Source organism: Dermacentor andersoni, chromosome 9 (genome assembly GCF_023375885.2).
Source record: "Dermacentor andersoni chromosome 9, qqDerAnde1_hic_scaffold, whole genome shotgun sequence".
In the NCBI taxonomy this organism is placed as follows: Eukaryota; Metazoa; Arthropoda; class Arachnida; order Ixodida; family Ixodidae; genus Dermacentor; species Dermacentor andersoni.
Genome location: NC_092822.1, coordinates 34,478,096 through 34,550,184, shown reverse-complemented (window position 1 = coordinate 34,550,184; position 72,089 = coordinate 34,478,096). Strand labels below are relative to the sequence as shown.

General features: G+C 47.5%; 1 protein-coding gene and 1 pseudogene across 1 annotated transcript; both read right to left on the bottom strand.

Moving 5' to 3' along the window:
• Nucleotides 1-29,438: 29,438 nt before the first annotated feature.
• Nucleotides 29,439-58,271, bottom strand: LOC126527407 (uncharacterized; annotated as a pseudogene).
• A 2,565-nt stretch (nt 58,272-60,836) lies between these two features.
• Nucleotides 60,837-63,205, bottom strand: LOC140213296 (uncharacterized). The gene has a single exon (XM_072284484.1). The coding sequence runs from the start codon at nt 63,122-63,124 to the stop codon at nt 62,243-62,245; it is 882 nt and encodes a 293-aa protein (XP_072140585.1). The 5' UTR covers nt 63,125-63,205; the 3' UTR covers nt 60,837-62,242.
• Nucleotides 63,206-72,089: the final 8,884 nt, after the last annotated feature.

Below are 72,089 nucleotides of genomic sequence, written 5' to 3'. Positions count from 1 at the left end.
ATTAAATATGAATTCTGGCGTTTTACGGGTCGACACCACGATATGATTTTGAGGCATGCCGTAGTGGGGGACTCCCGATTAATCTACACCGCCTGAGGACATTCTTGCATTTTCCGTACATACGAATGCGACCGCCATGGCTGGGAGCATATTAAATTTACCTCGTACATATGCTTTACGTTGCACAGCGCGCTAGACGTTAATTCTTGTCTGCGTAAGCTGTTTTACTTTCGCAGAGAAAGAGCGTCGAGGTATAGCAGAAGAAATAAAAACAAAATAACGTAATAAGTATGGATTGGTGCGGCCTGGCATCGTGCTGGAACTTCAGTCAGGCTGCGCTGCGGGGATGCTGAATCCACGCGTGGCAGTCAGCTGATCGGTCACTGTGCATACCTGACCACCCTCTGAGCACGGGTCCTGGATACGTGCCTGAGCAAGCCCGCGACTGGTGTTATACACGACATCTGCGTCTTGTGCCAAGGGGCCGTATAGCTTTATTTATTTGTTTTATTTACGTCACAATGCAAGCCGTGTGGCCCAAGCGGGAAGGAGGCAAGGTAACACGTAAAAAAAGTACGCGTACAGAAGGCAGAATTGCACAATATAAAACCTAAGCAAGCAAGCAAAGCAGCACAAAACAGCGATGCTACTTAGGAAGTACTGATAATATGAGTTTTAATTGATTCAGTAGAGTTGAGAGGGTGGAAAGGTATGAGGTGCCATTATTCTATAGTTCGAGGAAAGAAGAAAGAAAGGAGAGGGGAAAGAGTGAGGGGGTAGAAATGACGTGCTTTCCTAGATGCAGAAAGAGTTATGTATGGACTATAGGATCTAAAAGAAATTTACGGTTTATTAAGGAGCAAAGGAACGTCAGCGGTATTATTTTTTGTCTCGCTTGAAAGATGTGAAAACCATTACTGCGCAATAATTCAGTCACGGGCTCTTCTCGGCTTTCTCTGAAAAAAAAAAAAAAGAAACGTATGGCTCTTCTCTGTGTGATTTCGAGGCCTTTAATGTTAGTTTTGGTAAACGGCTCTCAAGTAACGCAGGAATATTCCAATTTCCATCGAATAAAAGTGGTACAGACTAATGATTTCACTTCATGGGATGCATGATTAAACCTATGGCAAAGTAGAAATAGTTTTCTAAAGGCAGAAGAGGCGGTGTCGGCAGTGTGATTATTGCAACTTCGGTTGTTAGTAATTGTAATTTCAAGATACGTGTACTTGCTGACTTCGGCCACGGGGTCTTGGCCAATGGAGTAAGAAAACTTCAGGGGTACATTTTTGTTTGTTATACGTAGAAGCACAGATTTATCAAAGTTGAGTTTCATTCCCCACTTCGCGTGTTTAACTTTCGACGATAAAGATACAACAATAAGTTCATGGTCGGACAGCCCAGGTTCGATAGATACAGAATAATCGGAAAAGGAGCGCTAAAGAAAGACAAGGTCAAGGAGCGAACCAAGACCATTTCCAAGTCTGGTAGCTCCATGAAATACTTGTACGAGGTTGTGGTCGAGCATCATATTAAAATGTACATTTGCATCGAGAACATAACCGGCACCGGACATAATACCATCCCAGTCAATGCCTGGTAGCTTCAAACCACAAACTACTAGTACCTTATTTGTATTAAACTGGAAGTGTGTTCACTTATGCCTAATAAATAATCGGGAGAGGAGTCTGGTGGTCTTTACATCGCACATAAAAAAACGTGATAATAAATATTCAGTTCGATGAACATGCTTTCAGTGCCACCCGACTTTGCTAACAGAATGGCCTCCACGGACGGCTTCACAACAACAGCCACCCCGCCGCCCCTTAGAAGTTCTATGTCTACAAATTATTTTGTAGGCAGGCGAGATTAGTCCTTGTCGCTAATTTCGCTATGAAGCCAGGTTTCTGTTATAAATGTAACGTACGAGGTATGTTAGAAAAGTTTGCGACCTTTGGCCGAAGAAAAAAAAAAAAAACTCGCATAACTGGAGCGTTGGAAACCTAATCACCCTCAAGGTAGGCTCTTTGGGACTCTACACACTTCTCCCAGCGGTGCTACCGTTGTTGGAAGCATTCCGAGAAGGCCTCTTTCGGAATGGAGTTTAGCTCAGCTGTCGTCACACCCATAATGTCTTCTCTTGTCTGAAATCGCGCTCCTTTCAATGGCCTCTTGATTTCGGGAAACAGCCAGAAGTCGCAGGGGGCCACATCAGGAGAGTAAGGATCCTGTTGAACTACAGGAGTCTGATTTTTCGCCAAAAAAGCCTGAATCAAGTGCGAGGAATGTGCAGGAGCATTGTCGTGATGGATGCACCAATTTCCTGTTGACCGCAACTGCGGTCGCTTGCGCCGGACAGCATCACGTAGGCGACGGAAGACATCCGTGTAGTACTCTTTGGTGATTGTTTGACCCTGTGGTGCGTACTCGTGGTGTACCACTCCGCGGGAGTCAAAGAAAGCAGCGAGCATCACTTTGACGTTGCTGCGCACTTGGCGGGCCTTGCTTGGTCTTGGTGACGTGGAATGTTTCCACTGTGACGACTGGGATTTGGTTTCCGGGTCGTACCCGTACACCCCCAAAAAGAAGCAAATTATGGGGTTTTACGTGCCAAAACCACTTTCTGATTATGAGGCACGTCGTAGTGGAGGACTCCGGAAATTTCAGCCACCTGGGGATCTTTAACGTGCACCTAAATCTAAGTACACGGGTGTTTTCGCATTTCGCCTCCATTGAAATGCGGCCGCCATGGCCGGGATTCGATCCCGCTACCTCGTGCTCAGCAGCCCAACCCCATAGCCACTGAGCAACCACGGCGGGTAGCCCGTACACCCAAGACTCGTCACCAGTGATTATGGTGTTCATGAAGTCGGGGTCACTGTTTGTGGGATCCAGCATGTCTTGTGAGACTTCAACACAAAATTGCTTTGGCTCCACCGTGAGCAGCTTCGGCACGAATTTCGCCGCAACTCTCTTGATGGCCAAATCTTCGGTCATAATGGAATGTGCAGAAAAAGTGCTGATACCCGCCTCTTCCGCAGTTTCTCGGATATTCACAAGACGGTCCAGCATCTCCACAACGTTCACTTCGGAAATGACCTCGTCATTTCGCATGTTGAAGGCCAACCGGCGCGTGGCTCGCTCTTCACTGATGTGCGGCCGTCCTTAAAGTGGTTCTACCAATCCTTAGTCAGTGTGCTGCTCATAGCATCGTCACCGAAAGCCGTCTGAATCTTCCGAATGGTTTCTACTTGGCTGTCGCCCAGTTCCTGGCAAAATGTGATGCAGTAGCACTGCTCCAGTCGCTCCGCCATTTTCCTTGCAATACAATACCGACGAGAGCACTGCGCACTGCCTCACTCAAACGTTGCGTCCCAGCCACTGACGCCATCGGCAGGCGGGAAAAAACTCGTGCATGCGCACGAAGGTTCAAGGCAGGCTGATGCAAGCGCGCTTGCTTCATATCCATCAGGTGCTAGCAAAAAAAAAAAAAAAGGTCGGATACTTTTCTAACAGACCTCGTATGGTGAGTGCGATAAAAGAACATGATTCCAGTTTAATTGCTTTATTCACGGTGCTACGTGCGTTAATCTTTAGTAATCTAATACGCCTATAATTGACTGGTCAAGCAGAATGATGACTACTATCCATTACAGATAAACACGTCATTTTTTAATGCGTACCTTATCACGCTGAAGTGAAACTTTCTTCCCGAGCGATTTATCATGCTTGGCCCTTTACCGTAACAGCTTACGTTTCTTCAAAGTGGCCTGCCAATGGTCGTTTTAAACGAAAACGTTGGTTCCCTTCAGTTTAGAAACATCTTTCAATATTGCTACTTTCTCATTGTAATCCCGAAGAAACTTTATGACCGGTCTTTCAGGGCCAGTTATACCAGCCTGGGAATACGGGCAACGGAGCCTCATTTAAGGCCTAGCTTATTCTTGAGCGTTTCTGTAATTACTGTGCGCTTAAGATCAGATTCCACCTCATTTGGCTCTTCAAGGACACCATGGATAACTATCTTCGAACGCCTACTTCTCTCCTCGATATCAGTGAGCTTGCAGTGTAACTTCACCGACTGCTGAAACGTTTTTACCGTGTTTTCGAGACAGTCTAAGCGAGCCGCATTAGATTTAAGTTCCGATATATGAGCTTGAACCTGTTTAAACAGCTCTCTGGTTTCAGCTATCATATTGTCTGTTTTCTGCCTTCAAGTCGGCCACTTCCCCTTGCAGCAAGTTTTCATGAACTTTATACGATAATTCAGCGTTAGTGGGTCCAGGATTTGTTTCAATATCCCCACACAACAAGACCTTTAGAACATGAGAACACCCGTGACATATTTTTGAACACTGTCGTGGGCACGGCAGGATAAGCACGAAATGACAGTCGCTACTATACGCAGAATAGCAATAACTAACCTGCACAACGTAGAAGAAAGTCTTTGTGAGTGAGATGCCTCGGCCAGGTTCACCGTGCCCACTGAAGATAAACTGATGCGCAGCTTCTTTCATACAGGCAAGACTAGCTGACGTCATGAATCCAAGGGTGTTGCGGTAGGTCGGAGTACGCTGTAGAGGGGTGGTGTTTTCCATTAGCTTGACTTCGTGCCATGTTGGAGCGATACCTGAGCAACACCTAGCATGGCACTAGCTATTTTCCGCTGTAAGTTAGTGGATACGGTGAAGTCGAGGGTTTGGTCATAGGCCAATGACAGACAACAGGTAACGTAGTTCTTACCTTCGAGCGTTCTACCTTACAAATATTATTGGAAGGAACTCCGTCTTTGGGATCGTTCGCTTATCCTATAGCAATGATTCCCAGTAAGTCAAAATGTGTAGTCTTCGTGCTTGTAACTTCAGACGTTTTTCTGGCTTTATTGATTACGCTTTATCTGTCTAAATTTCCAGGCAATCATAGTTTTTTTTCAAAAGCAGCAATGCAATAGAACTGTTTGCACATTCCTAGTATAATTGCGAGCTGTAGCATCCATAAGGAAATGATTTTGTTGAATGTCATCAACTTTAGGCAAATTTATGTGTACGACCCAAAATGCCCTCGCTGTCTGAATCACCCACAGTCGCAGCTCTCACAGACACTAGCACCCTCAAGTAATTTTCAGAAGAAACTGTGTGCCTACTGGTAGGTATGCAATAACACCCGCCAAATAGGGGTAGAAACCTTCTAACAGGCTCTATTTTAAGGTCTTTTTCCACAAACATAGGATCATTATCATACACAACACATTCTCTTCTCAGTGCCCTCTTTTGCAGTACCTTCTTTGCACCAGCGACACCACGTGAAGACATTCCTCTAGTATCATGGAACTAACTCGCCAATGATGACAAGGCAGCCTTTTGACGAAGATGGGCCTATCCTATCTAAGCATCTGGCCAACCTTTCTGAGGCACATTTTCCTTTATACACTTGCCCCATCTTATTCGTTTAAGCGCTCAGAGCGAGTACCGTTAGCCAACTATCCCCATTCATTGTTTTGCAGACCCACCCCCTGTTTATTGGTAATGCATTTGAATGCCCGCGCACCCACCACCTCTTGTTTGGCAAGGGAAGGGAAATTTCCACTTGAGGACGGCATAAATTTAAGCGGAGCAATGTGACATCGGGAAATCCCAGTGCATAGAGACTGACAGAGAACAGTGGTAATTGGAAGTGTATGGGAGAGAGAGAGAGCGAGTCAACTTTTATTGATGCCAGCAATCACGTAGGCGGACGCAGCCTCCTTCCGCCTAGCAGACGGCCGAGATTCCCTGGGTCTTAGCGACTGCCTCGGCTAGCTGGAAGGCCCAGACCTGCTCTGAGCTCAGAGACCTTTCTCCTAAAGCAGACTGAAGTGACGGCAGAACGAAATAATAGAGGACACCGAAAAAGACTTCGCAGCGATAGGTTGTTGGTTAAAACACCGAATGAAGATCGGAGTTGAACGTGTGTGTGTGTGTGTTTTTTTTTATTTTCGCGCACTAATGAGCAGCTTCGGTACGTCATTGTGACGTCACGGACATCTCGCTACATTTACCTGTTTTGCCATTGTGGTTCAGTAAACATTCTCGGATCTTGTTGAGTCCAGTCTTTGGCTATATTAAAGCACAATTTAATCAATGTTTTATGATATAATATCAACTAGGCCCGAGTAGAAGCAGTCATAAGTTCATGACGGCATACATGGCTGCTGGGGCGGGAACTTCAATGTGGCGCCGCCACCGCCGCCTGTCTTTCGTTCTAGTGTCTTTTCAGGCGCATGAAGCCTGTTCCATCCGCCAGTAAGGAGATCTTTTTTGTTGTTGGTATTATAGAAGTGTAATTTATTAATACAACTCAAATTAGTTTTTCTTGTTTTAGTGCTTCTGTAACGAGTAATGTACTGACCGCGCGACTGATTGTTGGCCGGCCCCCATGGTGGATACGTGCCCCTTATGCAAAGGAAAACCACAACAACGATAACAACAAAATCAACCAGAACGCATAATGTTTCCAGCTTTAATGTTGATCTTTTATGACGAGGCTGGTGAAGATGTCGATGACGATTATCACGGCGCTACATAGTAAACGCGGGGTGTCAGCGCCGTCCGTTCCTCCGTCGGTGGGCCCGTGTAGAGGGGGGTGTCGGGCTCGACGAAACTGAAAATCTCAAAGGCGGATGCTGCGCGCGTCGTGAGCTGCTGCTGCTGCTGCTGCTGCTTTTGCTATAAGGTACGCTGCGAGCAGGGTGGAGAGGGAACAGCCCTGTAAGCGCTGCGATACTGCGAACGTGATGGGGAGAGAAAGAAAAAAACAAGGGAGGAAGGGGAGCGAATCACGCCCCTGTGTCTTCCTTCCTTCGTTCCTTGCTTACTTCTGCTCGCGGGAGCTTTCGCTCGCCGCTCGCGCAGCAGACGACGACGGACCAGGCACGAATAACTGCGCAGCGGCGGCGGCGCTTTCGTTTTGAATATTTATTTATGCTAATTGAGAACCGTATATTTCGGCGGCGACGGCGGCTCGGGCGTGCGCGTCCGCGCAGGTTGGCGATCGCCGACGAGAGTCTTCTTACTTCGCCGCTGATGCTTCTCACTGTTTGGGGTGAGAGGGAGTTGCGCTGGGGGAGGGTAGAGGGCGCTGCTGCTGCTGCTGCTGCTGCTGTTGGAGACGTTACGTGCTGCGTTGCATTACTAGCACCGGGGGCAGTGGTTGCGGCAGCGAGGGAAGGAGTAAGCGAGGGCGTTTTTACTCCCTCTCTCGCCAGCTTCCTCCCGCAAGGGAGTCTTCGTTGCCTCTGTCGCCCCCCCCCCCCCTTCCACCTTGAGCAACTCCTCTTCCGATGAGGGTCGTCGAACTTGGCCGTTCCAATGAGCTGAGCGAATGCGCCCCTGCGTTCCTACCCTCCGCGGGAACCACCCTCACTTCCTCTTACCCGCCATTTCAATTTCGGTTAGCCCCATCCCTCGCGGCAATTTTCCAGTGCGTTGCGGAAGTCCCTTCGCCTCGCCTCCGGCAGGGGCCCCCTGAACCTGAGCGCGGGCAGGCGTGGGACGTGTTCTGCTGCCCGATTACTGTTTACTTATCGCCGCTCTTGTTCTTGAGGATCCTGCTATTGTTCTCGACGGTCACGCCGATTTGTCACCTTGCTTCTTCTCCGTTTAATGGGGACATTACCATTGCCTTTTACACAGTGACAGATTAGATTGCCGGATTTAGTGACCACGCACTTCACAGCGGGTTATGAGGGACGCCGTAGAGAAAGATTCCGGATTGATTTTAACCGCCTGGTATTGCGTAACGTGCACTCAAAGCTCTGTAAACGAGCGCTTTTTTTTTTTTTAGGTTCACACCGCCACCAAGAAAAGGCGGCTGCCAGGACCAGAAACCAAGAGCTCCTGCAACCTCGCGCTGAGCAGTTCGGGGCAAGGTTATTTTTTCGAGACTGGAAACATCCTTATGTATATCAATGTTCCAACAGTGGCCGCGGGAAAGGGATGTCCCAACGTGAGACTACTTGTAGTACCTATGTCGACGAATTTGTATCCCCCCTTCGAGTGAGCCTCTATCTTGACCGAGCATAGCTAGTTAGGCACAATGTAACGCCACTTAGGAAGATCGTTAAGCCGTTCAGAGCTGTTGGTTTCACGAATTCGCTATGCCGATGTCAGAGCTGCATGTGTAGCTCCGACAGCTAAACAGCATATGTTTGTTGGTGTAAGAGCACCCTTGCTGTAGGTTGCTGAACACTCATTGAACATAATTACTGGTGTTAATCTATTTATTGTGCGGGGATGTTCTCGCCTGCTCCCACGTTATAGAGTGTTAAGAGTTATATGAGTGCTAAGCAGGTGTCATGAAGGGTGCGAGAAATAGACATGTGCACCCTTTTTTAGCACCTCTGAGGGTGTAAAATATTTTGCTGTGTATAGTGTTTTCATGGCTTCTACTTTGAGTCCGCATTAAGTAATCGTCGAATGAACGGTATTCAACACAAATATGTGTTATTGTTCAGAAGTCCGAGCAAATAGCCATTAGTGAGCCATAAGCACATGCCTATTGTACCATCGGCGCCACCTTTGCTTCCAGTCGATTACGAAAAACTCAGTGGCCGTTTCTTTATAGCAACGTACTTTAATTTCGTTCCTGGGATAGTGTGCCAAGATAACGCGAAGTCGACCGTTCTATATACCGCATTTCGCAAGAAGTACTTATGAACGGTTATACTCATTACACATTCGGAAAAATTTGTTCGCGTATGCTATTTGTGTGACTGCATCCCCCGTTTCAGCGCAACGTTTACGCGTTGTCTCGGTAGCGCCGAGATTTTCCGAGAGATAAAGAAACAACTGTAAAGCGCGCTCAAGCACCCGAAGACACACGGTCGGCAGGCAAGAACGACAAAGGGCGGTGAACATCGTCTCAATTCAGTTCCTTATAAATGGCCGCTTCTTATCTGACCCCCCGTTGTGTGCGGCCGTAAGACGTGGTTACGAAATAACCGCCTCGCAACAGGGCGTCCCCATGCTGTGCTTTCTTTAAACGCGAAACAGCCTGGAAGCCCCAAACCGATTTCTCTAAGACGGAAAACCTTGAAGAAGCCGGCGACCTCAATGACAAATAACCTAAACGTCAGCGCGAATAGGTAAACGTTGGAGATAAGCGCAGATAGAGAAAAGCGGAAACTTGACAGTTCTGTTCTTTCCCGCTTTCGTAGGGCTCCGGTAGAGGGCCGGTGATTAATAACTCAAAGACGAAACGAACGCCATAGGGAAGCCGCAACTATAGAAGAAGGAGAAGATGCAGACGACGCTGCGAACTGATCGTCGTCTGCTTCAAGCGAAGGGACGGGCTTGTCTTTTCTTCTACGGACGGAAGTGACTGACTGGCGTTTGCGTCAAATAAGGCGAAGAAAAATAAAAAAGGTGTTTCCGCTACGAGAGCATACGATCAACAACTGCAGACAACAACCTTTCCGCGCCTTCTTGCATAGCCTACGTGTTTATGCGTTTTATCTGCTTGATTTTTCTTTTTTCTCTTGACGACGCCACTCCCATTCTGTGAAGTGCAGTGCGCCTTGGGTTCGAGGTGTGTGCGTGTGTATGCGACCTGGCTTACACGGCTTTTCCTGGTCCCGTACGTATATGCAGCAGGTCGCGGCCAAGAAACTAAATAAGAAGAAGGAATGACAACAGCCACGAAAACGGCATGATTGAGCTTTTTGGGTGTGAACTAGCGAGCTCGGCTATAGCCGGCGTTGCTTCTCGTTCCTCTGGCGGAAAGAAAATGGAGTTTATGTGCAGGTGACGCCGTGCTGCCTTCGTCGACATGGAGCGAAGGCGTCGGCGGCAGTGGCGGGTTAGGCTCGCTTCGAGCAGTACGGCCGGGCTGCGTCGGCCACCACGCCTATGAGGGAAGACGTGAACGGTCAAGCGTATGCGGCGTTAACGGGAATATTTTCCGGGGCAGAAGGGGTGGGGGGGAAGAAAGAAGAAACGTTTGGACCGGCAGCAGTCCACAGTGCACTTTGAATTATGCGTTTCTTGCCAGCCGCAGGGAGGCGTGGGACAGTGCGGTTCGGCTCGTTTCCGCATGGCGAGCTTTTCGCGATTGGACGCCCCCCCCCCCCCCCCCCCCCCCCTTGCTTAAAGCGGGCAGAAACAGGCGTATGCAAGCGGAGCAGACGTAAAGCAGACGACAAGCCGACGACAAGCAGACGAAAACAAAGTACGAACTGCGAGGCCCTTGTTATGTGGTTTAAGAAATCGGCGAAGTTCCGCGCGTGACTGATTGATTTGTCAGTGCTAGTGCAAGCAGCGCGACTTATGAGATAAGGTCGGCGGAAAAGGAAACAAGAAAGCCTCGAATCGCTCCCTTCATGAATAATTAAACATGTCGTCGAGCTGCACGAACGCGCGCGACAATGAGGTCATCCGCGCAAGTGGCTTGGTACGGACGGCTGCGTTTATGCGACGGAAAAAGAAAGCAAAAATGAATAGAAAACAAAAGAGCAAGAGCAGTCACATTTTTACTTTGCCTCATTGTCTGCGGACAGTTCCTGCGCACTTGTAGAACTAAGCCAGAGAGAGCGAGAGAGGGAGATAAGGAGTCTGCTATTGTCGATTGTAATTGGTTGCAACCGAGGACGCAAATCGGGGCAGCAATTGAACGAACACACTACTGATGTTCATTGGATAAGAGTTTCCGTTGCACTAACGGGGCTACAGAACAAAGAAAACAATGCCTGTCGTCACTGGCAAAAGAAGTTTGTGGCACTTGTGCAATAGAGTAAGCAGTAACTATGAAATTAATCTCTTCGGGTATAGTGTAGTATTTGCGGATGTGGTACACATTTTTTTTCCATTGCAAGCGATTTAAAGTTTTCCATTGCAGCAATTTCTGCGGTTTTGAACTCGTTTGTGTCGACAGCATTATGCTGTCATAGAGTACAACGCTCTTGATGATGACGATGTCCCTAAAATATGGCTCGTGCCCGTCCTGGGGCATTGGCCAAGAATTGAACGCCTGAACTTTTACATAATATTTCGAGAACTACAACGCTCTTTTCTCAAGAACCTCTACTTCTCTGCAGCGCACACAACCTGTGCAGCGCACACAACCTGCTATAGTACCGCTTACTGAGACCTCCGAAATACATGCACGGAGGACGCCAGTCTCAGAGTTGACGTGATGCGCAACGCCCCGCACAATTTGCCGATCACGAGAGTTACGTGTCATCTCAATGGTCATAGCACATACAGCTTCCCATGGCATAAGGAGTTGACACCAAATACTCTGTTGGGATCGACAGTGTTTGGTCAGTCCCTATGTCTTGGGTAAGGATGAAATTGCCTGACTATGACGTAATCATTGGTGTAAACGAAAACTGTGAATTCACGAACGCGGGAAGTGCAGCATCTAGAAGTTAACTGGGGCCCTATAACGTAAAACTATTCCAATATGGTTTTATTCCAATCTCCTAGCGTCGAATTTGCGTAACCGCCGACGCAAGCACCGGGCGGTCAACGGCAGGGCTCTCTGAACAGACCACTCAAACCAACTACTCGTTCATGGGAGGTCACTTTTGTTTGCTTGAAAAACGAATAACATTGCCTACACTGAGCGGCTTGTCTTATCTAATTGGCTGACAAGAGGCGAGGAGCACGCTCAAGTGGAGAGGGATTCGATAGGGCCGAGCCACTGCACTGAAAGTCGATAACCGGATGAAGAAGGTGGTGCCGGCGTCTGCGGTCGGTCCGCTTTCCCTTAGCGTGCGGTGGCTGGTCGAAAATCACGGCGGCATGCAACGAAAGCTTAAGAATGACGCTAAAACTGATCCTCAGCAAAGAAGAGTTGGCAGAATGAGTTCGTAAACTTGCCGAAAATGCTCGAAAACGTTATACGGCGACGCAAAAAAAGTTTTATAAAACGCAAATATACCCATGCTCTATGGTAGGTGTGAGTGCACAGCGCCTGAGCGATCGGCGGCAGTCATCTTCTATTTCTTTCGGAACAGGGCAGCCTGCGGCTATTCAGAAGATAATTCAGTTTTGTTCGGCACATTAATGCATCTTCATTGCGTACACAGCACTGGGTTTTTGCAACGCGGTGAGTTTTTGCTGTTTTGTGACGTCGCGTGCAGGCAGGTGAAGTGGGTGCAGCCCGAAAACTTTTGACCAATAGCCGGAGGCTAATGGCGAAATGGCGTCGAGTCAGAAACCATTATTTTTCTTTCTTTCGGTCAAATAATGCATATTCAGTGTGTACACGTCACACCAGATGGGGAGCTATCGTGCTTTTCGTGACGTCGCGTGACAGACAGGTGAAGTGGGGGTGGTCCAAAAAAGTCTTTTTCCCAATCGTCGAGGGCTGATTGCAGAATTGGAATAGAAAAGTCTGGAGTAGTTTTACGTTATAGCGTCCCTGTTGCCATTGTAAAATGTTGCAGTTTTCGTACAAACCGTAACCGCGCCTTCTTGTCCACCCTTAGCCTTTCCCGCTTCGGCAGGATTTCTTTTTTAGTAAAAATAGCTTCATCGTTGCCTTAGGTGCTGCTGCGAGAGTCGAGTTCTCCTTCTAGCACGCGGTAAAAAAAATGTAAACTAGTCAAAACTGGCCGCCTACAGACGCGTAGTGTCGACTGTCAAGGTCCCGTTCTTGTCGAAACCTGTTCGCCGCAGTAAAACGATACAAAACGATCGCAACAGCGACACCGCTTTTCCGCAGGACGGTTCACTCCATGTTTGTGCTTCGTGGCGCTCGCAGTAATCGAGCTTACGGACCCCGAGGCCTGCGACTAAATCGATGTGTTTTCCGCACCGATCCATCAAATTGAGGAAATTGCTTCCTTATCTTTTTTACGGTATCATTCAAGATCGATTGCTTCATCGATCATTTAAGAGTACGACGAGTATGTGCTCATTCGACCGGTTTGTTTTAAATTGTTCCAACTTCCCCTAACGCGATATCCACAGACCACATTTGCGTGAAACGAAATAGCGTGGAGAGTTTTAGCTCGTCCATATACGGATTGGAAGTTACGGAATGCCGGAGACACTGATGTCATTAACAGCACTAGTGGTGCCACCCCGTGATGCTTAGTTCAACTCGAGCGTACAAAGATATTGTTTCAAAAGAAGGGTACGTGCAACTCAGTTGCTTGTGTGAAGGCTCAACCAACAGCATAATCACTAATATAGACCCTTTTCGCGCAGCAGTTTGCTCCAGAGGCTCGAGATGGCGCTCTTGGCGGTGCGCCACACGTTGCCTCAAGCGAAAGCGTACGATTGCGAAACCGCTACCGATTCTACCCTACTATACTGTGCGGTCAGTTATGGGAAATGCAACTGGATGATCGCTCACGCACTGTGAGCCTCATTCAGGCTGAAAAATGTGGGTTGTCAGAGTGAAGACGTGTACAGTAGTTGGCTGCAAAAGTTGTGGCTGACATGGTAAGGAATAGAATGAATCTGTGTGGCCAAGTCCATGAACCGCTGCTACACAAGGACTGCCTCTGTTGCGGCCCTTCGACTTTCCTCGATGAAAAAAAAAAAAAGAAGTCACCCATCCGTCAGCGTTGTACCGCTAACCTCCAAAGACTTCAACCCCTGTATATTGGCAAGAATTAGTACCGCTCGTTACACAGTGACAAAGGGAATAGTACCACTTTCTGATGTAGTAAGTTTCTCGCACGTCATACACACACATACACCCCAACTCTCATTGAAACTTACACCCACTCTGTCGCCCCTTTATGAAGAATAACTTAGTGGGCACAGTACTGAGTAAACGCGCTGAAGCATCGTTAAGGGACCCCACACTATCGCACACGGAATTTTCGAAGCTGCACGTTTCGCGACAGTCCGCGGAGTGAGCGTCGGACTAGCGATAATATGTTCTTTCTACGAACTACTACATAGTACAGAACATCTACGTTCCAAGCCATGTGCGCGGCAAGAGCAAATGTGCCGCAACTGAGCACACCCTATCGATTATACCGAAAATAAACAACGAGATATTGTCCGCACGAACGAACGTTACTGAGTCATAAACATGAGAAGCTGATGCTGCTTCAAAGTGAATGGCAAATAGAGAACGACGAGAGTAGACACTTAACCTGATTTAATTCAGAAACGGAAAATTTGGACAGCTTGGAATGCATCGCTTTTGATAAAGACACCGCATACGTTTCTCGCACCGTTTGGACAAGACCTAATGAGCTCCAAAAGCGCCCACATGCCCTATGAAGCTGTCGCCAAAGCTTCGTAGCGTCCACCCGGTCACCGCCCACGATATCCGCCGAAACAGTGGTTTGCTGTACCGCACCGGCGTCATGCACATCCACCGTTAAACGGAGGCAGCTGAGGCAAGCAATGGACGCGTCATCATGTGATAAAACATGGCGGCGCCCAGGGTAATAGAAAAAGGATATGTAACAGGGACATGCTTATTTTCTTTCAATTTAAAAAGCACGAAAAAAAAAGTTCCATGTGTGTGGTTGAAAGAAGTGCCACAACATGTCGATCTTCTACCAGTGAACGCACCTCCTGTGTTCTTTTATAACTATACAAGAAATTGCGATACAAAATATTTACATATTGCCACGACCAACTTGGTGACATTTAGGTTGCGCGCCCTTTGCATTGGGCACCGTGCACGCCGTACAGTGGTGGTGTTCAGCAACCATAGGCAGCGATCTTCGTGGCACGGGCAGCCAGTTGGACTCGGCTCGCATGCGCCACGCGCACGAGGTGTCACGCGAGGAGAAGAGGAAGACGGTTCGAGCCCAGTTTGAGAACGCGACTGCCGCGGATATTCTTCACGACCGCAGTGACTTTTACTAGTGGGCACAAGTTCGCCTTTAATAAATATCGTTGTTTTACTAACATCATTACAATATCATACGGACTTATAGGAATTTATAAGGCGCACACACTTCGTAACAGAAAAGGGCATGATATTAAACGGTTTCTTTCATTTTCTTTCATTTTTTTACGTTTACGCTTCCCCAATTCACATCCTTTGGCTCCCGGGTGCGCGTCGATGTGTATATGTGCCGATTTTTAGCCAATACGCCAGATTGGTATGTGTCACTGTGACAAGAGGTAGATACGCGTGCTTGAACGTTGTAAATTTACCTATGAGTCATACTTACGTATGCATACCTAGACCTCTCATCTCCATTTTTCTATTGACGATCATCATTTATCCTCTACGTCTTGGTGACGTTGCTGTGTTGACGCCTAGCACTGCATATACAACTGATTTCGGCATAGCTCGTGAATGGTGTATTGCTTAAATATTACACAAGGATAATTGTGTGGTCCGTGCGGCACTGCACCATAACGTTTCTTCGCCGGTGAACAACAAATCAGTCGCCGTACCATCGCCATCGCGGGGATGCTTTTGTCGGCACCTTGCTCCGGTCGTCGTAAACACCGATTGGTTACTTAATAAAAACCAGTTGCTCCATCTGGTGAGGCTTTGTACAACCTTAAATAATGCTGGATAGCCAATGATTAGCAAAATGCTTCAGCCAAGTGGAAATAAGGTGATTGATTTATAATATCCATTGCCACAATGGATTGGATCTGCCGCTTTGAACTTCTGGAATTTCTCGTTTTCTCTTCGTTGTTGGCCCTTTTGTCGAGAACAGCAATGCCGATGGCACGACGATGGCACGATGGCGGGTCGACAGTTTAGACACAGTTATTTGAGCACGAGAGTAGGTCGGCAAAAAAAAATAAATATGAGTCTTCTGGCAACTTCTTATCACGGGGTAGCATGGTGACGTTGACATCAAAGAGGAGGCAGCCATGAATGTGCAAGCGTCATGAATATCTGTAGATATAAAAAAATAAAAAATAAAAGAACGCCTAAGACTGTGTGCCTACGAGAATAAAATGTCTGTGATTCACTGTTGTGTGGAATACTCAACAGAAGCTAACAACGCAAGGAGGACACTCAACCTGTCATTGTACTCCTACAACGCGTGAAGTAGGGGCGCGGTTTTGCCAGTATAACAGCCAGGCCCCAGGCTGGACAGGTGCCATTTTGAAAGATGCAACGCGCTATCATGACCGTTCACATATGTCCAGTGCGCGGGCGTGGGAAAAGGCGCAACAGCGTCTGGGCAACCTCGAAGAAAAAGAACAAAATGCAAACGGAACGTGATCATCGGCCGCTTGGAATGCATAACGGCTACGGCGTTCAAGAAAGGAAGCAGGACATTTCTTTGGGCAGTCGTCACGTCCCTTCTGTATGCAAGCGCGCACGTTGCAACAGTAGCGTAGTAATGAACTTGAACTCTCTGTCGCCTGCGCGTCTTCTGCTTCCGGAACCGCCGTCTGCAACAACCACGCGGTCGGTTTATTGTCCGTCTGCGCCGCGAGCTGTTTCGTTGTCGTCTGCATCCCGTGCAAAAATGGGCCTGTTGTCCCCGCTGTTGCATTGTCCCTGGCCGTTCGGCGACGGAGAGAAGGGAAAGGCGAGGGGGAAACGTTTTGAAAGCACGGTTCTCACGTACCTACGTGCCACTCACGATGAAAGGCTTGCATCATAAACAGTTCGGCCGGCCGAGAGCACGCATGCGCGAAGCCACGAACGGGGGAACAGAGAATGTAGGCGACGTTTTCGAGTATGACGCGGCCGGCAGTCAAGGCCACCTTCGCTCGAAGTGAGGGCCTTCCCTTTGTGAGAGGTCAACAGTCTGCTCCACGCTTCGCTTTTGTTTAAGAAGCACAAAAAGGGTGCTCGGGCTTCTGTTTCCGTTCACTCGACCGGCTATAATCAGGTGCTGTCACGTGAGACAGGAACTGGTAGTTTTGAGTTGACACAGCACTGGTGCTGTTCGGGTTGTTTTCTCTTCGGAGACTGTCCCGTGTGCCGAGGTCTTTATTTGGAAGCGCGAACAGCGCAACTGGTTGTGCACAATGCCCTCTCTTGTTTTACAGTGAGCGCAGAAAAAAACCAAACAAAGAAAGCATAGTTTCGTATTCGTGTGGGGCTCCTGCATGAGGAAGATCTCTTGCGGTAAGCACTCTGATGGGGCGGTCAATGTAGGAGCACGCATCCAGCTACTGTGTTTTCGAATACATCAAACAACCACGGGCAAAAAAAAGAAATATAATCTAGAGCTATTCACTATACCTTCGTTCAAACTGTGGTTCCTGATTCGCCCGAGAAATAAACGATCAAAACGCCCCCCCCCCTCTCCAAAAAAAAAGTAGATGGAACAAGAGAAACCCCGTTTAAGTAGTCAATGTGCGTCGGTTTCAATCGTATGCTTGTGTTTTCTTTTCTGACTTGTAGTGTCGTATGTGTGAGGCAAGATTAATAAAAGACATATTACAAGTGAACCGCGACTTTCATGGGAATTTAATTCTGATGAAGCTTCGCTCGCATGATTGCATTTCTGGCCAAGCCACGTTCAACTGAAGTTGAACCACCCATATTCCCGTATATATATTTGTGCACAGCTCCCGTTTGAAAGCTGACATAGACAGTGGCAGACGTTCCACACTAGATTGAATTGTACTAAACTTTATGCTGTGTATACAAACGATCGATAGATGATGTCTAGAACAGGTGGTGTCCAGAACATGGCGTCGATGCCGTATTTCATGCTCCGCAATCACTTCCTGCGCCTGCAATTAGCAAAGGCATAGCCTTTGAGATCTGCTTCTGTTAGCCAGAGAGAGCCACCTTTGGGGCGTGTATTTGGGCACCGGCTATGCTAAGTTCGTGCTTGACACTTTAGGCGTCGCGTCCGCACTACGTGCTCTTTTTCTTTCTTTACGTTTACACATTCTCTTCAGAGAACGATGACCCATAGCGGTAAATATAGAACCTATAGATGGTGTCCAAATCCACGCCTCGACGACGGCTCGCGCTGCTTAACATAGGCCCTTCTGAAAGGCCATGCCTTTGCCGACTGCATACGCTGGAAGCATTCGCGAAGCATGAAATACGTCATACGTTTTCAACGTCGCCTATTCAGGTACGCTGTCAGTCCCCGACCAGTAGTTGACACAACGTCGAGCACCTGGTGCTGTGGGAAACAGCAATTGTCGACCATTGCGGTGTATACAGGCTGAATCGTACGATGGAACGCGATAGCGTGCATATAGTTGGGCGTGGTGCGTGGTCGGTACGACTGAACCGCTAACTAGGTTACCGCGCCCGCTTGGTCGAGCAAGACACGGAGAATGAAGCGAAGCAGGGAAAGTACAGGGGGCCTGTGATCGCTAATCGCTACTTACTTATCCACGCTGAGACGGCGCGTGGGCCGAAAGACACCACGATACCAATCCCTTGCTTATCGAAGCACAGTGGGCGCTTCTTGGGACATAAGATGAATCCTAAAGCGGCGTGGCTGCTCGTGCACATGCTGCTGTTGGTGTTATTATTATTATTATTATTATTATTATTATTATTGTTGTTGTTGCTGTTGTTGTTGTTGTTGTTGTTGTTGTTGTTGTTGTTGCCCTGAGTGGCTGTGGCACACACCCGCAGTGGGGGATTGTCCATGAATCGGGTGGTTAAATTAGGTGTACAAAAGCAAGAGAGTTACCTCTCGTCTCAATCTGTTATCTTCCTGTTTCAGGCTTCTCTTCATGCTTGTATTGCTGTGCGGCGGACCGGAGAGAAAAGCTGAAGCGATAACTAATGGGAGAAACGACAGTTCCAACTACTATATCGCGCAATTTGTGCAAGCTAGGGAGCGTAACACTTCTTTTAAATGTCGAAAACGTTCACTTGTATCAAGGTACACTGCGGTTAGTTCACTGCTCTGCATAGCTGGAAGTTTGCCGTCGAAGGCCGTCAAGATCACTTAATTTTAGCGGCCATGCAAATAACCTTCAACTAATTTTGACCACTATTCACGCACTTGAAACGGCAAACTTATAAATTTTGTTATGTTATTCGTTGATGACCCTTTACGCCTATGACAAAAAAATATTGTTCATTTGAATTTAAAACTAAAAGGTGACGTCGTACTTGGTAAAGAAAACTATTTCGGAGTTTTAATGTCTGATTTCATCACTAGTGCCCCACATAAATTTTGGCGAGCGATTTCGCCGCCTTCAATGAATTTTGCCGTTTTTGCTGTTGACGGGACTCAGATATTTGATGGTACAAAGATATTCATGGCTTTCGATCAACATTTTATGTCATATCTCTTATCAGCGACAATGGTATGCCGCCGAATTTCGTGTCAACCTTACCACCGATACCTGATGTCGTTGTAAGTGAGCAGGGTATTTTAGATTAGATTTGGGGGTTTTACGTGCCAAAACCACGATCTGATTATGAGGCACGCCTAGCGGGGTATTCCGGAAATTTCGACCACCTGGGGTTCTTTAACATGCACCTAAATCTAAGCACACGGTTGTTTTCGCACTTCGCCCCCATCGAAATGCGGCACCCGTTTCCAGGATTCGATCCCGCGACCTCGTGCTCAGCAGTCGAGCACCATAGCCACTGAGCAACCATGGCGGGTCAAGCAGGGGATTTTAAACGTGCTTTTAAAATTTGACATAGCAAGATCCTGTGGCCCTCATCTAATCCCGAATCCGTCACTCAAGAGAAATGCTCAATAAGTTGCTAAATATTTATGCGTTTTGTTTTCAATATCATAGCTAGAAGGGCAAGTGCCGATTGACTGGGGGGGTAGCCAGAGTAAAACCGCTTCCCAAGAAATGAAAGAATGGCCAAATTAATAATTACAGACCAATATCCATAACTTCAACAGTTTGTAAAAGCTTGAGCATATAGTTGAGAGTCATATCTCCAAGTATTTGCCTACTCGTAAGGCATTGTCCGAGCCTCAGCATACGCTTAGGAAGGGCTTGTCTACATGCAATCAACTAGTTTCATTGGCAATAAACAATGGTGTCCGAACAGATACGATATTCAGGGATTTTTCGAAGGCATTTGATAAATATCGCATAAAAATTTAACCTTTAAGCCTTGAACCTTTAAGATGCTTCAAAACTCACAGTTAACAAGTTGGACTACAGCTTACCTAACTAACCGGCACCAATTTGTTTTACTTGGGAAACAATGCTCAGAGAATGTTTTCGTATATTCTGGCGTCCCCCAGGGATCGGTGCTTGTACTACTTTTATTTATTTTGTTTATTAATGACATTGTGCATGACGTATCTGTTAAAAGCGAATTGTATATGCAGATGAACGCGTTATTTATACTCAAGTGAAAAGTTCAGATGAACAAGTGTTGCTAAATAATGCATTTCAAAAAGTAAACACTTGGTGTGACTCTTGGCGAGATGCCCATCGACTTCGACAAAAACCCCATTAATGTGAATCACGCTTAAAAAAAGAGCCAATGAAATTCCTGAACTTTTCGAAAAATAATCTCCTCTTCGAAGTACAGCATTATTAGTATCTAGGACTCTGGATTGCGAACAATCTTTGTCGAAATAAGCACGTTTATTACGTCGCAAGCAGTGCCAATGCAAAACTATTCTTCCTCAAACATGCCCTGAGGGATTCTACTGCCACTGTTACTTTGGTCGCCTGCAAATCCAAAGTGATACCATTACGTGACTATATACTGTCATTCTTTAGGCTCCGTTCACATCAACCGATGGGAGTAAGATTGAAAGCATACAATCGAGGGCAGCTCGTTTCATCTACAATAATTCTGGACGAGCATTGGTAGGCGGTCTCATAGCGAGAGCAAACTTACGGAAAGAAATTAAATTTCCCGTCTTAATTTTTTTATCAGGTAATTAACGGGCACTGTAAGGTAGACCTTGCAAATTTTGTATTGTTATTCTCCGGTTAAGCCACAACACAATGCCATGGTCTAATCGTAACACCCTTTCGAACGCGCGACAACTGCCTTAAGTGCTCGTTCCTTCTAACGACAGTAAGGGAGAGGAACAAACTGAGAAATGAGGTTACTTTGCGACCATCTCTCTAAAAGTATACCTCGTGTGTTTAACAACTTCCTGTGTCGGGATTTAGTGTTGTTCATTGTATGGCTCTGTTTGTAGAATTATGTTTCCTTGTTTCAGCCGGGTATTGGTTATATGCGTATATAAGAGATCTTTATTTTTTATTTTTTTTCTTCCTGCCAATTATTTGTAATATTTTTGATTATGTTAACCCAGCCTGCTAAAATTCTTTTTGGGATTGCATACTAACTAATTAACTACTGAACTAACTAAATAAACAAAAATAAGTAAATAAAGGTAAACAAATAAATAAATAAATAAATAAATAAATAAATAAATTTAGGATGCTACAAGCCGCGTACTAATGCCGTACAAATATGCAGGATTTGTGATACTATATGCCGTTTATGTATATTTGAGTATCCCCCGAAAATTATGTATGAGATTCTCCCTAAAATCACAGTTTTGGTAGCGATAACAATGTATGAGACATCTGCACGAGGTAAGGTTCGTAGTTCTGTCGGCCGTGTCAACTGCAGTAAAGATTGGCTTACTAATTAAATTAACAGCTTCATGGTTTCATGCACGCACACACCGGAAGCTCACTCGATGACCACGAACGCTCGCTGTCACAACGCACCGGAAGCTCACTTGATGACCACGAACGCTTGCTCTCACAACGCACCGGAAGCTCACTCGATGAGCACGAACGCTCGCTGTCACAACGCACCGGAAGCTCACTCGATGACCACGAACGCTCGCTGTCACAACGCTGGCGCGATGGAGAGCGCCGGCAACAGGGAGTGAACGCTTCGTAAACTCCCTCCTGTGCTAAATGCACTCCCCCCATGCTACCCTCACCCACATTCTCCTTGAATGCCCGGCAGATTCTCCCCCGCGGGACCATGAGCTCCTGACCACCTGGGAGGAATGGGAGACGCTGCTGCTCTCGACGGAGCCAGCCAGGCAGAAGATCGCCCCTGACCAGGCCGCCCACGTCATGGAACTCCATGAGCTCACAAACGTGTAGTGCAGTGGGGTCGTGCGGGGGACCCTGGGACCTAAGTGGCCGAATACCTTAGTCAAATAACGTTGCTCCTCTCTATCTCTCTCTCTCTCGTGCTGCATCTAGCTTCACCACGCCTCTGAAACTTGAAACTACGCGAGCTGCAGACCTGGGTGCACGGGAACACAGCGTGCGTGGAGCCACCGGCCATCTCGCCTCGCCCTAAGCGATTGCTGCCGCCGCACACTACCTCCCGTAATACAGCGTGTGGGAGGTGTGGGCCGCGTATGTGCTCCGCCACGCGAACAGCTATGCCCCTCCACGGCTGGGCTAGACGAGAAGACGCACACTGGATGGATGGACGGATGCTATGAGCGACCCCTTTGAAGCGGGCTGGTGGGTTGCGCCACCAAGCTCTCTTTTTCTTATTTTGCCGAATAACTTAAGCATCTGATTATCTTTTTTTCCTGCAAAAAATTACCAGCATCAAACTTTCGAAGTCATTATTGGAAACTTTTGTACGCCTCCGTTGTTTGTGGTCTCCCTCGTTTTCTGCCACCGAACCTCCTTTCGCCTTTCACTAATCTCTATTTCGCACATGTTAACTTTCCCCCTGCTATCGCTCAACCCAAAGTCTTCAACGAGGCCAGCGCAGCGTAAACCTATAGTCGGATAGATATCTTCACATTCTAATAAAACATGCTCCACCGTTTCCTTATCTTTACCGCAGCAAGCACATGCTTCTTCTTCCTTGGCGTACCTCGCTCTATGATTACACGTTCTAAGACATCCTGATCTCGCTTCGAAAGATAAAGAACTTCCCTTTGAGTTGACATAAATTGTTTCTTTCCTGATTTAGTTTTTACCTCTTTAGCAGCATAATCATAGCCAGTTTCTTTTCCATTGCCGAACAGATGTTTATAGTACTGCAAGTGCTACTGTGCTGTGCTGTGACAGTATGCGGTCACAGTATGCGGTGACAGTGGCCGACTGTGACTGTATGTCTATGGTCCTTTCTTTCTTTATCTCTACTTTGTTATCACTTTACCTCCCCCTCCCCTCTCTCCCCAGCGTAGGGTAACAAACCGGATATTCCCCGCTGGTTAAGCTCCCTGCCTTTCCCTTTTCCTCTCTCTCTTTCCATTGCCGCCACTCACTCACATGCCTCCACCTCCTCTGGCGTGCGCTTGATCACTTGACCTCCAAAATTGGACGCGCAGGAAAACATCAAGCCCCAGCCCTTCCCAGCTCTCCCACGCACCAACAGCGTACGGCGTGCGGGACCTTATAGAAAAGATCACGGCGACGGCAAAATTCCACCCTCTAGTTCCTATATAGTTGCTGTCGCTATAAATACCAGAGGTGTGAGATTGCAAGTTAAGGGGCGCACTGGTTAAAAACAGCGAAATACTCGTGTAAAATTAGTGAGGGTTTACTTAACTGTCACTATTTTTACGCTATTTCTTTATGTACACTATTTTAAGTATATTTTATGCCACGCAACAATAATCGTCATCTGCCTTGCTTGAGTTTCCTTTCTTGAAAACGCCGCGCCCGCTATTTTCCTGTCGGCAATGCTATGTCATGCTGATAACGCGCATGCCGTTCGTTACTGGGAAGGACCGGGCTCGCAGCGTTAAAGAAAGGAAATGCGGACAAGACAGATGACGTTTACTGTTGTGTGGCAAGATACAACCCGAAATGTGTAATTTTGTTTTAGAGTGTAGAAAGCTTCCGAGATTGCCCACATGTCCCGGTCGTGGTGTCGATCTAGTATGTCTCTATATTTAGTAGGCGGCACACAATCGCAGCAACTACAGTGCACGACTAAATAAGATTGATTCTCTTTTTTTTTTTTGTTGCCCCCGGTACTTCGCCTCGTCAATCTTCCAGCCTCATACTACCAGTAGCTCTTGCCACCCCCCCCTTCCCCCACTTACCTCAACAGGAATTCACTATTCTCCGACTGTTTTCAAAAACCCAAGTCTCGGGAAGGTTGTACAGTGCTCAGCGATTGGAACGCGTTACCCGGCCCGCACGGTGGCAGACGCTTTTTGCGCCACCGGTGAGGCACTGGTTAAGAACATCGGGGCCCGAACGCAGTCACAATGATTCGCAAAGGCTCTCGACCTTACGTGATACAAAAAACAAAACAAAACAAAACAAAACAAAAACTAATCAGATCGGTGTCTCCAGCGCACGCAGGTTGCGCAAGAAGCGCCGGCAGTCACAAGCTACTGGTTATCGCATTTCAATAGCTGAGCCCTGTGCACACCAAGGCTCGCGTCTGACTGCGACATTCCAACGAAACTTCATGCATGCATTGCAACGATTGGACGATCAACCCTTGCAACCCTTATCCGGCTGCTACTAGGACACAATCCGCATCGCTTGTCGACCCATAAGGCACTGACAGACAGTTACTTGAGTGCTTCTTGATGATGGCTTTCATGTCTACGCCATTAACTACGTGGCACTTGTCTGCGCGCGCACACGCATTTACCGCGACTTCGCTTACTCACTCTCTCTTCTTTGAATTCCTCCTTTCCCTTCGTTGAGCGTAGGATTTCTTCTGAGGAAACCGATTGGAATAGGGGCGTTGTTTTCTCAGTGACCACGTGGCTCCAGCCAAGAATAACTTTAGAAGCTTTGTAAGTTTCATGCACGCTTAGCGCGACTACGCAGGTATATATATTATGTTTTGTGGAGCCAGACAGCGTTATCGGGTGGCTGAACAAGGTAAGAGAACTCTTTGTTCACGTAAGCCCTTGTGAAAGATGCAACAGCAACCGCCATAAATAGCCACAGAAGCTCCTTCCTGCGACGAATGACTGCTCAGCACACCACTTGCGTTGGCAGCTTTTCGCAAACTTGATACAGGTGCGCTTGAACTTGACAGACGCGTATCCAGACATCGCCTGTTACGTCGCACAGCAGACGACTCGCATCTGCGCCCCAGCTTCATGGCAGACGACGAGATCCTTGAACCCTTCTGGTTACGTCTGCTTGAAAAACACGCCATGGCTTGATTCGAATGCGATGAATCGCTCCCAAGGTCGTCGGTGCGCATCGCGGCGCTCTCCGGATGGCCGCCGTATTCCCAGAACGCACTCAGGCGTGAGAACCCAAATAGCGGCGGGCGATAGTTTTCTCTCGCGTTGCGCGGCCCGACTCCTGTCGCCTCAATTCCTCGGACTGAGTAAGGCATTGGCCCTTGCGTTGACGTATTCGTGGCAGCTGGTTATTGATGGAGTATTTCGACGTACCGCGCTGTCAGTTCGGGTTGTTTCTGTAATTGCCTCCGGTAGCGTGAACGAATGCCGTTAAACAGCAGGATGTTTTTGAGGGGCCACCCTCCGGCCCGGGGAAGCGTGCGTAGGATGACGCTGCATGGTAGACTGCGAAAGCAGATAGATGTTTTTAGTACTTCATAATGTTGTTAGCGAAGTTTAGTGCCGATAACGTCTAGATGACTTCATACCGGAGTTATTTAAGGTGCGCCGGCATTGTTGCCGTCTGCCCGCGGGCTGCGCAGGTCGTCTAATGCTGCAGCAGTATACCACGTGTATCACGTAACATCTGCAAAACTTTAAAAATATGCATGTGCCATGCAGCGGAGACGAACTAAGGTAATGCTGTGAGCCGTCGCTTGGAGCAAGTCAGACTATATTTGGTGTTTTGCCTGGGGATATAATTAGTTGTTAATTATTCAACTTTTGAAATGTTATATTCAGAGCAAATGCGCTAATGAGGAAATGGTAGACAATCCTGCAAAATTTCTGATACAGCCTTCCGTTGCTCAATACACGCTACATAAACAATTTTTTTTTCACGCCTGAAAGAAAGCCCACAAGAGAGAGAAAGAGAGAGAGAGAAAACATGCCACGCGAGTAGTCACGCGGGACACATGGGACTAATGGTATATGTAACGGAGCGTTTAAACGTGTGTGTGTGTGTGAAGTGCGGGGTCTCCTCCCGCCTGTCTGGTGCGTTGAGCGCTACCCCCGCATGATAGGCTTCATGCAAGTGGTCGTTATCACCTGGGCCAATATAATGTAAGGATTCCTTTCGGTTGATTGAATCCCTCGTTTGTCGTCCAGAGCTCGCGACCAGCCGATCGCTGTGATGACATAGACGAGGCACCGCTCGGATATCACTGGGGAAGCGCGAAAAGGAATAACATTGGTATAGAATCGTCGCAGTACACTGGCCCTGAATGACGAGCAATTTTATAGTCCCGCTTTTCAATCTTGGGCTTCACCCTCCGTAGCTTAGCGCTCCATGGTCCTGCGCCGCACCCCCACTATCGATAGTTTTTCAACTCCGCATGTACTACTTCTGCCATGAATGACACAACAATAAGAAGCAATTTCACCAACACTACTTTCTGGGCGAGTTGGTGCATACTTGAATTGACGAACAGCGCCAAGACATGCAACCACAAAGGAACAAGGACGAGACGCAAGCGCTGACTGTCATCTAAATTTTATTGACGGAAGACCGCCTTTCGCCTTATATAAGGTGTCCGCCTTCCGTCAATAAAATTTTGCTGACAGTCAGCGCTTGTGCCTCGTCCTTGTTCCTTTGTGGCTGCATGCGTTAGCGCTGTTATATCCGTCAGTTCAAATAAGAAGCAAGCAGGCTATATATCGCGAGAGAGTGACTCTATCAAAAGGTTGTGCCGCCATGCGGTTTTGCTGTGGCTTTCCTTATTGGCTCCAAGATTCACTTCTCCGTGACCATTCAGAGACCCGCGTGGCCTTGAACGAGTCGTTCGCGCGACACAGCCAGCCTTGAACTCCAGTTCCGTCCCATCGTGAAGGAAATCCGGCGCACCCGGAGCGTGGTGTGACGGGCGCACCTTCCCCGTCGCTTCGGGACAGCGGTGGTCGTCACAGCCCCGTGACTACGCGTGCGTGCGCGTAAACTACAACGGCCCCCGAGCACCGGGCGTTCAACCGAGCATGCGGCACGCCGCGCTGGGAGCTCCGACGAATTTCGCTCTCGGCACCAAAGAGGCCGCCCCCCCTGCCGCCCCTGGCTCGAGCGCGGACAGCGTGAGGGTTTGCGTGATGCTTATACGTACTGGGCGTAGTGTCTCCTGGGCTGGAATGGCAGTTTGAGAACTTTCACAATGGGAGACGGCGCTATAGCGCAGGGATGGCCAGACAGGCTCATGCAAAGCGCCGCGGAAAAATAATCTGATTAGTCAAGAATCGCCGTAACAACAAAAAAAAAAGGGGGGGGGGGGGGCGTGGTAAATGTGTTTTAGTTAGTCCAACACAGCTGGTGGTCGCAGTGAATGCCCCTCATGCAGCGATTGCTCTTTGTGCCTCCGCATTGTGCTTTCCCATTCGTGGAGCAAGCACCCTGGAGTTCCTCTTGCTGGTGGTACCACCAAGGTCCATCAAAATAGAGGTTAAAAAAGTCACATGTGCCATCAACGACAGCTGCTGAACTGGTAGCCCTCCGTGCGGCTCTTCATTTCATTCAGTAGGAACCACCCCATGCATGGTCAATCATCTGTGATTCCAAGACCGCCCTCCAGAGTTTGCTCTCAGCACTGCGCAGTGGATCACGTGAGCAGCTCCTCGCAGAGATCAGACAAGTTCACCATCCAGCATTTGACGACGGACACGACATGCTGTATCAGTGGTTGCTTAGTCGCTGTGGCATACATTTGAATGATCAAGCGAACGCAGCTGCCTGACCTGCACATGACGGCGTTAACAACGTTGCCGTTCCTCTTTCGAGAGCCGACGCAGCGAAAAAAACATTCCGAGCTTGTGTGTAACCTAACGTTGGTTCAATGGAACAAATCCGATTTCACAAGTGCACGCCTTTACACCCTGGACCCTAATTTAGAGATTCGTATTCCATCCGAGCTTCCACGACATAACTGCACCTTTCTGGAACATTTGTGGCTTGGAGCAGGATTTTCAAATGCGTACTCCTTAATTATCGGAAGGGGCAATAGCCCCCTTTATGACTTCTATCACATCCGTTTCCCCTCCTCCGGCACAGGGTAGCCAAGCGGAGATAATCTCTGGTCAACCTCCCGGTCTTTCCTTTGTATTTCGCTCTCCCTTTCTTTGAAGTTCTTCTAGAAGAAAATGGAATCTAGTCTTTAGAGTCGGAAACATGAGGGGCGAGGGCTGTTAGAGATGCGAGAGAGTCGAGCGCCACACTTGGACCCGCATGAGGCTCGCGAGCCTGTTTCGCCACCCATGCTATAGTGGACTAGAGAGATTTAGCTCGTCGCGTTTCTTTGTTTACGTCTACTTTGATATCAGTTTACCTCCCCTCCCCTTTTTCCCCAGCGTAGGGTAGCAAACCGGATATTCCCGTCTGGTTAACCTCCCTGCTTTTCCCCTTTTCTCTCTCTCTCTCTCTCTCTCTAGCTCGTTGCTACGCGTGTTAACCGTTAGAGAGTTTTTAACTTGGCCGTAAGCTCGTCGCAGTTAATGGAATGCCGTAACACCGGGGCTCGTCGACGCCACCATAAGCGCTACAGTATGACGCCACTCTGTGACGTTTTATCTAACCACGGCGAGTTATAATCTAATTTGTAGTGGATCGTGCTTGCGTAGCAGAAAAAAAGAAACAGCTCTACTGTAGGCCCGCGATTGATGGTGGTGAGGTGTTTGCACAAGGCACTAGCCGGGACACGGCCGTTCCAAGCGGCCCCCAAAATAATCAGCAGCCTTCACTGCAGCATCGCTCGTAAATGTCTGTGCAATTTCGGACTGTTAGAACTCGCAATTTCATTTATCAGGGCAAGTTAGCTCTGCCTAAATACCCAAAGTTGAGAAAGTTGCACCGAAAGGAAAGAAAAGTATAGGAAAGGTCACTCACCTGATAGCGGCACTTGTTAGAGCGACCGCCCAGGAAAGACGTTGATCCTCGGTTCAATCCCCGGACCAGGACAAGCTTTCCGGTCAACCCGTATGGGCCTTCTCTGTAGCTATGTGGTATTGTCAGGTGAATAACGTGTCTTCTTCCTTTGGCGTGCCAGGAATGAAATTTCCAGCAAAAGCACCTGCTTTCAGTATAGTGGCTCACTTCGAATCCTGCAATTATAAGTTGCCCCGAAAGTCATTTAATTTGTGAAAGGTTGTAAATTCTTGACATATTCTCAAAGATGGCTCGAATCACGGTATCTGTAGCTGTGGTGTATAGCTTTGTTAGCAAAAATTATAATTTTCGATCGAGTTCCTTATTTATGCAGTGTTTTCAAGAAGCTTTCCCCGCTATTTTATTTTGAGCGCTTTCATATGTTTGTCATGTGTTCATAAGCATCATTCGAACTTTTTATGCTTTGAACTAGCCCCGAATTAACCTTGATCTGATTCGCAAATGTTGTATAATTGTAGTGCTTGGTTGTGATCCTGATGCTCTTTCTTGAGCATATTTACCTTGGACTTTATTTTCCACTCCTCTGTGTGATGCCATTGACTCTGAGGGTACCGTAAGAGAAGTAAATGTTAAGGGTAAACTATTACACTCACAGAAGAAAGTAGCCTCAAAAACACGCTGTAATCTAAGCAACCCGTATTTATTCGCACGTAATGAAGAATAGCCATCTTTCGTTTTCACCTACTCATGTTCCGGAGCATGTGCTCAATCGTGGATCATTAGGTAAGGTTACAGAGTTCCTTGTGTCATGCAAATATTTAAACTATTGAATACATTTGTTTATTTGCTATGCGACTGCTCTGAACAATTATTGCGAAATTTAGCCCACGGCTTTAGGTGCAATTGGGACTTCTGGGGATTTAATTGTTTCGCAGGGACGTCCTAAAATTATTTCCACGAGGCGCATAAGAACATTTCTAGCTTCTGCAATTCTTGACAGCCCAAGACATATTTAAGTGCTCTCTTGCATACACTTTGCGTGAACAAATTTAAAGAATACTCTGACGAACTGTTAAGCTTAGCATCAAACTTTTTGTACCGGCAACTTTCTCGGGTACTGTAACGACGTGTCGCAACGCGTATCAGCGAACAACATATCTGAATAGGAAAAAAAGAATTGACGGCCACGGTCTACAAAACATTATTGTCGATATGCACAGCTGCACATGTTGGTTCCGCTCGCTTTCATATGGGACACACATGGAAATTTAGAACGGGTAACGAAGCGATGAGTGGCGAGTTTTCGTGCCGTCGGGAATGATACATTCGTGTAGTACCGGTAACCTATGCTCTGATCAGTGTACGAAGTGTCACGGATAGTGCAGAGGTCTCCTCCTACAGCACCCGCAGAAGGAACGCGCAGACTGTCCGGTGCTCGTCGCAGCCGTCCTCACGGTCAAGGTGACCGTCACAGAGCGATCCTTTCGGTACGCACTGGCCGCTCTTGCACGCGACCTCTTCGGACGGGCCTTTGCAGTTCCTCTCGTCGGATCGGCCGTCGCAGCCTGCGAAGCCGTCGCAATGCGACCAGGGCGTCGCGCGCTCGCCGTCTTCGCAGTAAACGTTCTCCCGTGGGGCGGATCACCGCGCAGTCCTTCTCGTCCGACCCGTCCGAGCAGTCTCCGTAGCCGTCGCACTGGAACGTCGCGGGGACGCATCCACCGCCGGCGGGACCGCAGGCGAACTCGTCCTCGCGACACCCGGCGGGAACGCACGTGATTGACACGTCTTCGTCCGACGCGTCTGCACAGTCCGGATGGCCGTCGCACAGCAACGCCCTCCTGATGCAGTGGCCGTTGGCGCATTGAAATTCCCTCGAAGAGCAGGCCCTACGTGGACACATTGACTCGTCCGAGCCGTCGGCGCAGTCCAGGGTCCCGTCGCAGCGCCACTCCGACGGGATGCATGGACCGCCGTGGTCCTTGCACCGGAAGAGGTCCGGCCGACACGTCTCGGCCCCGCAGAAGGGCGCGGTTTCGTCCGAGTGGTCGTCGCAGTCGTACTGGCCGTCGCACCGCCGCCAGCTCGAGATGCACTGCCGGTTGGTGCACTGAAACTGGCTAGCCGAGCACTTTCGAGCCCCCGCGCAGTTCTCCTCGTCGGAGCCGTCGCCGCAGTCCATCACGCCGTCGCAAAGCCGCGCTGCTGGGATGCAGACGCCGCTTCCGACGCACTTGAACTCGCTCGCCGAACAAGGACTGGCCAATTTTTTTACATTGGTGCCTTCGATGGCGCTCCTTAAAACGACGGTGCAATTCAGCAGACACAGAAGGTACGTTGGGTGCGCGCACAACTTGAGGATGTTCATGTTCGCGGGAATTTCGCCCGTATATGCCACTGGTGTCAAATAAAGCTGTTTGACTGAACCGAAATTGAAGCTCCGATTAGCGACTTTTTTTGTCTTGCAAGCGTCACCGGCCCACGCGACGCTTTTAAACTTTATAGAGATTCGTCAGCGGGCTCCTGTGCAGCTTGAATTGTGAAGCTCGCTTATAGCGTACGGCGTCCAGGGTATGCAAGTCGTGCAGCCCGTCGCTCTGTCCCGCCTAGTGGCGCACAAACCGCGCAAAACAACTCCCCTTTCCCGAAAAGCAAGTGATGTCTGTGCTGGGCAAGAGAGAAGAAAAAAAAAGTGCAAGGAAAACAAAGACACTCAATCGGCCACAGTGAAGAATGGCTTTGTGGAATACGAGAATTGCGCAATCACTCTGCTTTGCGCACGTGGGGCCTCGGATCTCGCCTAGCCGTGTACGTGTAGCGTGTTTAGATTGAAGCTCGGATTTCAAGCTGACTCAGTCAGGCGACAGACAATTCACTGCACCCCCCTCCAATTCGCAAATTGTCGACAGGAGATGAAGAAATAGAAGGTGCGCGTGAGTGCGTATATCACAGTACGTTGCCCACTCAACAGTTGTGTGAATTACCTGCAACGCATCGGTCGATAACAGTAAACATCAAGTTTGCTACGTGGCGGGAAACTGGTTAACACTCGACGAAGCACTCCAAAGCATGCGTCTGGCGGGGTATCACGTTGATGGCGGGGATGTGAGCGTTTCCTGTGTGCCAGACGTTCATCAAGTTTCGTACGATGCCGGTACGCGTTGTCGAAGCTTTTCGAAGCAGCGAATGCGAAAAAAAAAGAAGGTGGGGGAGGGTCATTTTGTCATTTTGTGCTATGCTTGTGCCTTTGTTTATTGATATGGTTTGTAGACGGCACCGGTTGCTCCTTCTCACTCAGCAAAGAAAAAACAAATGCCCCTAAAAAAGGGTGACCAATGTCAGAAGATACGGCACTCAGTAGAACACCAGATGTACAAACAGAATATAATTGAACAGCACTTGAATCATGAAGTTCTGTGGATGACATCAGTACATATGTGCATATATAGGGTGTTTCAGCGAACACTTTTAAATATGTTTAAAGGTTGCCTGTGCCAAATATCACAATTCTAGTTGATGAGCTAGTCTACTCGAAGTGGCGGACACGACCTGCACAAAAAATTACAATGTAAAATCAACTAATTACCAAAAATTCATTAACATTATGCTAATTACCTTATGGTCCATGTTGCAATTTACAAATTCTAGCCGTGGAGTTTGCAAGGCGGATCCACTCGGAACGAATTCTCAGGATGACACCAGTTTCGATATATTAATTCCTGGACTTTGGGGACAAATGCATTGGCGTTCCAGTGAATTTGTTAACAAAACGTCGTTTTATGCATTGAATCGCAGAAGTAAATGGAAAACCTGTCTGTCTGTCTGTTTTGTCTGTATGTTTGTCTTGTCTGTCTGTTTCAATTAACTCTAACCGCACATTACACCTGACTGGGTGTAACTGTAAGCAATTTGTATAATTGTAGCACGTTTCTATTGGTAGGAGCAGACGGCTTCTCTCAAGATGAACGCAAGAACATCGTTGCACAGCGCAAGACCCGACAGCTACAGGCACAGGTATCTACGAATGCGGGGCGGCAAGGTAACCAGCGAGAATCTCCCAACATCCGCTAGGTTACGGATCTCGGAGGTCGCTTAACCACTAGAGGCAGCGCGAGCGATGAAGTTCGCTGCCAGTCACGTTTCTTCGAACCGTGCCCCTCGCGTTTCTGTCCCACACATTTGTCAGCAAGGCTTCATTTATAAGTTTTTTATTGTCCGGTGATGCACCACGTCACGCACGCCTCCTGCACTTTTCCGGTTTCTCCGTTCACCGGCTGCCATCCGCGAGAAACTCCCTCGTTGTGCTTACTTTATTTATTACGCTACGGGGTCACGCTATTCAGTGCTTCCCTCCATCGGTGCGAACGTGCGAGGAATACGAAAGTGTTTTAGCGGCACTGCTTTAATTTTTTGTTCTCTTAGTTCGCCGAGTTCAAGCACGCGGAGTACACTCGTTACCCCAACGCAGGATCCCGAGTCCATCGCCAAACTCATCGTCTGCTGCAGGCTGCTGAGTATAAGCAGACGAACCATAAATGTATAGGCCGTCTGCTACTCGTAAACTGGATTAGTCTGTCCGTATAGACTAGAAAGCTCGTTATGTGAGATGTTCATCAACGAGGAAGCGTTCACAGGTTAATACACATCTGCTCTCGGTCCGTTCATGTACGTGCTGCTGAACGGTGGGGAACGTGACCATGATTTGTCTCAGAGCGACGTGTTACGTAAGGGGGGGGGGGGGGGGTGTACTTGATATTTAGGGGACAAACTAAACAAAAAGAAGTCACTGGAAATCTGATCAGGTGACTTATGTCGATGCCACGGAGAGCAACAGACGCGAATGTTTGCCCGAAACATGGTCGGTTTTGCTTCTTAATAGAGTACACTGATAGGACATTTTCGAATTGTCATCTTTTATTAGGGTAAGTAAATGCACAAGCTATCTAAACCATAGCCATTACTGTGGAGAGCTCACACTGTAATAAGTAATTTACTATATTACTTGTTCCTACGAATCAAGCTCGGTTGCAGTGCCCAGGAGTTGAATGCGTCATGACGTCATGGTGCACTCGGACGCTCTGTTCCTTCGAACACTGCGGCTGCGACACCACGGGAGCACAACCAAAAGAAAGTCATGCGGCACTTTTTTCTTTAATTTCTTTATAAGCAACGTCATCGTACCTAGCCTTGGTGCTGCAGGACGTCAGCAAGTTCTTGCTCTGTTTCATGCCTTCCCGATAATGTCGGTAATGCAGGAACAGTATTTCGACACCAATATTACTGCCAAATTAAAATTCTTTAAATCAAAGTTGTGCAACCTTCATAACCTCGCAGTATCATCACTTTACGCACACCTGGCTATGACAGTCTTTACATGTTTCTACAAAGTGTGCTTGCGTGCTGCTTTAAATGCCAGACTGCAAACACTCCGTTCGCCGCAGGAGTTTAGCACGAATTAGCATCAAGCCGGGGATGGGGGGAGGGGGGGGGGGTTGGATGTTGTGTTTCACAACTTGCATTGTTAATGAACTGTCGGCTAGGTGCCTTAGGGAGCGTTTAATCACACAGTATGTAAAGTGTGATCAATTTCGTGATTAAACGTTTGTGCAAGTGACCCCAGGACCAATGAAGTTATCTTGCGTAAGAGACGTCTATTTAAATGCAGGCCCTGGTCGGCTGATCCTGTTTATTTTTTACCTACTGCGTTGCTGAATTTAGCATAGCCCGTCGGAACGCCTTGGTATGTGCTCCAGCCTCGAGCTCTGGCGCCTCAGAGTATATAAAGAGCAGTTCCGGAATCTTTGTTCGAGATCGTGCAACGCTCGCGGCATGCGAAAACACGACGTGCGCAGCCACGCGATTAAAATCTGCCTTTTAATCTGCACATCGGACTTCCATCTTACCTGCATTACGAAAGCTGTCAGCGAAGCCCTATTTCCTGTGAGGCCTTATGCCTTTATCCTGTGTATAATCTCTTGCCTCCACTTTGCTGGATCTATCGCAAATGCTGGTTGCATCCTTGCTTGAAGGCTCTAAACTGAACCGTTTACGAAATGTTGATTGAAGAATCATTGTGCTCTATATTATCATATTCTGTCATATTCTATATTCTATTGTTATATTCTATAATAGGGCGATTGTTAGTGATGTACTCTGTTGTGAGGATCGATAAGTTTCATCGCTCTCTTGCTTGGTCTTTGCCAAACTTACCGCAAATTGCGGCTGCATGGCTGCTGGAAAGGACAAAGCTGCACTTTTTTAATCAAATGTTGATAGCAATATCTTATGCATAGAAAGAAACTTACCGAACACTTGAATATATATCGAAAGAATATGACTCCTCGGTGAGCGTGTATACAGACGGATCGGTGTCGTCGTATGCGTCTGGTGCGGCTTTCGTCGTGCCTGCGCATCAAGTCATTCGACGGTTTCGTCTGCAAAACAAGACGACTTCAACATCTACGGAACTAGTGGCAATCAGAGAGGCCGTTCAATATATTTCGCGACAGCCTCCTCAAATATGGACAGTCTTCAGCGACGCAAAATCGGCTCTTCAACTACTTAGAGTGGTGTTGAAAGAAAGCGCTTACAGAGTGTTGGCTCTTCAAACTGCCGAGCTCTACACTTTAGCACAAGAAAACGGCCACCACATCACATTTCAGTGGATTCCCAGTCACTGTGGTATACAGGGCAACGAACTGGCCGACGCCGAAGCGAAGAAAGCACTCGAAGAACGAGAGTCACTGCTTTCAATTCCTTTTTCAAGAGCGGACGCCAACTGTCTCCTCTCCGGTGTCATCCGAAAATTGACAGCACAGCACTGGGACAATCCGGATAATCGCCACAGACGACTCCAAAGATTGGACCCTGCCATGAATTTTAGGCTACCACCGAAAATTCATCGAAGCGGTGCCAGTCTTCTGCACAGACTAAGGCTGGGGGTGGCGTTTACCCGTGGATACGTGCACCTCATGCGACGCACCGAGTCTCCACACTGTGAGGTGTGCAATGTGCCTGAGACTATAGGTCATGTGCTTTGTGACTGCCTTAAGTACGTGGAAGAGCGTGAAAGGTTGGACAACGACCTTACGCGTCTCGACAGCGCACCGTTGTCGGAGGACGTTATTTTAGGCCCTTGGCCAGATGCTCGATCAAGTTTCAAGGCCATTCAGGCATTACTGAACTTTTTAAAAACTACGGGCTTGGATTGCAGACTTTGAGCATGCCAAATTGCTTGCGATATGTTCTACATCTTCCTTCTATCGTCATCGTCACCCATCATGCACCTCTTCTCTCTTTCTTTCCCTCTTCCCCTTCCCCCAATGCCGAGTAGCTGGCTAGAGGAATATACCTCAGGCCGACCTCTCAGCATTTCGTATCATTAAACTTCTCTCTCTCTCTCTCTCTACCGGCCACGTGATTCATTGGGAGGGTCTGTGTGTTCGCTTCATCTCTTGCGTCACCTTCGACGACGTGCCAAAACGTCTTGGAATGCGTCGAGCACTCGCCTCAGAATGTACACAAATGGGTTACGTAATCTCATATCACGCCATGCGAAAAGAGGTTCTGTACGCGCCATTACAACTTCATTTTGAATGTGTATCGCTGGCGTATTGCGTCCATCGGTACACCTGTCAGCGGAGAACTTACTTGTTGTGAGGATTTATAACTACTTTACGCTCGTTGTCTGAACTTTGCCAAGCTACCGAAGGTTTGGTTGCAAGTTTACTCGAAGCTTCAAAGCCGAACTTTCCGAGAAATATTTATTGAAATATCTTATGTATATGAAAAAGCTTATCAGAGATATGCTCCGCGGCGATTGCCAGTGAGTTTCTTCGATCTGTTGCCTTGACTTTGCCGAAACCACCACGAATTTTGATTGCATTGTTTCCTCAGACTCAAACCTAAAACTTTTGTCAAATTGGTTGCATAGCATTGAATCTTAATTTTGGTGCAACAGAGTGTGAGAAACCGTCACTGAGAAACCGATTTACTGGAACAGTCTCTTAAGTATGCGTCACACGTTACAAAAGGCTGTCAGCAGGGTGCTTCATTGTGAGGCTTGGAGACTACTCTTAGTATTGGATGGACTTTTTTCCCGGTTCACTACAAACGTTGAATAGCAGTAAAACACTGCTTCGGCGTGATAGGCTGCGTTGAACTGCCGCCTCACATTATCTTGGTGTGACTAAGTATACGAAGCAGCCTTGGTATGAACAGTGGGCAGAGGAAGGAATTCTTGTGCCTTTTCAGTTCTCATGTCACCACTCGAGGCCGCACAGATAAGTTACAAACTATAAGCGGGAATCGTTGTCTTGCATTAAAGAAGATGGCGTCCAGGACAATACAGTTGGACGCGCCGTGAAGGTTGATGACCTGCTAGAATGTGAGGAATTTTATTGCGTTTCTAAGAAAAGAAATATTGTCACGTAGAAAAAGGCAAGGAAAAAGGCTCTGTACAATTGTGAACTGCATTCCGGAAAGCAGCGAATAGCCGTCCGTAAACGAAATAAACCACTGGAAGCTAAGTGAATTGCTAGCTTACGACCTGCCAATTCCCTGCTATCCGTCAGAGCCGGTGTGGCAGACCTGACGACTACAGTCATCCAATTAAACTAACCTTTGTTTGAAATCAACTGGTGGAGATCAGTTACAGGCTAAAAGCCCGAAGCTTCGCCTTGACAGGGTCTCACCCTGTAAGGTGCAAATTTTATGACACAAGTGCTACTTTTAGTCGAGCAAACAGCAGGTACAAATGCAAAAATACTACTAGTAATCGGGCACAAGATTTAATTCCAACGAGAAAACTCCGGTTTGTGTTCCACCTTATCGTTCCATGGTAAATATAGTGCCACATAAACAATTGTTGTCCTCTGAACTCGTGGCCGATGCTAGCTTTGGGGGATCTGCCAATTCACAGGTGGATAGAGCTAAATTAATGTAGAAGTTACATTTCACTCGCGAATTCGCGAAAACTGATCCATTCAGTGTAACAGATGAAAGGCATAACGAGTGCGTCCTTCTTCCATGCCGTCGTTTTACGTTTTGCCAGTTCTTGAATTCTGCCGGTTAGCAATTGCTTTTATTTATTTGCTTCATGGCTTATGTAATACGCGCCTTTTTGTTTCAGTTTTTGTTTTTCGGCATATCAATTACAGTGTCGCTGTGGTTGTGTCGTCTGCTACCATGATCGGGAGCATTGTGGTTTTCACCCAGCTGGCGGCGGCCTAATTTCTATCGGGGTGGAATGCAAAATCATTCGTCCACCGCGCTTCAAGTGCTTTTGTAAGGGACACTCAAGAAAAATGTTAGGTCGAACTAGGTCTAAAGATCAAGCCTGTTTATTAACGAATTCCTCATTCACAGCGAGGACAGAGCTCTTGTAACCCAGAAAATGACTAAAATGAAAAGTCTGAGTGGCACCATTTGCTTTTCTTTGACTATGACGCCTCTCCTGTGACGTCAGCACTGGCTGACTCATGGAGTTGCGGCAGAGAAGGATGGTCACGTAGGGACTACGTCGATTCGTCCGCTTTGGCACGACCGATTCAAATTGACGGGCAGCAGTGAGGCCTCGGGCGGCAATATTCTATGCAACAGCGACATGTATTGGCCGACAGGAGGCGATGGTCGCCTTCTGTACGAATAATCTTTAGGTCTATCTCGGCGTAATATTTTTCTTCAGTGCTGCTTTAATTAACCCCAGGGGTTCAAAATATTTTGGGGCTCTCCGCTACGGCACCTTTCACAGCCTGGATATATGGGGCGTTCCCACGAGTCAAAACGAAACTATCAAGACAAGCACTAAATCACGTTAGACTGATAAGGTATTCGTAAAAAAAATTTTTGTTGATTTCGTGGTAATAGTTTGATTACGAGCCAAGGACACTGGGGCCAAATTGGCTTTACGTTTCTTTTTTTCCACTTAGCACCGAGACCCCTGTGCCGGTACGTCAGTCTAACGTTATGGATTTTCGGCCGTCTTCTCATATTCGGGCCTTTGTGGCACAGTAAAAGGTATCGAAGCTGCCTCGAATCGCTCTAGCTTTTTCGGCTCATATAGCATACAATAGCTTATATGCGTGGCTAAATGCTAAATATGCGAAACATGCTAAATGCGTGTCCACGTCACGACGAGCTGCTACAGGAAGTTCAAGGTGGTGCGGCCATCCGTATCTAACATTTTTTTTTTCAGTTATAGTTTCTGTCTTTTTTCCCGTTCGCAGCCTTCTCTCGCGGTAACAGTGGTCTTTTCGGTGCCGTGAAAGCGTACTTTGTTAACGTAGTTTTCTCACCCGCCGTGGTTGCTTAGTGGCTATGGTGTTGGGCTGCTAAACACGAGGTCACAGGATCGAGTCCCGGCCACGGCGACCGCATTTCGATGGGGGCGAAATGCGAAAACACCCGTGTACTTAGATTTAGGTGCACGTTAAAGAACCCCAGGTGGTCCAAATTTCCGGGTCCCCCATTACGACGTGCCTCATAATCAGGAAGTGGTTTTGGCACGTAAAACCCAGTAATTTTAATGCAACATAGCTTTCTCTTTGGCATGTCGTTGAGTTTTAGATTTAGCATACTATGTCGTTGCTTTTTATTCTTCTATTGAGGGAGGGGGGGGACGGAATTGGTGGTCTGACAGGATTTAGACTGGTCGGGGGACATCACACAGAGCTAATTGAGAACAAGATCCCAATTGGTGGGAAGGGGGGCCAGCCGATACATCTTTTTTAAAACATTTTATGCCCTGGTCGTTGCTGTGCTACCGCAAACAACAGCATTAAACGTGCTGTGGCACTCTCGTCTCAGCCAGCTACAGCCAGGCGGCAAAATAATAATAATAATAAAAAAAAAAACGAAAGGAATTTCCGGGGGAGGGTCGAGATTGAAGGCGTCGCCGCTGTTGACACAGGCGGGTGTACACGGCGTATTTGAGCTTCGCGTAGTTTTGCTACGCCTGGATGCACGTAACTATGCATCGGACGCTCGCTGGCGTTCGTCGACGTGGGCGGAGTCCCGCAAGGCCGAAGGTCAGGCGACGGGGTCACGGTGGATGAACGACCCCGGGAGGAGCCCCTTTCCCGACCAAGGCGAGACGCGTGCATGATGGATGGATCCATCACACGCGCCATGTAACATTGGGAGAGGGTCAGGACGTATGGACAAGTATCGCCACGGGTGCGTCCCGTGGGTGCCGGGATGTGCAGTTTTCGCACTCGCCTAGAGGTTCCGTGAGTTCGAATCCTTGCCGCGTCAAATTAGGTGTGGCTGAGAAGCGGTAGCGATCGAAGCAGCGTCGCAGTTACCGACTTGCTTTTTTTGTTTTTCTGTCCTTAGAGAACGGACACGTGAACCAATTAGGCGCATTGGCCACAGAGTGAGGGCACAAAATCTGCACAATTTTGGTATAAGCCGAGGTAGAGTAGACGACTGATAAGCAAAGGAAACAGGTGCGTTGACGGTGGTATCAGAAAAAAGTGCAATAAAATGCCAATAATCGACAACGCACATGCAAGCAAAGTTGATTGTATGATCGCTCTACAGACAACATCCGGAGCACCTTATCTTACCATAGGTCACAGGCAATCAGTGAAGGACCGCATGAATGGCCTTCATTAGGGTCAAGCGGTAAAAGCACCAAACGTGCATTGAAATTTGCGTAAACATCAGTGTTTCGCTGGAAACGCAGCTTGTTTGGATGTTTGTTCAATGAATGTATCGCGCTACAAGCGTGAAGCGCCTATGTGCAAGAAGGTGATCACCTTCCTATTGGTGATGGCAAAAGATTGGGAGACACAAGTTCAATCCGCCGTGCTGGTGAGGTTAGCAATTCAGCCATCCACCGTCAGCTCACGCTGAGAGAAAACGCCTTGACCCCTCTGTCAGAGAAACTTCGTCTAAGAGAAAACCTATGCGAACCACGGGGATGCACGAATACCTTCATCCCTGTATCACCGACGGACGCGAAACGCACATTGAGAGCACTAAAGAAGGACTTGCGCATGTCAACCTGGTTTAATGAAAATACTCAGGAATCAGTTCGTTACCAAGTGGACCCTCAACTCAAATACCAGCTGGACGTAGAAATTTCGGAAAGTACCGAGACACTAATTCATCGACTGCGCCTTGGGACAGCATACACCGAACATTTCCTGTATCGCATAAAACGGGCTCCTTCCCCGGCTTGCTCCTTCCCCGGCTTCCCCGGCCACGAGGATGAGGATGTTCGTCATCTCCTCCTCGAATGTCCCATATACGCGATGCAAAGACGGCACCCAGAACAAAAGCTACACCCCATTGATCCTCACTGGATTTCTCACTCGCAAAAGTGCTGGACCCAAGGCCATCGAAAATAGCACAGTGAAAAGTGTTGAACGCACTTGGAACATATTTACGAAAAGACAGGCGTCCTCAACAAGTACTAGATGTTGCACTGAATAATCACACGATATTACTATACTTGCTTCTATTATTTGTAATTATTAGCGCTTGTATATTACGTGTTATACTTTTTTCTCGTAATCTGTGCGGGCATTACTTTAACTCTGGGTAATTCCGCATCATGCTCATCGTAGTCTACATCACGGCCGTTTGTGTGTGTTCGTGACTGTTTACAAACTCATTGTGGTGCAACTTGCATTTGACTCTTATGCTATGTTCATGGGTGTATGGGGCTGTGTGCACACAGCATGCTGTGGATTTCTGACCCTATGACGTGGTTTCTTTTCATTTTCTCACGTATGTTTTTATATTGTTGTCTCGCCTATGAGAAAAGGAGTAGCCGTCGCAATTATTAGGTCACCACGTCTCTTTCTTTTATTTTCATTTCAATAATAAAAAAAAGCCAGCGAAAAATGAACGTTACAATGACGAAGAAAAGCAGGCGAACGTACAGGGTATACTCGCCAGCGAACTCCAGGGTTGAGGGTCCAGATCGCGGAGCAGCAAAATATATGGAGTGTCTCTCGCCTATCCAATGGCCAGACACTTTGACAAACCATACCCGACTGAGTGTTACAAATGATATCAGTCTTTGGGCAGCTCTTATTACCTACGTACATAGATGGGGCTAAAAAGGAGTTATTGCCTCTAATTTACAGAGGTTCCTGCGGCACACAGGCCGGCTTTTTCCCTCGTTTGCTGCGACACAACGGCCGAAGATAAGTAAGTGTAAGTTTTCTCAGAAGCTGTCCTGCAAGGGTAACATTAAGCCACTTTCCAACATTTCTGCGTGCCTCAGACATTATATCCGGAGTGAGTATGTTACGTAATCACTTCCTAGATAATTTTCAGAAGTATTGGAGGCAACGCGAAGTATAATGCACGCAGGGTATTGGGAAGATATGGCGCCTCAATATATCGCGGGTGTGATGGAAATCCCAGCTTCACCTCCAAGATCTACAGTCGGCAACGGGCAGTAGCCAATATTGAAACTCCTTGCCTCATCCGTTAGCTACGAAGTGAACGGGGAAAAACGAACAACCACCGGTCTTGTAGTACGAGGCAACAAAGAAGACCCATGCGGGTTTCTCAGAAAGAAAGCTTCGTACTGGAAGTACTGGTTCGGCATTCGAACGCGGGACCAACGGGTTTCCGGGGCGGTCGCTTTATCATCTGAGCTAACCAGGATATTTCAGAGCGCGGCACTAAGGCACCCGTTCCTGCGGTTAGCGTCGGCCTACCCGAGCAAACGGGCGCAGCGGATGAAAGAGCCAAAGCCGAACGCAACAACGGATGAAAAAAGCGGGGAGAGCGAAGAGAATTCGAGGAGAAAAGCGGAGGACGAGGGTGCAGCATGAGGCATAAAGCGGAGGAAGAGGATATGAGGAAAGCGTGAGAACAAAAGCGTAGCACCCCGATGAGGCCACCCTCCTTTAAACAAGAAAGGAGCACCTCCGGCGCCGCACACGTGCTCTCATACCTCCGTGTGCGGTAAACCTCCTCCGTGGTCTTACCCGTGGAGAAGAGGTTGCGCTTCGGAGGAACCGGGTCGGGGTTGCCCTCACTCCTGCCGTCACTCGGAAGTGGCCGCACTTTCGCCAGTTATATCCTCGCCCTGGTTGTCCAGTCTGCAAGTCGCGAAATGCTGAAGCCGACACCCACCACCTGCTGTGGGTTTGCCCTGCATTGAAACCGACGAGGCTCCGGCACCTCGCAGCAGCGGGACTTTCGCCGCAGCATACACCGAGCGATTGCACTGCCTGGACGCAGGGACCACATTATCGATCTCTCTCGGACTTCATTAGACCCGCAAATCTTTTTTCATTCATTTAATCATCCTTATTTACCCCCATACCATACCCCTGTGTGCCCTGAGGCATTTACCCTCGCGTTAAAAAAACAAATAAAAAAAGAAACGCAGTGCCGCGTAAGACGCGCACTGCGGCGACGATTGCTACGAGATGGCGCCAGAGTCGCGCACGTCGTCTTGGAGGTCTGCTTGAGGCGGCGGCTGTGAATCGCGTCCACGCCTCACCCACGCGCTGCTTCTCGCGATCTCCCGATAATAGAGGCAGTTGCGACGCACTTCGCTCCGTTTGCAACGTGCAGCACGAGACATATTGTCGGCGCCAGCCAGTATGTCGAGAAATATATACATACAGTATACATAGTATGTATAATGTGTATATACTATGTGGATAAGATATACAATATATACACATGTAGCACGGCATTTAAATTTCGCATTAGGGAGTATCGTAAATACCGGTGAATTTCTTTTCCACCAATAGTGTAAATGTACCTCGCTTATCTCGACCACCTACCCTTCGCTTCCGTCCACATTAAATCGAAGCGCTTGTAGAACGTGAACGTTGTGTAGGGGCCTCACTGGGTGAATCCCTTTGCATTACATTTTTTTTTCTTTATTGCCAGATTTCTGGTTCATAACTTTTCACAATGGAGAGTAATCACTGTAACGAAAACCGAAGTACAATATACATTTGCTGTGTGTGCGCGTATTCAACCAGTATCGTACTGGCTTAGTCTAATCAATATTCCCGCAAATACACCAATGGCTCTACTCTTGGGAGCCACTCGGGTGGTTCCTCTGTCGCTTTATGGAGGGCGACAAACCAGTGCATTTGTTCTCTGAAATACATTCGTGCAGGCCGCGCATCATTATCAACATGGTATCCTGCCATTCTCGCGCGCCAAATACAGTGGAGGCTCAAGAGCATAATTAGGTCAAAAGGCACCCCGTCCTCATTATCTATGCTTAAGTAACGAATGCCATACGGGTCTAGTGGAAATTCTTTCTTTAGTGTCCTCTGCAATACATCCCAGAAAAACACGGCTTCCCAACAGCTTAAAAAAACATGATCTATTGTCTCTGGCTGCTTGCAAATTAAACAGTGTGTTCCCCACGGTCAATACACTCCCTTTGCCTCCAAAAACTTCTTAACTGGTAATTTAAAGAAGAAGGTCTTTGTTCCTGGCGGGACCTGCATTTTCTTTACTCTTTTTATACATCGCTGCTTGGGCCTCCACCCTACAAGGACCTGTACAGTGGCACTGGGAAAAGAACGTCACACAAAGCACAATACAGTTTCTTTTTGCTCACAACGGAAAGGTAATCATTCGAGAAGCGCACTGTAAGAAATCGGACGCTCGATACAACTTCTTTGTAAAAACCTCGAATCTCTCCCGAAAACTCATCGGTTGAAACCACATACTCTGGTAGCCGTCTACTCAGCCTCATTTGACATACCGTGCGCAAGAAAGGGTCGGTTGCGTCCCTAAAGAACAAGAACCGGTTTACCAACTGCCGTACAATGAGATGGCCCAATCCCAGCCCCCCGTCTTTTACCCGCCGGAACAAGTTGGTCCGGCTACAACGCTCCCATTCTGACGCCCAGACAAAGGCGGCGAAAATCCTGTGTAGCTTCTGAACATTGAACAGTGCAATACTTGCATTACGTACCAAAGCTTGCTGATAAAGAAAAGGTTACAAACGGTGGCTCTGGGAAAAATAGAAAGGTTAGTGCCTTTCCACTTCTCAGCTCTCTCCCGTGTGTCCTTGACCTGCCTTTTCCAGTACTGCTCGCTATCACTATAGGCATCGAGCGGGACGCCCAAGTACTTGCCTGGGGTCGTCACCCAATGCACGTTGGCAAAATGATCTGGCTTCGTTTGCCACGATCCATGCCAGAGCCCGAGGCACTTCGACCAGTTAACTCCTCTACCAGTGACATGGCTAAATTTACGGACACATTTGACAGCCTCAATTATGCTCCCCTGATCCTCCGCAAAAACAGCGACATCATCTGCATAAGCCAGCAGCTTCACTTCAACTGCTTGAAGCTTAAATCCCGTAATTCTATTGTTTTCAATCAATCTCATACGCAGGGTTTCAATGTAGATACAAAACAACAGAGGGCTGAGGGGGCAGCCCTGACGCACAGAACGTTGCAGCCTAATGGGAGCCCCCAAACTCTTATTCACGATCAATCTCGTCGTGCAGTTACGGTATGCCAGGGCGACCCCCTCGCATATTACAGATCCGAGATTGGCATAGTCTAAAACGGCAAACAAGATTTCATGAGCCGCGCAATCAAAAGCCTTCTCGAGGTCAATCTGTAAAATGGCAATCCGACTATTACAATCATCACAGCACTCAAGTACACTGCGCGCTTTGTGAATATTAGTAACAATAGTACGGCCTTTAATCCCACATGTCTGGTGAGGCCCGACGATGTCCTGTATCACTGACTGCAATCTTCGCGCCAATATCTTCATAAAGATTTTATACTCGATATTGGTGAGTGCTATGGGACGATACGCCGTAACAGATCTTAATTTCGCTGCATCATCAGTTTTAGGAATGAGTACTGTGTGTGACGACCCATAAGAGGGAGGCAATGTGTTCCATTTGTAAGCTTCGTTAAAGATTACATTCAATACAGGGCTAATTTCGTGCTTAAATTCTTTATAGAAACCGGCGCTAAAGCCGCCTGGTCCAGGCGATTTTCCGGGGTTTAAGTTGTCTATGGCCTGTTCAACTTCAGATTCTGTTATCTCTAGTTCCAATCTTTGTTTTCTTTCGTCGTCCAGTCGGGGTATAGCACGCAAGAACTCATTCCAAAATGTGGTAGCGTCTACTTTGTGGTACGAGAATAGCGCCTGGTAATGCTCATGAAAAGCTGCTCTGATGTCGTCTGTGTCTGTTGATAAGGTCCCGCGACATTCTATTCCGTCGATGTGGTTCCTTTCAGCGCGTGCTTTTTCTAACCCCAGCGCTCGTTTCAGCATGTGGTGAGTGGTCTCCCGATTTTCGCTGCGGCATACACATGCCTCCATTAGCTGGGAATATTGGCTTCGGCATGTCTTCTTTTTTTTTTTTGGCAACCAGCTCGAGCCTGAAATAGCAAGGCGCTTCTCTTCGAAAATGCCTTCCCTACGCGGATGGATGGATGGATGGATGGATGGATGGATGGATGGATGGATGGATGGATGGATGGATGGATGGATGGATGGATGGATGGACGGATGGACGGACGGACGGACGGACGGACGGACGGACGGACGGATGGATGGATGGATGGATGCATGCATGCATGCTATGAGCGTTCGCTTTGGAGCGAGGCGGTGAGTTAATTGCGCCACCAAGCACTTCTTGTGCTGCATAGTGTCCTGCCTATATTTAAAAGCAAACAAACACGAAGAATTCCCTTCACCAAACTCTTCTGAACTCCTAATGGAAACTTTCTTTTTGTACGCCACCGTCGTTTGTAGTTACCCTACTTTCACCAATCTTCCTATCGCCTCTTACTGTAGTTGGATGAATGAATGGATGATATGAGCGTGTGCTTCGGAACGGGGCAATGGGTTGCACCACCAAGCTCTTGTTATTATATTGTCTAATGGTGTACCTATGTTAAAAAAAAAAGCCAATGAAAAATTTCTATCACCAAACTTTCTGATACCCTATTAGGAACTTTGTTTTCGTACTCCTCCATTGTTTGTCGTTTCCCTACTTTTCTTCCACCAATCTTCCAATCACTTCTTACCAATCTCTACTGCAGGCAGGTTTACTTCCCTCTGCTCTCGTTGAGACCAAGGGCCTCAAGGAGGCCAGTGATTCCTAAATCGACCGCCGGGTAGATATCTTATTCTAACAAAACATGCTTCGTCGTTTCCCTAACTTTACCGCAGCAAGTACATGCATTTTCTTCCTTCTCGTAATCCCCTTTATAAGTGATTTTTCTAAGGCATCCTGATCTTGCTTCGAAAAGTAATGAACTTCCCTTTGAGTCATCATAAATTGTTTCTTTCCTGATTTCGTTCTTTTTCCTCCTAAGCTTTACTCCAAGCTGGTTTCTTTTCCATTGCCGCCACCCATGAGATTATCTCATCCTTTATGACGTCCCGTTTGATGTGCGGATGCGGGGAGGCAAGCGCCGTCTGGTTGTGGAACAACGAACCCAGCGGCGCCCGTACTCCGCAGTGATTGGTTGGCTGCATACTCGGCAAGATAACAGCCAGGCCGCATCCATGTCACGAAAACCGGCGGGGATGGCAAAGAAAAGCTTCGCTTTTAATCGCCAACGCATCTGACCCGTAGATCAGATTTTGACGTTCGACGAGTGTGCTCGCCGTTGTCACTGTGCTGTGACATTGTTACTTGTTTTGCTGGACACAGCCTCCCCCGATAAACAGTTTGATTCGGGAATTGTGCTGTGCCACTGCGGTTGTTCGCCATCACGGGTTCACATCACGGCTTGCTACGTGGCCTTTGCAGCAATTGCTATGAACGGATGGATGTCCGATTTTCCCTTTATCAACGGCTTGACTAGTACATCGTTACCATTTCAACACACCGTGAAAGGTACTATTATTGAGATAGCTACTATATGCACACTTCAGGCGCAGTTCTGCCGTCGGCGTCGCTGTTGCCGTGAGGTTCCCAGGTCCCTTATGAGTGAAAGCGCGTGAGGCTGAGCCGCGGTGAATGCGGTTGAATCCCGCGTGCGCGAGTGAGGAACCCGGCCCGGATACGTGCCCTCTCCTGTGGCGCTAGGCGGGGGGGTGGGGGGAGTGGGGTTGAGGCGGGGAAGGAGGGGCGTTCTTCTCCGGCGGCTGATAGGGTGCCTCGATGCCCTCCTCACCCACCGCTCTGTAGAGACTAGAGACAACCACGGCGTCTACTACAGCTTTATCCACGCGAATCGCGGACGTGTAGCAGACGCTTTTGGTGGACCCTGAGGGACGCGTTGCCGGCGCTCGTGTGTCTTGAAAGCGATCTGCGACATGGCCAAAGTGCGCGCCCGCATGGGCCTAATCTTGAAAGTAATCTGCGATGTTTGCAGAGTGCGCGTAGTGCCGGTAGCTTCGTATGCGCAGTGCCTTCGACGTTTCGTTCGTGTTGAAACAAGAGATGCATGAAGGTCAATTCGCTTGCTGCTGCCACGATTCCTCGCTCCAGAGTTTTGACAGCGAGTTACCGCGTTCATCGAGCGAGATGCGTTCATATTTACCTGTGCGCGCGTGATACAGTGCTGGTTAATTTAGTTAGAACACATTGGCGGGCTAGTTGGTTTGAATCCGTCATAGAATGTGTAAGCGCGACTGAATAAGGACGTAGAATGAAGCCGACACACAAACCGATGTCTCTGTGTGTATGTTTCTTTCTACGTCTTCGTTGAGTCACGCTTACACATTCTATCATTGTTAATTTAGTTAGTGTACGAATGTTTACAAGTTTATACGGCCAATAACGCTACTATCCTTACTTCGTACAGCGATCTACTAATGATACTCTATCGCAATCGATGCGTTCATCTTTGTTAGTAGTGACCCGTTTATGCCGCGGTATAACCTGCGGTAATAATTCTCTGCATCGGAGCTGCATGTGGAGCCGTTCTTCTATAGTAGCTGTTCGTAGTTCCCATCTGACAAGTCCGCATTAGTTCTCCCAATCGATTGTAAAATGTTTTTTCTGCGATAATATCAGCAGTTGCCAGTATTACCATATGCAAAGAGGCATTTAGGCAGCTTTGTTGATAGCGCATGTCTTTTATTTTAATATTTTCAGCATAAGCAGCAAAATGAGGCTAAAGGAGAATACGGCGCCACTAATTCTGTGCCGTCGTTTCTATATAGCAGGTATCATTAAAAAACGGCGTCCATGGAGCAAGAGCACGCTAAGTTTCTTTGCAGCTGCCGTGGCAAAGAAGCCTGAGCTCGGGCCAAACTCCGATGTCGGCTATTCAAATACATGTAAAGCGCGGAAACGATTTTCTGAGATGAACACTTGGTCAATTTTAGTCATATTTGTTGCACCTGAGAGAGAAAGGTAAATCCTAGTGACTGTTGCGAGCAAAATTTCGATTGAAGTACTGAGTTCTTAAACACAGCCAACGAAAATTTGTATGTCTACAAAAATAGAAGCACAAAGTTTACAAATTTGAAACTCTCCACCCAGAGCAGATATCACAGTACTGTAAATCGTATACGTTAGAGCACCCATAGCGGAAGATTTAGTACAAAAATTTATATCTTATTTGCATTTGTTACATTGTTCACATATTAGTGGCCTATTTGAGAGCCATCTATAATATATTACATTTGTTCGCTATAGATGTGCGATGAAATGCGATTTACAGTAATGTGATATCATTTTTCACTGCTGAGTTGCAGAGTTATAATCTTAAGTTTCATTTTCCTAGAATTGGCTATATTGAAAATTTTTATTATAACATTGACGACCTAAATAAAGAAAATCGCTGGCAACAGTGCCTAAATTTTGGCTTGTGTTGCAGTATATCATATAGAATCCCACAATATATAGGCAGTAACGTCTATTGTCCTTTCATAATCTACATACGCGTATTGCGCACTGATAAAGTGAGGCTAAAAACTGTAAAGTTATCTGGTAAACGTCTCTTGGAATAAAAGTAAACGAGAGCCGATCTATTTCAATGGTAATAGGTAGGCTGTTAGGAAGAACTTCAATGATGGAGTTCGCATTGGTGAAAGCGCTGTAATTACGAGCAGTGAATTACGTTGAATAGGAGTATTTGTTGAATAGGACTCTCCGATTCAACGTTGAATTACGTTGAATAGGACTTTCCGCCCTTTCCTGCGCTGCGCGTCGGCGTGCCTGGATGGCGTAACCGAGCGAACAAGCCCAGCGAAAGATGGATGAGCGAACGCGGAGCGCAGCGAGGGATGAAATATGGCGAGAGCGAAGAGAGCACGAGGAGGTAAGCGGTGGAGGAGGGTGTAGCGGTAGCATTAGGAGGAACGCGGAGGAAGCCACCGTGTAGCACCACCAGATGGCGCTAACGTCCGCTCAGCCAGGGCAGCTGCGGCGCCGACCGTGCGGGGGACAGAAAAAAAGAGAACCAGAAAGCTCGACTTCGCGCATAGCCTTCGCCGCAAGTTTTTCCCGGTTGAGATTTCGGTTGCAAAAGCTGCGCTTGTCGGGAAGCGGCAAATGTGTGGCCGTCTGTATACAGGGTGTCCCAGCTGTTTCAGCAAGAGTTTGAAGATATGCAAATGCCACGTAGCTGGACAGAACAAAGGTAATGTTGTTTGCTGTCGCTTGTAGATACCGATTTTTTTTCAGTGCGCCTATTTAGATAATTAGCCTTAATTATTATTGAATTTCTCGAACATTGTAATTAGATGAAAGCTGTCAATGAGAAAATTGTAGAGTGACATGAAAAACTCCCGACACAGCTTTCTGTTCATCAATAAGTGCTACATAAAAGTGTTTTTTCGAGCGTGAAAGAAGCATGCGAATACACGCAAAGTGCGTCGAGCGGCAACTCGCGTGGCAATTGTGAGTGCACTTGCCGGGTTCTTTCACGTTCGGAAAAACACTTTTATGTAGCACGTATTGAGCAGTACAAAGGTCTATCAGGAGTTATGTCGCTCCACAATTTTCTCATTGATACTTTTCATATAATTCTAGCATTTGAGTTGATTAATTAATACTAATGATCTAATTAGGTGGAATGAAGAAATAGTTTGAGTATCTCCAAGCGACGGCAAACATCATCTTTTTCTGTCTAGCTACGTGGCATTTGCATATTTTTAATGTCTGGATCAAGTAGGTGGGACACCCTATAGCACCGTGCTTCGTGGCTCTGCCAGTTAGTGCGGTTATCGGAACAATGCCTAAAGATATCGCGAAATGAAAACACGTATACAGCCGAGCTCAAATTTCGGATAAGGGAGTATCGCAAACGTCGGTAATTTTTTTCTATCATGGTACTTACTATGAATGTAATACGTACTTGCGTAAGATATCAACACAGCGGCGAAAACAATCATCAAAACAGTCCACAAGCACAAAAGGAAAAACAGTTCACTGTATAATTATTACCGCAAACATCTCTCTAAAAAAGGCAAAAGGATACACTGCAGCAGCAGGGGATACTAGTCTGGTGGAAAGTCTCTTCGATCATAAGTGTCCTTCAGTTGTGATATCATCTGAATAAAATGTGACTATGGAGATACAATTGGTTCTGCATTCTAATCAAACATGCGAGTTTTCCATAAACTACCCAAAGCAACGAGTAGCAGCTTCTCAAAAGCCACATATTCAAATTTAGAAGGCATAAGATATCGTATCCTATGTGTGTTTCCTTTGGAAATGTGTGTTTGTCCTATGTGTGAAATGTGTGAAATTTCCTATATGTATCCTATGTGTAAGTCCTTTGGAGAACGTCCCAAAACAACATGGCTTCCTTGCAGTCAATGAGGCAGTGTTCTATCGTTTCGGGTGCATTACAGAGACGTCGTGACTCTTTCATTATACAAGAAGTAGATTTAGCTATTGACAAATTACCGATATCAAGGACGCCGGGTCCGAATGGCATTCCAGGCGATCTTCATAAAGCTTTTAAATTCACAATTTCTTCCTTGTCACTCAACATTTTTAGACTTGGTTTTGACCTGGATACTCTTCCTCAATCATTCACTAGAAGCCCCACAGCGTTCATTCCAATATACACCGACAAAGAAACTGCGATCTGTTGAAGCGCATACAGACCTATTACACTGTCTAATGTAGACTATAAAATTTTTGCAAAGGTATTATCAAACAGACTACAAATTACAATGTCGATTCTTATTGGTTCTCACCAGAGCTGCTGTCTGAAACGCCGCTCAATAGAAACGAACATACGCATCGCCCGTACAGTAATGAAACATTGTTCCACTTCTCATGACCAACTAGCAATGCTTCGAGTACACATAGTTAAGACGTTTGATAGGGTCGGTCATTCTTTGCTGTTTTCTCTTCTCGAGCAGGCTAACGTCGGCTTCGTTATATCTAAAGGTGGGAAGATGTGATATAACGGTTGTTCAAATAATCTGATTCTTAACGGTTACCGGTTCAAGCCTGTGTCCATTCATTCCTCTGGGAAGAGTGTCCCTTGTCGCCATTACTTTTGCCTTTTACTTGAAATGACTGTGCTTAAACGTAATTCACTCTTGCAATATTAATGTTTTCAGTTTTTACTGAACAGATGTAAAAGTTCTGGCATATGCTGACAACCTCGCTTTCTTTTCTTTTTTTTTGTACTGGAAAGTTCACTATCAGAACTGTGCTATCCAAGATAGAGGCATTGGCCAGCATCTCTGGTACGCGAATGAACTGCGCTAAAAGCTTGGGGCCGTGGTTTGGCTGATATACGTTTAAGTCGACACAGTCTGCTGGTATTTAATGGTATTGTGAGCCACCAAAATACCTGGGCGTTCCATTGGATGCATATATGTCAAGTGCACATTACTGGAGAGAACGTATACCAACCCTATGGCTTTATGCCCAAAGATTCGTTCCGCATACTCTCTCAATCTTTGGCAGAGCTAAAGCGTGCAACTTGTTTTTGGCAGCACAACTCTTCTACGTGCTGCAAGTAATTCATTGTTCCATGGCTTACATTTAGCGCTTTCACCGAATATTTGAAACCTTTATTTGGTCATCAGCTTATGAGCCAATGAGATGTGACAATATTTTGAAACCAGTTAGTGCAGGCGCACTTGGCCTGGTTGACTTTTATGTAGGACAGTTACAGTCTCGTTTCTCCTTTCTTCGAGAATGTTCCCACCCTTTACGTCGGACGTTCTTGCAAGTTAATCTCGTGAACGTTTTACGAAATTTAGTTATATCGACAATTTTGTTTCACGTCCATATTTGCAGGAATTTATGCGCGAAGTGAACCTTTCAGTGCGCTTTCTGGCAGTGAGGTTCTCAAATGAACACTTGTTCTCAATCTCACGGAAAGAAATAGGTATTAAGATCTAATTGATATGCTTTTTAAACCTAAGTTACACCGATTGCTGTACATCGGCTTACCTGGACATGACGTGCTTGCAGGAGTCTGTAAAATGCCTATTTTGCCACACTCCAAAACATCCTTCTAAAAAGTTCATACTGAAACTCTACCTGTTAAAGCCTGCTTAAGTAGGAAATGCACTTTTGTGTCTTGGACTAACTGTCGGCTTTTAGCTAACCAGGAAGCTAGGACATCGTAGAGCTAGGGTAAATTGTTCGACCGCTCGAAGCACCGGGAACACTGAATGTGGCAGGTACGTTCTACGGAAACCCACAATGTTGAGGAAACCTGTATGAAAGGGAAAAATTTACATCCACCCGTTGCTACGATGTCTATGTTTTGACGAACACGCACATCTGCTTCGGCTTTGAAGCATTATGATACCGTGGAGTGGGATTACAAATCTTTCATTTATATGTTATACTATGCGTGGATGACACAAATACCTGCGTTTCTGACAGGAAGCAAGTTGACGTGCTCCGCAGGAGAAGTTGGGCTTCGTTTGGAAAGCTCCCGCTTTAGGAGTCGTGAAGATATGCTGAGCCTTTCGGCATATGAGAACGATTAATTTACTCACTGGCGTTACGACATAGCTTTACTACGTTGCGTTACGACATCCTGCGACAGAAATTTCGGGAAAGGGCATGTGCCCCGTGTGCCAGTGAAAATGTGTGGAAAGACGCAGTTTCAAACTAGCCACCCCGAACACGGGACAACCCGTGAAGGGCTTCGCGCGCCCTCTGTGTTTGAAAAGACGAACTGTAAGCGCTATTTTTCCGTTCGCCACCATAGGTGACGCGGCAGCAGGAATTTTTTTCCGAAAGCCTTTTCTTGTAGAGTTTCATTTCTCTCGGTGTGAAGTTTCATAAACGTTTGCATGTACCGCCACGCTTTCACGCAACTTCTTGTTAAGTGGGAAATAGATGGATAAAAAAAAACAAAAAACATTTTACGCATAGCAGTGGTGAATGGCCGCAAGTACTGACCAGTTGCATGCTGTTTCCAAAAGCAACGAACACTTTTTTAGTGAAGGTATGGTGTGCCAAGGACTTGAACATGAGGTGTAAGCAAAGTGTACCAGTAGTGAGGTTTTTCACTGTGGTAGATTGTCAGTAGCCCGCGTTTAATCTCAATAGATTCAAATAGATGTTTGCGGCTTATCTCCTTGCTTATAGCAGTGGGCAGATGCATGCGATGGCGTAGTTGTCACAAGTAGTTAAATGTTCAGAAGCGTGAAGTCAGGTAAAGAATCAGTGGCTGCATTCCTGTGAAGGGAGTAGAAAAATAAGTGCCTGGCCAGGTGGGAATTCAAGAATAATGTCCGGATGGTTTGACTTCTCCCTTCTTCAGATTTCAGCTGTCTTTTACACTATGAAGTTGTCGTTTACGTCATTGTCCATTACATCGTCATTTTACATCAAACACTTTCACTGCGCCATTCGCATATTGCTGCCTTCAAAATTCCTTTCGCTTACAATGAGCGATGTTGGATATTTCTCTCTTCCTTCTCCTCTTTCAATCCCCTATCCTGCTTCCCCTGTGCAGGGTAGCCTACCGGGCTCAGCCTGGTTAACCTCCCTGCCTTTCCCATATTACTTATCTCTGTATCTCTTAAGGAAGCAGGTTTTATGGAGAGTTTGATTTTAAATCATTTACGAACATCATGCTGAAAAGAGAGAAAGAATTAAATTTACCCGAGTTTCTCAACATGGCCCGTGCATTTACCAAGCAGGTAGTTTTAACAGGAAGCTTGCGTAATAATAGAATTTCCATTCTTGGTGATCTGGCGCTTTCTACAAATAATTAATGTGGGTCCACTCTTCTGACTACTAAAAATTAAAATTGAAATTAAAGTATGGGGTTTTACGTGCCAAAACCACTTTCTGATTATGAGGTACGCCGTAGTGGAGGACTCCGGAAATTTCGACCGCCTAGGGTTCTTAACGTGCACCTAAATCTTTCTAACTACTAGTATGCGTTGAAAGGTACATACTATTACCAGTAAATACATATTAGTAAGTATAGGTAGTATGAAAGTGACCTCGCTAGTAAGTAGATGCCCTTTAAAAGCGCTCGACAGCAATCCAGGGTTCTCTGGTAGTCTCAGCTTCGTGAAGAAACAACAAAAGGCACACTCTGCACCAGCAAATTTGCTAGACATATAGCACACATGATTTCTTATAAAACATAACAAAACACACATGGTACTTTATGTAAGTCGCTTGGGCAATCTATGAATCCCAACCGTTCGAAGTTCGATCTGTGTCTGAGGTCAGCCACTTACGATTGAAAGAAAGAAAAAAAAAAAAAGAAACGACACGTCAGGAAAGATGCGTATAATTTCCGCTTTATTTTCAAGAATTGTATTCCTTTTTCAGAAATGGATAATATGTTATGGCTTTTGCGTAAAATAAAAGAACGCAGGGCATGACAATGAAAGAAGTGACAAAGTTCACGTTTAAGAGTAATGAACGAAAGATACATTCTTTCTCACTACAATACGACATTATATTGACTTACTGCAGCCATAGCCAAGTGAGACGACATGGAGATCGGCCTCGCTTTCTTCTGCCAAATAAACGTGTCGTGTAACAGTTAAGCGTGCTCCTTGCCGCAGTCGTCAAGTCGTTTGTCGACGTGCATATGTTATATTACGCTCATTGAATGAACTGTGTGGCTGGTGCGTGTGGTAGTTGCATTTGCTTCACTGTGGAACGCCCTCCATGCAGCCTTCAATTTTCGCGTTGCTTATAATAATGGCAGCAGGTCTTCACACGAACTAGAAGCACAATATGAACTGGTAGAAAGTCACCTTCTACGAATGTAAAGCCGAAATTTGCGAAAAGGAGACACAGTTTCATGTAAGTATAGTACTGTGCTCCCCTACGTAAAAGCATTAAAATACTCACACTAACAATGTTGTTCTAGTAACAAAATTGGCGAGAAAGAAATACGGAAGAAAACCCTGTTTCCAGTATAAACACCGAAGTAGAGGACACAGAGCTACAGCCCTGAAAGATTAAAACAGGAAGTTCTCATCGCTATTCGGAGTCTTCTTGCAGTGAGTGCGTTACTGAGGGAAGTGCGCAATACACTTCGTGCATGTACTACGTCCGCAGCACACTGACGCACTGTGATGACAGCGACAAAAAAAATTTCAGTTCAGATCAAAATTCAGGACAATTTCCCCGAAGGAGCAGTTGATTATGCTCCGTATAACCTTCAGATTTACTTCCCCGTCATTGCATTTCCAAGAAATGGTGATGTTTGAGAGCAGAGAGGCAAAAACCCGTGGGAGGTCTTGACAAAGCTTGTACGCTCTATTTCAAGTACTATTATAAACGACAAGAAGTGACCATCATGAAGTCACCTAATGCAGGCGAACACATTCGAAAGATGAACAGTTAGGTTCTCAGGCGCAAAGACTGATATTGTCAGGAAACATACGGCCATGATATAAAAACTGGAATAAGAAAGGCAGCAATATTTCCCTAGTTGTATATAATTTTGATTCCTTCCATCACCTGGCTGAAGCGCTGTCGGATAACTCTGTGCATCTCTGGAAAGCGTGAGTTGTAGACACAGTATTCTTCAGATGTTGGCACACAAACACTGGGTACAGTGACTGAGTAGACAGTGTTTGACTATATATGTCTCTATGAAGGTGCAAATGAGAACGCGTTTGTCTGCGTACTCTCGTGACAGTTTGTAGTGCAGTGCAGTCTTTGTCACTACCGATATTCCTTGGAAACGCAAGCTCTTCTGGAATGATCTCTCAGTTTCACCGGGAGATATGCGTCCTAATTTTGAAGATTAACCATATTGCCTCCAAGTGGCTTTGGCAGCCTTCAGAACCATCACACAGTGCAACCTCGAAGTTTTCACTGACCGCTGTGAACACATTCGCTCCTCGTGGGAGCTGGCTCTTCTCCAGGGTGGAGTGAAAACTTTATTGTGAATCAAGCGAAGGAGTCATGCACGGCACCTAGGTGACCCGTGGCCCCAAGGGCTCTGGCGGCCTATTCAGCCTGCTGAATGACCTGGGCCTGGCAGTCTGTGCAATATTTCTTCAAAAAACAATGCAATGCCGTTCTCGGGGCTATCGCAACGAAAGTTCAGGAAAACTTCCTCTTGGAAGTTCAGCTCCCAGGAGGAAGTGATTGTCTTTCTTAGCTACAAGACCGGGCCTATAATGAATCGCACCGACTGTCGCAGTGCGTCAAAATCCTGAAGCAATGGTCGTTAGCGCACGAAACGTCGTACCTGACGCAGGTCGTACTTCCGCACTCCTTTTCGTCGGGTCCGTTGGCGCAGTCTTCGTGACCGTCGCATCGAGACTTCATCGAAACGCAAGTGTTGGCGGCAATCCCAAAGTCAAGCTCGTCGTCGTGGCACGCCCTTGCAGGGCACACGTTCGAAAATGTTCGTGCGACCCGTCCTGGCAGTCGCGGTGGTTATTGCAGCGTAGCGAACTCCGGATGCATTCGCCGCTGCGGCACGTGAACTTTGACGACGAGCACATTTCGCGAAGGGGCAGTTCTCCTCGTCAGACCCATCGCCGCAGTCTTCGTCACCGTCGCATCTCCAAGCCCGCGGGACGCATCGGCCGTTTCCGCAAGCGAACTCCGTCTCCTTCGAACACGTCACATTCGGGCAGTCTTCTTCATCGGAGCCGTCGGCACAGTCGCGAACTTTGTCGCAGCGCCACTCGGCGGGAATACAAGCGCCTGTGCGGTTCTTGCACGCGAAGTGATCCGGATGACAAGCCCCGGACCCGCAGATTGTCTCGCTTTCGTCCGAGAGGTCGTCGCAGTCGGCCCTGCCGTCGCACCGCTGCCAGCTCGAGATGCACTGGCCGTCTTGGCAACGGAACTCCGTCACCGAACACCGGCGGCTTCGTGAGCAGCCGCTTTCGTCGGAGCCGTCGTCGCAGTCGTTTATGCCGTCGCAGAGACACGCCGCCCGAATGCAGTTTCCGTTGCTTGCGCACTTGAACTCATTTGTCAAGCAAGGGTCCGATCTTCGAGCAACCTGAACGCTGTAGGTCACTGCGGTGTTGAGAGCGCCGAGGAAGACCGACAGAGACAGGAGGGTTGCGGGAATGGCAGGCATGACGGCACTGGTCCCTCGGTCAGCTGGGGCTCAAAACAACAGAAACTTTAGGAGAATGTGATCCTCTGGCCTAAACCACTAAAAGTGATGATGCTGTCGACCGGTGACGCCGTGTTTGCAAGCCTTTGGACTGCGGAACGGTTTTGAAAAGGCTCGAGCTTGAGCGCGTCCTCGTGTCGGTTGAGCGCTGAGACTCTCGCAGCGCAGTCCGCGTGCCCTATATTTCCAGCCTTATTGCAACGCGTTCCGTAACGCCTGGTGAGGAAAGGCTACGTCACTCTGTTGCTGATGCGTGATTGGTCGATACGGGAGGAACTGACGGGTGCTTTTTTCACTGATCTCGAACGAGAGTCAAGTAGCATGGATGTTGCGAACTGTTATGAGCTTGCTTTTCGCGGTCATCAGATATGTGCGGGCAATATGTGATTTTTGTACAGGGACTCACGTCTTACGAGCCAGAGAAATCTATCTGCCCTGCGCTCGAGAATTATCTTTGTTTTTTCAAGGTGCACGTGAGGGTGCGTAACATAACTCTCCCTACATAAGAAGTAAGCATTACTTCAGCGCATCGGCCCAAGCCATAAATGAAGCTGATTGCAGCCTGCGGCAGCAATCAGCTGCCTCAGGCTTCACTTCCGCTTTAGAAAGACCTTGCCCGACAGAGTATCAGGTAGCTCTCGGGTGCAGTGGCCTACCACTCAGTGTTGCAAGTGGCGCGTAAACTTCGCTGATAATTTCGGCAAGAGCGCCGAGAGAAAGTTAGGAGAAATTATTATCGAAAAGGCCAACTGGTTTGCCTGCTGTTTGACCAGGCTGCTTTGCGTAGGGAAAGGAGGAGAGGGGGCAAAAAATAGCAATGGAAGAAGAGAATGAGGGCAGCGAGAACGGACGCGAAAGTAGAATAACCACGAGACACAGTGCCTTACTGAGCCTCGAGTTCAGTTTGGTGGCCTGCAGTGCGCGGAAAAGGGCCGAGTTTTTCAACCCGTACTACGATACGTCGGCCTTTAAGAACTCATCTACGCATACACCAAAGAGACAGACCTGAGTAAAAGAGGCTATTTCTTCTCTGCCTCGCCTATCGCACCCCTGGGAGTTTTCTGACGTGTTTTCACTCCTGGACAGGCAGTATCTGTGAGGTATGAAATAAATGTGAGATGCTGGCTCTACATAAGATATGACCAATTACACTTTTCAGATGAGCTATCCACGCGAAATTCACGTAAGTATCGGCAAGTATGCGAGTGAGTGCATGAGTGAAAACTCTATTGAGCTCTGGCAATTGTGTTGTTCTGCGGCTGGGGCGGATTCTTCAGGAGACTGTGGAAATTTTTGTGAGGACCGCATGGTATTTTTGCTGTATCAGCTGTGTGTAACCAGCCAAATCTTCGACGCAAGAATGCTAATTATTTTTAATAACCTTGCGTTTTTCTGTAATAACAGTGGAGTGTGGCCAGAGGAACTTTCGACGGCACCGCACGGACTCGCACTTACCCTACATCATGGGTCCGGTATGCAAGTTTTTATGCGGGCTCGGGCAAGGCTCTGATGTCGGATCTACGGCCTGAGGTCGTGCTTGAGTTGGGCTCGTATTAGGTCCAGTTAGGATATTTGCAACTTAGCAAGACTGTCAACTGTAAAGATCGCCCCCCTTACTGAATTTTTTGGTCAGTGACATCTGTCGACCTGCGGCGAATAAGAAGTCAAGCTAAACTGACAGTTTAGTGCCCTAGAATCCTTAAAGAATCCTTAAGGCGTCAATATTATCACGAACAGAGCCTTCATAATCAAGAAATTGCGGTAAATGCAGGACATAGAGACTCCCGCAGGACGTTCAAGCACTTGCTCGGTGACGAAAGCCCTTGCTGAGTTAAATTCTGTCACTAGTACTAAAACACTGGTTTCAAAAAACGTCCTTGTATTGTATTATAAGATGACATAAAATGCTACTTCTCTAGTTCTACTTCATTTTTAGAAAAAAAGAAAACTCGATTAATTTACTCTTGACGACGCGGGCGGTCGAAAGGTTTCGTTTTCGCTTGACCCTGAGCCGCCCACGCTTCGCTTTTCACTAGTTGGGTTATCGCGTAATGTCGCGCTGGTTATGCGAGCTCACGAAACTCGCACAAACTGCCAGTAACACAGAATTCAATTTCCATGTGATGTCGCGGGATCGATGCCCGAATGGTCTACGGCACTCGACCAAAAAGCAGCTGCAGCGGCGAATCCACCGCTCTGTCTGCTCTGTCTTGGCTCGGTACCGCCGTCTGTCGGGCGCCGTTTTACTCACCGACGGCAGCAAATGGTGGCGATTGCGTGTGCAACGTCACCACTTTCCCGGTTGGGTGGCGGGAGATTTGAATTTCGAAAAGGTATTGGGACTCTTAAGATCTAATTTTCTCGTAAACGAAGTCTTTTCTTGGCACGGAACGAGCATTGCGAGGTTTCTGGAATGGTATGCAAACAGTACACGCCGACTTCATGTTTGCCTTTAGTGTCCCTTTGATGCCAAGTAACGTCACGAACACTAATATCGGAGCCCTTAATTTGTACCCCGCTTTAAGACGAAAATAGCAACTTGTAAGACAGACATTCTCCAAGACATAACGAAAATGCAAAACTAGAAACCGCACTTTGCGTTAATGTCTAAGTTGTTTAAGATGCCATAAATACAGTTGAAAAGTTGGACGATTGCCGTAGTTGATTTATTTCACACATGAAATGTCTACATTGCAGTGTAATTAAATAAACTTGCAGCGAAAGCCTTAAAAATATTTACGAGGCCAAAGAAGAAGCACTCTTCCAGCTTTTTATAACGGCATCAAATACTGGTTTACCTATAATGCTTGCCATGTCGGATCACTTGTTGTATTTGTCGTGTTATGCTACCGGTCATAATAACTTTGACTACAGGGTTTTTAATCCAGGAAACGCAAAATTCAAATAACACGCAGTGAGCGAGAAGAGAGAAATCCGAGTGGCCGATTTTTATTACGTACATCACAAGGCTGCTTGTGAAACAACGCGGAGTGTCATTTCACGGGGGTAATGAGAGATTCGAGCTTTTTTTCGATGGAACTTCGTACTTGAAGCAAGAAATGTACAATCCTTGTAACAGAAAGAAAAAGGAAGCCAAATAAATTTCTTCTAATCTGTTCACCAGAACAGTTTGCACGTTTCCTCCATCAATTCAGCTGGCTGCAGGAAGTTTAATCCACTTTAAGCTTCCAAATTTGCACTTTGCGAGTAAGAGCAGCGACAGAAATTCATATAATTTTTACATGCATCTTAAGATATACGTCTTAGGCGACACGGTCTTGCGATGCGGCTTACATGTTTAATCTTAGCTCTCTGCACCGATCTATAGAAAGACATTCCCTCAACAAAGAATATTTCACTCCAAGCGCAAATGAAAGATCTAATTAGGGCCGCCAGAGCTATTTGGCTAGCTTGCGTCGTTAGGTATTTTTCTTATACACGTACATCTTTTGGATTGTTGCGATGTCTTAAGAAATCACTGGACAAGCAGCGAATACAGAGGTACCCATCAATCTAACAGAAGACTTCTGCTTTTGATCAAGATGCAACGAAATTTAACAGCAGGGGTGCTTGGTGTTTGTGGGCAGCTGAGAACTTGAACAGATTTCGCTGTTGGGCTAGTTGGTACACAACGCTTAAACGATTAAAAGAAGACCAACGCCAGAAAAGGGACAAGAAAGGAAGGCTTAAGCCTAACTGGGAGTACGGAGAACATCTGGTCATTGGGCACTCAATGCCTACAACACTGGCATTGCAAACCCTTGTTGCGGTGGTCAGAATGAAAAATACGTTAAGTAGATCTTTGTTAAAAAATTCATTAGAGAATGCATATGCGTTCGACAACAAAAAAGTTACGATAGAAACCATCCTCGATGATTGTCTATGTCAATACGAAGCATTTTCTCCCCGCTTGGTCTCGGCGCGTACAATCTAACGTACAAAATGACATTCCCTTTGAAGACACGCAACATTGGTGACCTCACATGAAAGTGGACGTCGTGGACGGGCGAGAAACGCTAGTTGGCTTCATCGGTGCAGTCGGGGCGGAGGTCACACCAAAGGTTGACTGAGAAGCAGTCCGGAACCCGAGAAGCACGAAATACCGGCGATGGAGCAGTTCTCGGAGCGTTCCTGGGCACCGGCACAGTCTCTTTCGTCGCTTCCGTCGAAACAGTCGTCGTCGCCGTCGCATCTCCAGTGCTTCAGTACGCACCTGCCGTTATCGCAGCGGAAGAAGTTTCCTCGACAATGGGAGGCCCACTTGGCGCAGCCCCGCCTCTCGTCCCTGGCGTCCGAGCAGTCTACGTGCCCGTTGCACCTTTGCTCGTCGCCGATGCAGATGAAGCTGTCGTTGTGCAAATGGCAGGGAAACTGGCCCGCCGTAGGGCAAATGGACCTATACACGATGCACAATCCCACGAATTCGTCCGCTCCGTTTGGGCAGTCCTCTTTGTCGTTGCACGTCCACTGTTGCGGAATGCAGCGCCCTCCCGGGCAGCTGTACTCTCCCACGTCGCAGAGGCGGTCTTCGCAACCGACTTCGTCGGAACCGTCCACGCAATGCGTTTGCCCGTCGCAAACGGACGTTCCAGGCAGGCACGTAACTGAGCCCCCGTAAGTGCGTCTACAAGCGAATTGGCCCGACGGGCAAGGCGTACCACTCACACAGCCCACCCAGTCTTCGTCCGAACGGTCTTCGCAGTCCGGTTTTCCGTCACAGCTCAGCGCTGCAGGTATGCACTGATGTAAGTCGACGCACGTAAACTCGTTCTCTGAGCATGATGGTTTGGGTCTAGTGCAGTTCTTCTCGTCTACAGCGCCGTCACAGTCAATGTCACCGTTGCATCGCTTCTTTGTGGGGATGCAGACAAAGGAAGCCAGAGACTTGCAAAGAAAGTTGTCGGGAGGGCAGGTAAAACGTTCGTTGCACATGGCACCATCCTCGTCCGAACTGTCAAAGCAGTCGGGGTGGCCGTCGCATCGCCAAGCCGACGAAATGCAGCGGCTATCGTTCCTGCAGGCGAACTCGGTTTCCGGGCATTTCGGCGAATTGGTACAGTTCCTTTCGTCCGAGCCGTCGGCGCAGTCTTGTTGGCCGTCGCACCTCCAAGCTGCCCGGATGAACCGACCGCCATTTTCGCAATGGAATCCTTCATCGAAACGCGTCCTGTTTGAGTTGCAGTCCTGCTCGTCCGATCCGTCTTGGCAATCAGACATTCCGTCGCATTGACGTTTTCCGGGTAGGCAGTTCCCAGCAGTTATGCACCTGAACTGCTTCTCGGAACACGTGGTGGTTTCGTCCACCCTCTCGGCCACTGAGTATGGCAACGCAGTGGCCAGAAACAAGAAGGGTACGAACGTTGAAGCCAAAATTGACCCCAGCCACGGAGCTTTGCTGTTCGGTGAGGTGGCCATGCTGGTACTGGAAATGACCTTTGCTTCTACAGGGGTGGATTGTCTAGAGCCGCACTACAAGGCGGCGCTCTTGCGCAGTTTGCGCGAGACGATCTGCCAAGCTTGACTTCGCAGCGAATTGCAGTAACTAGCTCGAAGCAGTTGCTTTCCACCTCAAACAGCGTTTCTTCGGTAAGAGAGCGCGGCGTATCTTTAGCTGCGATAATTTATAGCCGCACTTGTTAGCAGAAAAAAATAGGCGTTTCTGTCAGAGCCCTGTTCACTTCCTCCCCTTTCCCGTTGTCAGCTACGACTGGCGCACGATAACTTCGGAAGCGAGTGATACGACCTCGAGGTTTGCTCCCACTTGCCGCACGACAGGAAGTTGCACGCTTCTGGAAGAGATTGATACGAAGCTATTAGCACGGCTGCGATTACTGACGCCAACCTTCCTGCACTCCATGGATGTTCACATCCAATTATGGAAACTGACTGACTTGCCTGTTCTTATAATTGGCTCTTATCAGACAGACAGACGGACGGACGAACGGACGGACGGACGGACGGACGGACGGACGGACGGACGGACGGACGGACGCTATTGAATCCTGAGGAGCTACTGTCAGGACCTCCTAACGGGAGGCTTTTGTAGTCGCTTGCCGCGCCCATGTAGAGGACAGAGCACCGTGACGCTCCGTCCTTTCCTGGGCCATCTGCATAGCCTGGGTTGCTTTCGGAGTACTGTGCTTCTGATAGCCTCCTCCCATTCGGCTTCGCTGGAGAGAAAGTTGTTAGGCAACGCGGGACATCGCCAGAGCATGTGAGTCATAGAGCAAAAGGTTTCACTGCAGTCGGGACAACTAGGGTCCACATCCAAGTACATCCTACTGAGGGGTCCCCGCGACGAGAAAGATCCCGTCTTCAACATTCTAAGAGTAGCTTGACAGCCCTACTGAGCTGCGGGTGAGGCAGAGGATAAACTCTCCGACCAAGTTGATAATGTTTAGTAATTTCATTAAATGTGTGGAGTGGATCGTTCTGCTGAGTCCCTTCCTGCCCCTCCGGAGCCTCCAGACCGTGGCGGCGCGTGAGTTCTTCCGCATGGTTGTGGGCCAGTTCATTGAGGTTTGAGAACCCTCGAGAACGTTCGTCCCCATGAGCGCGGAGAACCACGTGATATAATGAGAACCGGGGCAAGTTCTTTTCTCTACCATTCTTCAAATGGCTCGTGCGTGGGCTTTACGTCTACCCTCGTTATACTGCGGATGTACGTTTTGCGGGAAGGGCCTCACCAGGTAGGTCGCCCTCGTTTCTCGTGTCAATGTCTTCTTGGTAGAACGCTTCTATCTGTGTTTTCTAGTTTCTGGCGAAATTTTCGAAATTTCCTGGTGCTTCAGCTCCCGGTCTTGTGGCCATGGACGCGGAGCCTTCCAGAGGCCCTCCTGGCCAGAGGTCATCAAGGCCGTCCTTCACGAGGAAGAGAGGAAGTGTGCTCAGTGACACCGAGGACACTGAGCTGTACTCCGTGTCGGTTCAAGACTCATCGGATGATAACTTCGTCTCTGTCCGCAGAAAGATGGCGAAAAGGAGGACTGTCAACGCGAGTATATGAACGCAAGCGAGCACGGCGACTCTGAAGTCAAGGCCTGAACGCTGGCCTCACGCCATCGTGTTCGTACCCGAGGAACCGTCAAGCAACCTCCGATTGCTGAACAGGCAAGAACTATTTGTTTTCTTGGAAGGGGTCGTGCCGAATGAAATTAAGGACACTCGGATAAATACACGCAAAAATGTCCTCGCAGTCGATATATACAACGGGAGTGCGCTCGAAAAACTGAAGCAAATATCGGAGCTAGGACGCATAAAAGTGCATTCCTATATCCCGATGAACGATGCATCCACAGCAAGTGTTTTTATGACATTGATGTCGCCATTCCTAACTAGGACTTCCCTATCATCATAAAACCAGCAAGTGAAGGATTTGTCATCACGCGTGTGAGCCGCCTTGGAACTTCTCGCTGCGTCAAACTGATTTTCAAAGGCGATTGAATACCATCTCACGTCAAAGTCAGTCACTTCCGACCCCCTGTTCGACCCTTCGTACAAAAGTCTCTTCAATGCCATCCGCACTTTAGACTTGGACATGTCAAAGGGTCTGTCCAAAGTCGTTACTGTGTCCCCGGTATGCTGAACCTCACGCGGAGGACACTTGCCGGGCTACTGTCCTCTAGTGCGGCAACTGTAATGGTTGCCATGCTGCCTCGTCTAGGGACTGTGCTCGCATCATGAAAGAGGTCGCAGTTCTCGAGCAAATGGTTCGGGACAATTCGACGCACAGGGAGGCTGCCGAAACGATCCGGCATCGGTGTCGGCGTCACCGAACCTCCTCAAAAAAGCAGAGACACGAAAGCAAATGGGCCCTTCCATTGTAGCACCCACATTCTCCAATCAGGCCAAGAAGGGGCTGAACAGCACAAGAAAGTCGGCTGAAAGGAATCTCTCTCAGGAAGAATGGCCTGCGCTTCCTAGCCAGCAACTTCCCACAGAAGCACAGATTGACAAGCATGCTCGGGAGCCTACTGCTGCCGCTGATGACACGCCGAAAGCAGATCGTCAAGTTATTTCAATGTTGCGTCCCCTCATAGATGCCATTCGAGTGATTCTGTCGAACCTTGGAAGCACGTCTGCTCGAAGTGCACTGAAAGTACGAGACGCCTTAAGCCCAGTGCTAGAGGCTCTCGAATGGAGACATGGCCAACCATCGCCCATTCTTTCGGGAATAAGTCAAGGCAGCGTCAATCATCCGGTAGAACGCAAGAGGAACAATTTCACGCCCTTCAGTATATATATACAAATTTGTTCCAAATCATTGTCATATGGGAGCCTAACGTGTGTATACCAGTCAGATTATTGTAATACGAAGCTGTTATATCCGCAACAACTGATGCATGCAGCAAAGTCATCGTTTTTATTCGTCGAGTACTGACCTATGTTTTCCAGCCAATCCCGCCTCATGATGGCAATCAATATGTTTGCCTAACAATTAAAAAGGGCATACTTATGTTTACACTTGTAGGCGTTTTATATCGCCTTCAAGTAATTTTGATCCCAAAAGATTTACGAACACCTTGTCGGTGTGCCCTGCTCCATATGTCATCATCAGATATTTTAATGCGTGCCATTCATTCTTCAGTGTGATGCCAGCGACAGGGGTATGGGCGTGGTGCTCTGTCAAAAGAGAGATGACGAGAACGAACACCCTGTACTGTACGCCAGTAGAAAGCTTTCAGTTCGTGAGGAAGCATACAGTGCATCAGAAAAGGAATGCGCCTGCGTAGTATGGGCGGTGCAGAAGCTAGCTTGCTATATCGCTGGTTCAAGATTCACCATAGAGACTGACCACTGTCCCTTTACATGGCTGCAGTCCATGTCTACGAAAAACGGTCGTCTTTTGCGCTGGAGCTTGGCTCTTCAACAGTACAGCTTCGATATTCGCTACAAGAAGGGTAAGCTTAACGGCAATGCCGACGGTTTGAATCGTTGCCCCTAGAGTAACGAAAGCCTCATGCTGACCCGGGCTTCCGTGGCATTACGTTACACCGATTCCTGTACACCGGCTTACCTGGACATGACGGGCTTGCACTAGCCTGTAAAATGCCTATTTTTCTACACTCCAAAAGATCATTGTACATAGTGCATACTGAAACGCTACCTGTTAAAGCTTGCTTAAGTAGGAAATGAACTTTTGTATCCTCGATTAACCGTCGGCTCTCCGCTAACCAGGAGACTAGAACATCGTAGAATGATGGCAAATTATTCGGCAATTCGAAGCACCGGGAACACTGAATATGACAGCTAGATACGTTCTACGGAAGCCCACGATGTTGAGGAAACCTGTATGAAAGGGAAAAATTTACATCCACTCGTTGCTACGATGAGCTGATTCGGCTTTGAAATATTCTGCTACCATGGAGTGGGATTAAAAACCTTTCGTTTATCTGTTTTACTACGCGCGGAGGACACAAATCTTTGCGTTTCTGACAGGAACCAAGTTCACGTGCTCCGCAGCGAAGTTATGCTTCGTTTTGAAAAGCTTCCGCTTTAGGAGTCGTGAAGATATGCTGAGCCTTTCGGCATATGAGAACGATTAACTTACTCATTCGCGTTACGACATAGTTTTACGACGTTGCGTTACGACATCCTGCAACAGAAATTTCGGGAAATGGTATGTGCCCCGTGTGCCAGTGAAAATGGCTGGAGAGATGCAGTTTCAAAGTAGCCACCCCCGAACGCGGGACAACACGTGAAGGGCTTCGCGCGCCCTCTGTGTTTGAAAAGACGAACTGTACGCGTTATTTTTCTGTTCGCCACCATAGGTGACGCGGCAGCGGGAATTTTTTTCTGAAAGCCTTTTCTTGCAGAGTCTCGCTTCTCTGGGTGTGAAGTTTCGTAAGCGTTTGCGTGTACTGACACGCTTTCACGCAACTTGTTGGTTGTAAAATGGGAAATGGATGAATTAAAAAAAATATTTTACGCACAGTAGTGGTCAACGCAAGTGACAGTACATGCCAGTTGAATGCTGTTTCCAAAAGCAACAAACCTTTTTTTTAGTGAAGGTATGGTGTGCCAAGGACTTGAACATGAGGTGTACGCAAAACGTGCCGGCAGTGAGGTTTTTCACAGTGGTAGAGTGTCAGCAGCCCGCGTTTACTTTGAACAGATTGAAATAGATGTTTGCGTCTTATCTACTTGCTTATAGCAGTGGGTAGATGCATGTGATATCATAGTTGTCACAATAATTAAATGTTAAGAAGCACGGAATCAGGTGAAGAATCTGTGGCTGCATTCACGTGAAGAGAGTAGAGAAGTACCTAGCCAGGTAGGAATTAAAGAATGATTTCCGTATGTTTTGACCTTCCCTTTCTTCAGATTTCTGTTGTATTTTACATTATGAAGTTGTCTTTTACGTCATTGTCTCTTACACGGTAATTTTACACCAAACAGTTTCATTGCACCATTCGCATATTGATTCCTTCCAAATTCATATTATTTACTAGGCATCATGTTAGATATATGAGGAAGTAGGTTTTATGGAGAGTTTGATTTTAAATCATTTACGAACATCATGCTGAAAAGAGAGAAAGAATGTATCAAATTTGGCCGAGTTGCTTAACATTGTGTGCGCATTTAGCAAGCAGGTAGTAATAAGGGCAAGTTTACCTAACTACAGAATTGGCACTTTAGGGTATCTGGCCCTTTCTACAAATGACAACGCGGGTCCACTCTTTTTACTACTAGTACATATGTAGAGGTGCATGCCTTTACACATTTGGGTAGTATGGGTAGCATGTAAGTGGCCCCGTTAATAAGGAGATGCCCTTTAAAAGCACTCGCGAACAATCCACGCTTTTCTTGACGTCTCAACTTGGCGTGGAAACAACAAAAGGCGCACCCCGCACCAGCGAATTTGCTAGACAAAACACACACGATTTCTTTGGTACTTTATTAGGTTCCTTGTGCAATCTATGAATCCAATCACCGGTTGAAGTCCGAATTGGGCCTGAGGTTAACCACTTACGATAAATAAATAAAGAACGAAAGAAAAGGAAACGAGACGTCAGGAAAGGTGCGTATAATTTCGAGTTTATTTTCAAGCATTGTATTTACTTTTTTCAGAAATGGATTGTATCTCATAGTTTTTGCGTACAAAAGACAACACAAGACACAACAACAAAAGAAGTGATGATGTTCACGTGTAAGAGTAATACGGGGAAGATACATTCTTTCTCATTACAATAGGACATTACACTGACTTACTCCAGTCACAGCCAAGTGAGACGACGTGGAGATCGGCCACGCCTTGTTGTGCCAAATAAACATGTCAGGTAACAGTTAAGTGTCCTCCTTGCCACAGGCGTCAAGTTGTTTGTCAATGTCTACATGTTATATTAAGCTCACTCAATGAGCCCTAGCTGTGGCACGTGCGTACGATAGTTGCATTTGCTTCACTACGGAACCCCCTCCATGCACCCTTAAATTTCCGCGTTGCTAATAGTAATAGTGGCGGGTCCTCGCTCCAACTAGAAGCAAAATGTGAACACATAGGAAGTCACCTTCTATGAATGTAAAGCCGAAATTTGCAAAAAGGAGACGCGGTTTCATGTAGGTAAAGAAGTGTGGTCCCTAATGTAAAAGTATTAAAATACTCACACTAACAATGTTGTTCTATTAACAAACTTGCCGAGAAAGAAATACGAGAGAACACCTTGTTTCCAGAATAATCACCGAAATACAACACACAGAGCTACAGTCCTGAAAGATTCAAACAGAAAGTTATCATCGCTATTCCGAGTCTTCTTGCAGAGTGCGTCACTGAGGGAAGTGCGCAAGACGCTTCGTGCATGTACATCCGCAGTACGCTGACACACTGTGATGCCAGCTCAAAAAAAAAAAAAAAGTTAAGGCCGAATCAAAATCCCGGAGAATCTACCCGAAGAAGCAGTTGATTATGTTTCGTATAACCTTCAAATTTATTTTTCCGTCATAGAATTTGCAAGAAATGGTGATGTTTGAGAGCAGGACGACAAAAACCCGTGGAAGGTCTTGGCAAAGCTTGTACGCTCTATTTTGAATACCTTTAAAAAGGGGAAGAGGGGACCATCATGAAGTCACCGAATGGAGGCGAACGCTAAAAGGCATTCAATAGGTGAACAGCTAGGTTTTAGGACGCGAAGACTCATATTTTCAGTATGCGCACGGCCATGAGATAGAAAATGAAGCTAGAAATGCAGCAGTATTTCTCTAGTTCAGGTATTTTGATTCCTTCCGTCACTTGGCCGAGGGGCTGTCAGATAACTTTGTGCATCTTCGGAGAGCGTGTGTTGTCGACGCAGTATTCTACAGGTGTTGGTACACAAACATTGGGCCTACAGTGACTGTGTAGACAGAGTTTGACTACATATGTCTCTATGAAGGCGGCAAATGAGAAGCGCGTGTGTCTCTGCGTGCTTTCATGACAGGTTGTAGTGCAGTACAGACTTTGTTACTACCCATATTCATTGGAAACACAAACTCTTCTGGAATGATCTCACAATTTCAGAGGGAGATGTGTGCCTCATTTTGGAAGATTAGCCAGATTGCGTTCAACTGGTTTTGGCAGCCTTCGGATCCATCTCGCACTGCACTCTCGAACACACTGCAACCTCACTGACCGCTGTGAACCCATTCGCTGCTCGTTGGAACTGTCTCAACTCCAGGGTGGAGTGAAAACTTTTTTGTGAGTCAAGCGCAGGAGTGATGCACCGCACCTAGGTGACCAGGAGCCCCAAGGGCTCTGGCGGCCTATTCAGCCTGCTGAATTACCTGGGCCTGGCGGTCTGTGCAATATTTCTTCAAAACAATGTAATGCTGTTCTCGGGGCTATCGCAACGAAAGTTCAGAAATATTTACTCTTGGAAGTTCGGCTTCCAAGAGGAAGTGGGTGTCTTCCTTAGTTACACGACCGGGCCTATAACGAATCGTACCGACTGTCGCAGTGCGGAAAAATCCTGAAGCAATGGCCGTTAGCGCACGAAACGTCGTACCTGACGCAGGTCGTACTTCCGCCCTCCTTTTCGTCGGATCCGTTGGCGCAGTCTTTGTGACCGTCCCATCGAGACTTCCTCGGAACGCAAGCGGTGGCGGGTATCCCACAGTGAAGCTCGTCGTCGTGGCCCGCCCTAGCAGGACACACGTTCGAAAATGTTCGTCCGACCTGTCCTGGCAGTCGCGGTGGTTATTGCAGCGTAGCGAACTCGGGATGCATTGGCCGCTGCCGCACGTGAACTTTGACGACGAGCACGTTTAGCGCGGGGCAGTTCTCTTCGTCCGACCCATCGCCGCAGTCTTCGTCACCGTCGCATCTCCAAGCCCGCCGGACGCATCGACCATTTCTCCAAGCTAACTCCGTCTCCTTCGAACAGGTCACATTCGGGCAGTCTTGCTCGTCGGAGCCGTCGGCACAGTCGCGAACTTTGTCGCAGCGCCACTCGGCGGGAATGCAAGCGCCTGTGCGGTTCTTGCACGCGAAGTGATCGGGATGACAAGCCTCAGACCCGCAGATTGTCTCGCTTTCGTCCGAGAGGTCGTCGCAGTCGGGCCTGCCGTCGCACCGCTGCCAGCTCGAGATGCACTGGCCGTCTTGGCACCGGAACTCCGTCACCGAACACCGGCGGCTTCGTGAGCAGTCGCTTTCGTCGGAGCCGTCGTCGCAGTCGTTTATGCCGTCGCAGAGACGCGCCGCCCGAATGCAGTTTCCGTTGCTTGCGCACTTGAACTCATTTGTCAAGCAAGGGTCCGATTTTCGAGCGGCCTGAACGCTGTAGGTCACCGCTGTGGTGAGAGCGCCGAGGAAGACCGACAGAGACAGGAGCGTTGCAGGAACGGCAGACATGACGGCACTGGTCCCTCCGACAGCTGGTGTTCAAAAGAATAGAAATCTTAGGAAAATGTGATCTGCTGGCCT

What these genes read in the sequence shown, in the direction of transcription:
- LOC140213296 (XM_072284484.1), bottom strand. Translation starts at nt 63,124, where the DNA reads ATGTGCAACGAACGTTTTACCTGCCCTCCCGACAACTTTCTTTGCAAG.